The following is a 72089-nucleotide window of genomic DNA, read 5'->3' as shown; positions in this document are numbered from 1 at the left end:
TCACAGAAAGACTTAATTCCTTGAACTTTGGTGATTTGAGCATGGACATCCCTGGATGTTTTCCATACTTTAATCACCACTCGTTCACGCTCGAGCTGCTTCTTTAAAATCTCTTCCTTTTTCGAGGACTCAGTTAATTCCTCCTTGGCAATCTTACACTCAATTCTTAATTTCTCAAAATCAATAAACTGAGACTCAATCACATTATTCCTCTCACTTAAAAACAAATTGTTTTATTTGATTTTAGCATTTTCTTTAGTAAGAGACTTAAGTGTAACACACAAATGATATAATTCTGTAGACATATCATTTATGGCATCATTACACTCAACTTTAGATAAATGTGCAAGGTTTGTAGTAATTACCTGATTGCTTGAGAAACTTGTCTCTGTCTCATCAGACTTGGCCATTAGGGCTAGATTGACATAGCTGACATCTTCATCTTCATCCAGACCATCTGCTGCCCAGTCATTTTCTTGTGTAATAAAAGCCTTTTCCTTTTGTTTGAGTAGATTAAAGTATTTTTGCTTATAATGCACAGACTCAAACTTTTTCTTACTGGAATCTGACTTTCTACACTCATTGGCAAAATGCCCTGCCAAGCCACATTTGAAATATTTGAATTTTGACTTATCCACCATGTTTCTATTTGGTTTGGCTGCTCCAAAGTTCTTCTTGAACTTGAGCTTGGAAAATCTCCTGGAAAGAAATACTAGGTGCTCATCAATGTCCTCCATATCATCTTGGCTCAATGAATCTTCACTTTCTACTGCAAGCCCCTTGCCCTTGTTCTCACAGACCTTTGAAGTTGATTCAACAGCTTCCATCTTCACTTCCTTCTCCTTTTCCAACTCAGCAACTAGTGCAATGGATCCTCCTTTCTTCTTTCCTCTCTCCATCCTTTCATCCTGCTCTATTTCAAGCTCATAGGTTTTTAGGATGCCATACAGTCTCTCCAAAGTAAACTCCTTATAATCTTGTGAGTTTCTTAATGAGACTGTCATTGGTTTCCATTCCTTTGGAAGAGATCTAAGGAATTTCAGATTAGAGTCTTTAGTCTGATAGACTCTTCCATGCAACTTAAGAGCATTTAGTAGTTTTTGAAACCTACTAAAAATGTCAGTGAGAGACTCACTTTCCTCATTGTGAAAATGCTCATATTGCTGAATCAAGAGCTGCATCTTATTTTCTCTAACTTGCTCAGTGCCATCACAGAATATCTGTATAGTATCCCAGACTTCCTTGACAGTTTTGCAGTTGATAATGTTGTCAAACATGTCTGCATTAACTCCATTAAACAGAATATTCATGGCCTTTTTATCCTTCCTGACTTGTTCAATGTTAGGATCAGACCATTCATGCCTTGGTTTGGGGACTGATGGCTCGTTTCTTGTTGCAGCTCTCATTGGAACATGAGGGCCTCTTTCTATGCAGTCTACATAGGCCTCATCTTGAGAAAGCATATGAAGATGCATCTTTACCTTCCAATGATGGTAATTATCTTTATCCAGAAAAGGAATCTTGACTCCAACATCCTTCTTGTTCATCTTGCTGAATTGTTTTGATCTTTAAACTCTTTGTAGATTAAGAGCGTGCTCTGATACCAATTGTTAGTCCCTTAACAATATAGCAAGAATTACAGAAGGGGGGTTGAATGGAATTCTTGAACCTTTTTCTTAAAATAAAAATGTTCAAACTCGAATACAAATATAAGTGTTTTGATTAGCACAATGCGGAATAAATACTTAAGTGAATCAAAACATAAGTAATTAAAAACAAGAGTCTTTAAAAACTTTCTGGTGGATTTAAACAATTCCACCAGAGATATATATTATATCGAGAGAACTCTGTGTGCAAGAATGCTCACAGCTGCTTACAAATTTGAACTACTGAGAATACAGAGAAATGCTAATAATTCTGCTTACAAATGTTTCTCACTTTTTTTATCTCAGATCTTAGTTTCTATTTTCTACTTCTTGGTTTATATATTACCAAGATTATAAAGTCAAAAGATAGAATCATTATAAAAACTATCAGTTTTTATGCTTTGCTACTTTGTTCTCTATTACCCAGTTAATAGGCTTCCTCATTCCATTTGCATACATCTCGACGCATGTGACCAGTTGTCACTGTCAACTGATGTTTGACTTCTTTATCTGTTGGGTTCATGATCATCCGTCGGATTGTTAATCATTCGTCGGGTTGTTGATCATCCGTCGGGTGCTTTGTAGGTTATCCGTCAGGTAGCAATCAGGCACTTGACTTCATTTCACTTATGCAGAATTACAAGACATCATCTATGTACAATTAATCAACCTATTCTGCATATCTAGTTAAAGTCAACATGACTTATATGCTACTACAGAATCTATACAAAGGTGTATGCAGAAATGTGCTACAGACTCATTATTACATAAGCTTCTCACTCGATGGATAATAAATCATTATCCGTCGAGACTATAAAGATTTATCCATCGGGACTAAAATTCTTATCCTTCGAGTGCTACATTATTTCACTAAGTAAAATCTACTTAGGTGTTTTGTTTGTGAAATCATCAAGTACACAACATATGCACAACACTTATTCTGTTATTATGGTAGAATTGGATTGTTTTATAAAATTGTGGACCAGATTCGTGGTCAGACCATATAATGGTCAAGTTAGGCCAATGTGTGCCTTGGATCCAGTAGTTAGAGTAGTGCTGTGTGCTTTGCTCGGGGTTAGTGTGTGACTGATCAGCAGCCTAACCTTGGTTTTTAAAATGAAAATATGATATCCAATTCTAAATCATAATCTATTGTTCACTTGTTATCATAACCATATTTACCTGATGATCATTATTCTCAGTTTTGTCATTGTGACTTGCTGGGCTAGTTAGCTCATTTGTGCGATGTTGTTTATGTTCTTTTCCAGTTAAGAAGGAACAGGTTGGTAACGAGGATCCCTAGTCCAGCGCGAGAGCTAGGGGTTCAGGTTGATCGAGCTAAGCTAGTAGGCTTCTTTTGGGATAATTTTGAGTTTGTAAAAGTTTGTAATAATGTTTAATACTCAGTGTTGAGTTGAAATAGTTGGGATTTGAACGGTTTGTAATATAAGTGTGTGTTTGGCTTGCGTGCATACTTTAACCTGTTGCGGTCCGTGGTAGTTGGTAAGTAGGGTCACTGCATATTATTATTATTATCTTTATCATTATTATAAGCAGGTTATAAATAAGGTGTGTGTGTGGACCCCAAACTTCTGACCCAGGTTTGGAGGGCGCCACATTTACTACTTTTTGTTTTTGATTTATTTAATTTGTGACTCCGCACCTTGCAAATCAAAACACTTATATATATAGTTTGAGTTAGAACATTTTATAGTTCAAAAAATGATTACTAGAATTACATTCAACCCCCCTTCTGTAATTCTTGCTGCATTGTTAGGGACTAACAGTCTTTTTGATAGATAATTGGTATTTAATTCATTGATATCTTATTTTAATATTTAATATATAATGCAACATAATTATTGGTATCTAAAGAACTTGAGAAGTATTAGTCAATGATATCTTGTTAATATTTTGTTGCAGATAATTGTGAGATTTTAAGTTCTAGTGGATTTATATGAGTTGCTATATCTGAAAGATTCACTATAATTTGAAATCAACAGCATAGTCAGTCTTATTAAGATTATTTATCAATAAACAATATTGTTGGTAATAGTTTTATAAAGATAGATTATGGAGCTTTTGACATGAATGAGAATTTCTTAGACTTTACCCTAAGTGATCAATACTTTTCTAAAAACTTATTCATATTAAAAGAAAAAATCTTTCTTTCTCTTCTTAATACTGCTAGGTCATCAGTATGTGTCTTATAAAACCATTTATCTTTTTAGGCATAAAAACAAACTTCTTTCAACATTGGTGATTGCTTATTTCATTAAAATCTTTGTGAAAACACTATTATACATCATTTCTCTCAAAAGATTAAATGCATGATTTTCATTCATTATAGATCTTAAATGTATTTTATCTCTACATTGCAATATGTTTTGTGATACAGGTTCAGCCTCAAATGGCCTTCTTTTATTTGATAGTCATGAGGTTGAAAACCCACAACTTCTATCCCAGACTGTAAAAACAAACACAAAAACAGAACCAACCAACACTCTCTTACCCCTAAAATGAAGTATGAATGAGCGTGAGGGAGAAAGTGCCTTAGTGTACCACATAAGGAAGGTTCTGAAGTCAACCCAGCAGCTCTGTCTCCTACAAAGAGGAGTGGTATTTAAACCGAGGCAACTTCTAGCCCCCATACATCTTCTAAAAAAGATGTAATGGCTGAAAAGGCACAAAACAGTTACTAGATTCATCCTCTCAACAGGGTGCGTCTATTCTTGATGTGGTGTCACCACCTCAAACATAAGCAATTCTTGATGCACAAGGAAAGGTTACACACACAAAAGATGAGTTGACGAAAACAAGAGTTTCGACCATTTTAAGGTTAGATTCGATTTTTCAAGGTTCTCTAATGGACCAATTGCCTTTACATGTGTTAGGAGAGGATACTGATCCAATAGCCATATATCAGTGGTCAGTGTCTACCTCCCCAGGCTTAAATTCCCTGGATGCATCTGCGAATAGTGGATCTGACATAGGTGCAGATCGGCAACTTGTTGACAACGATTCAGATATTATCTGATGAGTCACAAGGAAATGTCTTCACAGACATTAGAAGGGAACTTTGATCTTTAAGCTAAATTCTTTGGATCATTGTTTACCTTCCCAGAGTTCAAATCTGGAACCCTAAAAGGGAAACTAGCAACTTGTAGATTATGACTGAGATTCATCTGACGAGTCTAACAAGGAAGGGGATTTGTGAACTCCCATTGCACCACCTGTGACCTCCTTAAGGATGGCTAAGGTGATTTTCCTTGCCGGTACAACTGGATTTTGGAGCTATGAGAGGAATTATATACTTGTGAGAATGAGTGTAAACATGAGTAGAGAGAAGAGTGAAACACATGTGAGGTACACGAAACAGAATCACATAATCAAAGTGAGGAAGAAAGAGAAACACCATATCCCATTCCCTATCCCTAAACATGGTTCTTGATACTTCGGGTCTCGAATCTGTTTATGATTGGAACCTAACTCTTAGGGACCTAACATTTACAGATTGGATTAGAATACTTCGGGATCTAACAAGGTGGGAGCTAACAATTGGTAACAATTGGTGATCTCACAGTTGGGAGGTATAAGGAGTTGGGAATATTGGTTAACAGGATGATCAACGATGAAGTCATTCTTGTAGCATTTAAAGGAACATGGTTGATCAGACTATGTCTTGTTATTTCTTTTCCAACCAAGTAAAATATGGGAACTCCTTCAGATAACAACATATATTCCTTCTCTTAAGGGGAGATAAAAGCTTATATAATAGTTTGGGGGATTCCTCAACTAAGGGGGAGAAATAGCAGGCATGAGGAAAAAGGTAAAGCACATGTACACTACACCACACCATTGTTGTTTGTAACTACGGATCCTATTATACGGGAGAGGTGGTAAACACGAAGTCATTTCCTAGTGATCAGAAGAAGTGTTTTGGTTCATCACTAGCCTTCATAAGGGGAGAAGTTATTTTCCAAAAGAGGAGTATCATTGGTTTTTATCTGCGGATCCTATTGTACGGGAGAGGTGGTAAATGAAGGTGATCTCCTTTAAGCAGTTGATTCTCATAGGGGGAAACAAGAGAGATATGCGCTTCTCAACAGGAAATGTGGTTGTACAAAACAAGCTGCTGATGATTACTTCAAGACTCATAAGTATTATCTGGCAGAGATTTGAAGAACCAAGGAAATAAAGATGAAACTACTTGAAGATCGGTTCAGTGTTAAAGGAACAAGCATCTTTCATTTCAGTTACTGAAGAAATCTGGAAATGCAGTATTTGATCCATAAAAACTAGTAGCATTATTTACAAGTCCTGGTACTATCCTCTCTATTTAATTTGTTTGTTAGGATTAAAAAACAAATAGGGGAAATTATTGGTGAGACGGCGTAGCTGTATGAATAGTTACGTGATAACTCAACACAATAACAACACTAGAACAAGACAGGTTAAGAATACTATGTCTACACAAGAAATTAGGAAGAATGAAGACAGGGCAAATACAAAGAATCAGAAGATTATAAGAAGGCCTGAAGTCTGTGTACAGGTCACTGAAAGAAGTTCATTAATATGATCATGCCTCAGTGAAGAACAAAGGTTCAAGACTTTCAGGATTTCAGAAATGATGAAGATTCAGTGTATAAGTGCTAACAGAAGATTTCAGTATATTGGCATTGATTGAAGATAGACAGTGTTCGAAGCATAGGAATCTTAAGAATTGAAGACAAGGTATAGACAGAGGTTAATGAAGACGTTGTCTAAAGTACTATAAAGGATTCCAGTGAAAGTATAATTGTTTATTGAGAGTCAGCATCTGAAACGATAAAGTTGTTGCAAGCTTAACAATTTAATCAAGGCCATAATATGAAGACCTGAATCGGGGTTAGTCTTCTGTGAACCAGACCAGTTGCACTAGACGTCAACAACTCGTGAAAGGAATCTGGGTATTATTTATAGAAGGATTGTTAAGTTAAGGAACGTACATGGATTGAACGTTTATCTGTTAAAGTACGAGAAGAGTTGCGCGGGGTATACAGCTAAACAACTCAGGGGACTGGCGAAGCTCAAAGTTTAATTGTTAAATTAAATAAATTTATTTAGTGGACTTTTATATAATTTATTTAATAAACTTAAAATGATTTATCTTAAAAACTTTAAATAAGTTTATTTATATAAGTTATATTTAATTTAATTTTATAAATTAATTTAGTTACAATTTAAACTAAAAGAAAAGAAAAAAAAAGAAGAAAACAAAAAGAATAAAAAAACAAAAACAAAAAAAAAAGAAAACAAAAAAAGAAAGAAAACAAAACAAAAACAAAAAGAAAGAAAAAGGAAAAGAAAAAGAAAATAAAAGAATTGAAACAAATGTGTACAAGATGTAGTTAGTTTATTTTGATCAAGTATATTTATATATACTAGCAGCCCCTGTGGTCGCCACAGGGGAGTTAGATTATTAGAAATCAAATATTATACTGGTACTAGTAGCTAGTCGCAAGAGAGCTTTTCCCCCTTGGTCACCATAGGTGTATTGAGTAAAAGAAAATCCAAGGCAAATAAATCCTCTTGTACCTCCCTGGTCGCCACACAAATAAACTAAGCCCCCTGTACTCTTGGTCGCCATAGAAGTGCCCCTCTCCTCAGCCACACAATTTTATTGGATATAAAGATGTTAGATATATTTGATAATGTCATGGCTAATATATTTTATGTTTAGCTTTCAGATCTTACGTGAACAGGATAAATCAGTACTTAACTGTTGATCAGTACTTATACTGGAAGTCAGGACTTAAGGATATCAGTACTTATATTATCAGGAGATAATCATCAGAAGATAGATATCAGAACTTAAGTGCTGAAGGACAATCAGATAAGGACAGTAGCTGATTAAAGGAAAGAAGATTGAGATAAACATAAGAAGAGATATGCATGAAGAAGGAATTCCGTGAAGAATGGAATACTTGGAAGAAAAGATATCTGATTGATATATTTTAGGAAGCAGAATTATATTCCATATCAATTAGCGATTATCTTGTAACTGTGTAGTATATAAACACAGACATAGGGTTTACACTATAAGTGTTATCATTATTAGAAAAGATTATTCATTGTAACCCTAGCAGCTCTCGTGATATTTGTTCATCACTGAGAGGTAACAGTTTCATACTATAACAGAGTTTATTGTTTCAATAAAGTTTGTTTTCTGTTACTTAAGTTCTTAAAGTTCGATTTGAGTGTACTATTCACTGTATTCACCCCCTCTACAGTGTGTGTGTGACCTAACAATTGGTATCAGAGCCTATCTGTTAACTTACATACAGTTAAAGATCCAAACACAATCATGTCGGACACAGAAACTCCAACTAAGCCTACCACAACTGAGGAACAACCAAAGACACAAATTCAGAGTCGGTATGAGACCATCAGAGTCCCCATACTGAGACCATCTGAATATCCCATATGGAAGGTAAGGTGACCATGTTCCTGGAAGCAACAGATCCAGAATACCTGGATAGAATCAAGGAAGGTCCTCACAAACCAACCAAACTCGCTGTTGCAGTTGCAGGTGAAGCAGCAATGACCGTACCAAAGGAGAAGAGTGATTATACTGCTGAGGACATAGCATCAATTGCTAAGGATGCTAAGGTACGACACTTACTGCATAGTGCCATTGATAATGTAATGTCAAACAGGGTAATCAACTGCAAGACTGCTAAGGAGATATGGGATGCTCTGGAAACAAGGTGTCAGGGAACTGACACAATTAAGAAGAACAGGAGGACAATACTCACTCAAGAGTATGAACACTTTGACTCAAAGACTAATGAGTCATTGAATGATTTATATGATAGATTTGTCAAACTTTTGAATGATTTGTCATTGGTTGATAAAGAGTATGATCTTGAAAATTCAAACCTTAAGTTCTTGTTAGCTCTTCCTGAATGCTGGGATTTGAAGGCAACGACAATAAGAGACAACTACAATCTTGATGAAACAACTCTTGACGAAATCTATAGAATGCTCAAGACTCATGAGCTGGAGATGGAACAAAGAAGCAAGAGGAAAGGAGGAAAGTCAAGGACAGTTGCTCTTCAGGCTGAAGAAGAATTCCCCAAAGCAGCTTCCTCAAAGAAAGACAAGGGTAAAGCTCTTTTCATAAAGTCTGATACTGAGTCATCAAGTTCTGAGAGTGATGATGACTCAGATTCTGAAAGCTTGCCTGAGACTGATGCTGATGAGGAGATGATGAAGCTGTGTGCTCTTATGGTGAAAGGAATCACCAAGATTACATACAGGAAGTTCAGGAAGGGAAAGAAGTTTTCCAGAAAAAGCATAAGTTCTGATAAGAAGAATTTTAGAAGATCTGAAGGCAAAGGAGGAAAGTCTGACAGAGGAGATTACACCAATGTTAAATGCTATAACTGTGGTGAGAAAGGCCACATATCTCCTGACTGCAAGAAGGTAAAGGGTGACAGAGGCAAGGCTCTTGTCACAAAGCAGAAAAGCTGGACACACACTTCAGACTCTGAAAGTGAGGAGAACTATGCATTGATGGCAAATACTTATAAAGAAAGTGCTGAGAGCAGTTCTGAAGCTGCTGAAACAAAGGAAAAATAAGAATATTAACTCCTTACCTTCAAAATCAGGAGTTAAGAGTCAGTCTGTTAGATACAAACCACAAAATCCTTGTTTTCATTGTGGTAGTTTATGGCATTCCATTTATACTTGTAAGGAATATCATAGTTTGTACTATGATTATTATCAAATAAAACCTTCTTTGAAGAAAGTTTCCATTGTTCCTTCTAGTGTAAATTCTGATTCAAAGTCTGATAATGTAAATTCTGATAAGAAAAATGTTAACATAAACTCTGATGCTAAATCCGCTGCAAATGTTAACAAACTTAATAAGGCCAAAGGATCCAAGCAAGTCTGGGTCCTTAAAACTAATAATTAGTGGTCTTTGTGATTGCAGGGCAACAGGAAAAATATTCTAGTTCTGGATAGTGGATGTTCAGGACATATGATTGGAAATAAGGCCCTGCTATCAGACTTTGTGGAGAAAGCTGGCCCAAGTGTTTCTTATGGAGATGGCAACATTGGAAAAACATTGGGATATGGCAATATCAATCTTGGAAATGTCATAATTAAACAAGTAGCTCTGGTCTCAGGACTTAAACACAACCTACTGAGTATAAGTCAAATCTGTGACAGAGGTTATCATGTTGATTTCTTTGAAGAACACTGTGAAGTTGTGAGTAAATCTAAAGGCAAAGTTGTTCTAAAAGGATACAGACGTGGTAACATTTATGAAGCTAAGCTTTCAACAAGTACTGATGGCTCTGCAATTTTTCTGTTAAGTAGAGCATCAATTGAAGAAAGCTGGAATTGGCATAAGAAACTCTCTCATTTAAATTTCAACAATATAAATGAACTGGTCAAGAAAGATCTTGTGAGAGGATTGCCAAACACAGTATTTGCTCCTGATGGTCTTTGTGATTCATGTCAGAAAGCCAAACAAAGAAAATCTTCATTCAAGAGCAAGACTGATTCATCAATTCTTGAGCCTTATCATCTTATACATGTTGATTTATTTGGTCCAGTAAATGTCATGTCTATTGCAAAGAAGAAGTATGCGTTGGTCATAGTGGATGAGTTCACCAGATACACATGGGTGTATTTCTTGCACACAAAAAGTGAAACTGCATCTATCTTGATTGATCATGTCAAACAGCTGGATAAAATGGTCAAAGATTCTGTAAAAATTTTAAGGAGTGATAATGGCACTGAGTTCAAGAATTTGATAATGGAAGAGTTCTGCAAAAGCCATGGAATAAAGCAGGAATTTTCTTCTCCTGGAACTCCACAGCAAAATGGAGTTGTTGAAAGGAAGAATAGAACTCTCATTGAAGCTGCACGTACAATGCTTGAAGAAGCAAAGCTTCCAACCTATTTCTGGGCTGAAGCTGTGCAGACTGCTTGTTTTACTCAAAATGCAATACTCATTAACAAGCATGGAAAAACACCATATGAGATGGTGAAGAAAAAGAAGCCAAATCTGAAATATTTTCATGTATTTGGATGCAAGTGTTTTGTTCTCAAAACTCATCCTGAACAGCTATCAAAGTTTGATCTAAAAGCTGATGAAGGAATCTTTGTTGGATATCCACTTTCCACAAAAGCCTTCAGAGTCTATAATTTAAGAACAAAAGTGGTCATGGAATCTATCAATGTCTCTTTTGATGACAAGAAGATCACTGGTCTTAAAGATTTCGTTGACCATGATCAGCTGAGATTTGAAAATGAAGACTCATATTCTGATACTGAAAATCCTGACAGTCTAAGTCCTGATACTGCAAACTCTGATGGATTAAACTCTGATGTTATTGAAACTGTGGTGACTACGTTAAAGGAAGATGCACCTATGCAGGGGGAGCATACTCTAGATCCTACCACATCTCAAGAAACATCCAAACATGCATGTGGCTCTTCAAGTTCTGATTCGTCAAGTTCTGATAAGCCAAGTTCTGATAGTGCTGAAAATCTAAATACTGAAGAATCCAACTCAGAGAGCATAGTTTCAGGGGGAGCATCAGAAAATGAAAATGAAGATAGCATGGATCATGGGGGAGCATCCAGTTCTAGAGAAAACCTTCCATCTGCAAGAAAGTGGACAAAATCACATACACCTGATTTGATAATTGGAAATCCTGATGCAGGTATCAGAACTAGAACAGGTACTTCAAATGAGTGTCTTTATAATTCTTTTCTCTCTCAGACTGAGCCAAAGAAAGTGGAAGAAGCTCTTCAAGATGCTGATTGGGTGCAAGCAATGCAGGAAGAGTTGAATGAATTTGAAAGAAACAAAGTCTGGACCCTAGTACCAAGACCAAAGAATAGATCTGTTGTTGGTACAAAGTGGGTATTCAGAAACAAAACTGACAGTGATGGCATAATTACAAGGAATAAGGCAAGGCTAGTTGCAAAAGGATATTCTCAACAGGAGGGAATTGATTATGATGAAACATTTGCACCAGTTGCTAGGTTAGAAGCCATAAGGATATTTTTGGCTTATGCTGCTCACAAAAAGTTTACTGTCTTTCAAATGGATGTGAAAAGTGTTTTTCTCAATGGAGAATTGGAGGAAGAGGTATATGTTGAACAACCTCCAGGTTTTGTAGATACCAAACATCCAGACTATGTCTACAGACTTGACAAAGCACTTTATGGACTTAAGCAAGCTCCTAGAGCATGGTATGAGACTTTAGCTCAGTTTCTTCTGGAAAGTGGATTCAACAGAGGGACAATAGACAAAACACTGTTCTACCTCAACCATGGAAAGGACTTACTTCTGGTCCAGATTTATGTTGATGATATCATTTTTGGATCTACAAATGACAAACTTTGCAAGAAGTTTGCCAAACTAATGCAGTCAAGATATCAGATGAGTATGATGGGGGAACTTAGCTATTTTCTGGGCCTTCAAGTCAAGCAGAATGAAGAAGGCACTTTTATTTGTCAAACCAAGTACACCAGAAACTTGCTAAAGAAATTTGGAATGCAAGATTGTTCAAGTGCATCCACTCCAATGGCCACTGCAACAAAACTGGATAAGGATACTGGTAAATCAGTAGATATTACTGACTACAGAGGTATGATTGGCTCTCTACTCTATCTAACTGCTAGTAGACCTGATATCATGTATGCTACCTGTCTTTGTGCAAGATTTCAAGCAGATCCAAGAGAACCTCACTTAACAGCTGTAAAAAGAATTTTTAAGTATCTTAAAGGGACAGCTGCTCTGGGATTATGGTATCCTAGAGAATCAGATTTTAAACTAATAGGTTACTCAGATGCAGATTTTGCAGGTTGCAAAATTGACAGGAAAAGCACAAGTGGAAGCTGCCAATTTCTTGGAGGCAGATTGGTTTCTTGGTACAGCAAGAAACAAAAGTCAATTTCCACATCAACTGCAGAAGCAGAGTATATTGCTGCAGGAAGCTGTTGTGCACAGATTCTTTGGATGAAGAATCAGTTACTGGATTATGGGTTAACATATTTCAAAATCCCTATTTACTGTGATAATCAAAGTGCTATTGCTATGACAGGTAATCCAGTTCAACACTCAATGACAAAGCATATCAGCATCAGGTACCACTTCATCAGGGAACATGTGGATGAAGGTACAGTGGAATTGCATTTTGTTCCCACAGATCAACAGTTGGCAGATATCTTCACAAAACCATTATGTGAAGCTACTTTTACAAGATTGGTAAATGAACTTGGAATGGTTTCAGGTTCTTTCTCTAAATCTGCTTAGACTTGTTCTGTGTTATCAGACTTTATGCTCAGTATTTACAGAATAATCTCATTGTGTATTCTGTGCTTAATTGATAAATGTCTTTAAGTACTGACTGTTGTCTGATATATGTTTCTAAACTCTGATAAGTGATATGTCTGTTCTAGTACCTATTCTATCCTATGAGGATAACTGTGCTAGATACTGACCTAGTAGTCTTCAATAAACAAATGATTCCATAGAAGAAGTAATTATTTCAGTGGAAATCTTATGACACTAGCAAATTCTGATAACTGAGCTTAGTTAAGTTCACTTTGTATATCTTATTACTAAGTCACAAATTAGAATAATGCTACTCATCTGTTAAGTTTTGATACTAGTAAAACTGCTGAATGTACTAAGTGCTGATAGACCTCTCTTATCAAAAGAAAAAGCAAAAAGATCAAAGATTAAAATCAGGTACTCCTTTGAGATCTAGAGTAAAAATGTGGAAGGGATGACCCAAGTGCATTGCTGGTATTAAGTAAATATGCATCAGAAAAGCTAAATATTTTCTTGGTGACTTTTCACACTCTATGATTACTGGAGAAATACTCTGAAAATAGCATAAATTCTGATAAACAGTCGTGACTCACTTACACTGAGAAGCCACTGTAAAATAGAATTTCAAAAGATGCATAAAATTAGCACAAAACAGTTGAGGTGGACTCAAGCATAAACTCATTCTTCAGTAGGTTTCAGGACAATGACAGATCTTTAGCAAAATTTTAGTTATGCCTTATTTCTAAGATGTACTGAAGTGAATCAGACTTTACTCTTTGTCTGTTTTTAGCTTAATGCACACACTAATCACTCCATCTGAATGATGAAAATTTCTGTGGTGGTCTATGTTATTTTAGCTAAACAGTCATTGTGTCATTATTGCACAAATTCTGAGGACAAGTTCTAAGTTACACGTTCTGATGATTAAGTTCTGACATCCATAACTCAGAACTTGTATGAGTATTTACTAAGATGGGCATTCCTTTTTCGAGTTAAGAAATTATATTCTGATGACCATTTAGATTTTGTTTTTATTTAAGTTCTGATTCTCTGTCAGCACTTATTCATCGAAATTATCTCGGTCATTTTTAACATGATTTATTTTCAGAATATTAATGTTGCAGTGAAAAATAATTCAATCAGTGCTAATGGTTTAAATTTTGAATTAAAACTGTTTCTCTTGATTAATGGAACGGTTTTTCCTTGAAACAAGGCAAATGGGTAAGTAATGATTATTGTTTTCTCGAGCCCAGTAACTATCCGTTATTACTGCATGTCTGACAGGTGTCCAACGGTAATATTTTTTTTATAAGTACAGCAGAGAGAAGATTTCTGTAATCTTTTTAATTTCTTCATCTTTTATCTCTCTTCTTACTTTTACTCTCTTTCACCTTCTTTTTCACGTTGGTTTTTCATACAGACATTATCTCAAACACCTAACAGGCATACTTGAATCTCAATATTTTTTCACATGGCACCAAAGGATTTAATCATTGATGGAGCAAAGTTTGTTCCAAACAACTATGCTGCAATTCTTTTCTTAGAAGCTCCAACAACAAATAATCCTTCCACAACACCTGTTACTGATGCTGTTCAAACTCCAGAGTTATCAACAACACCTTCTCTGCATCAAGATGTTGACGATCAGATTTTAGGTGAGCATCAGGATATGGCTGTTGATCAGTACTTAGTCTCAGATCAGCAATTAGAGGATGCTGAAGCCTCCATTGCTACTCACACTGTTGTCTTATCAGAAGATACTGATTCTTTAAGTTCTGATGCTGCAAATGTTGGAGATACTGGTGAAGCTGCTACAACTATAGATGCTGATGAAGCAGGTCCTTCAGGACATACTCCTCCACCGACTCTTCCTAAGTCTGAACTGGTAAAGGAGTTTGTTATCAGGGATGCACCAGTGCCTTGGAGTGAAACTCCTGCAGGTCAGGAGTGGACTAAGGAATGGAACTCAGTTTCATGTGTTCCAAATGCTTTACATCTTGCTGAGCACCTGACTAAAGCTGATGAAATGTTAAATTCTGATGATTTTAAAACCCAGCTTAGAGTCACTGCATTGAGTACTAAACATCTACAAGGTCTTCATTCCAATACTCATGCCGAGCTACACAAGATTCAGGAGAACTTTATCAAACAAGAACAAGTTTGGAAAATTGATAAGAAAAAGTTCTTCCAACCTACCATTGACAGGGTTGCTTATATTGAGAAAACTCAAGAGAAACAACAAGCTCAGATTGATCAAATTCTGACAAATCAAGCTTCTCAGCAATCGCAACTTACTGAAATCCAGACCTCAGTGGAACTACTTCTCTCTATTTTATTACCTGCTGATGCCGAAAAGGGGTAGAAGGTAATTAAGTCCAAATGCACAACCAACAAGACACTGCAAGGAAAGGATGATGGAAAAGATGACCAAGGAACCTCTGGAATGGGTAGTGGTCATAGTCAAGGTAGAAGGTTTACATCAAGATAAGCTAGTCACAGAACAAGTTCTGATACTGGGAAAAGAATAAGTTCTGCTGCTGGTAAAAGGATAAGTTCTGATGAACTTCTAGATCTTGATGAGGAAATGTCAAGACAGTTATTTCTTCAAGAAAATCCAGGGATGGACTTGGAAAGTTTAAAGGAAGAAGAAGCCAGACTTAAATCAGAGAAAGTCACATCTAAATCTGAAGCTTCTGGTAAAAAGTTACTTCCAAAACCTAAAGGCATTGTGATCAAAGAAAGGACACATACTGAAGCAACTTTGGCTAGATCACAACCACAGATAGATCCAAGATCCAAGGGTAAAGAAAAGGTTGGTGAACCTATCAAGCCTTATGTACCTCCTGAGGAAGAAGAAATTACTGATGGAAAAGATGATCTTGCTCTGACTACAAGAAAAGTTCTTAAAACAACCTCTGACATGGCTCAAGTTGTTCAGAGTCAAAAAATTGTAAGTTCTGATATTCAGAAGAAGCAAGTAACCTCTGTCAGTGCTCAAGTTAACTTGATATCAGAAAATAGATCAAAGACACTCCTACCAGGATTCACTAAAGCAAAACAGACTCAATCTTTGAAGACTACTGCAAGTGGTTTTGAAGCAAGAGTAGTTACTGGAAAGGAAGCTAGAGATAAAACTGGATTGGGAAGTGCTGATGAAAGAAGAGTACACAACACTACCAATGATCCAACTTCCTTGAGTGAACCAGGTATTGGAGCAACTCCTGAGAGATTGAATCAACTGGAATCTGTACAGATGGTTTACCATACTTACTTGAAAGAATACATCATGTTGTATTTCATGACAGATGGTAGGGTTTATCATATAAGACAAAATGCCATTCCTTTGAAGTATTTTGAAGAATTGGAGCATGTACTTTTCTTACTTCAAGTGGATGACAGAATAACAGAGACTGCTGCAAACTACTTAAAAGAACAGATTCAGAGACAGAAAAGGCTTTATTCTGTTAAGTCTGACAGCAGATATGTTCCAAAGTACAGAGATCACAATGGTGATATTATTGATATGAAGCCTAATACTGCACAGATCAGAACGTATCTTGGTATTAAGGGACTTGAATTCAATCTTGAGTCAGAAAAAGCTTATGTCATAAGACTAGATCAGGAGTTAAGAAAAGCAAAGATTAATGATCTCAGAGCTGCAATCTTTCAAACTGGTGAAGATACTGCAGAGCTTCAAGGTGTTAAAAGGAGAATGATTGATGAACTAAGATATGCTGAGAAATGTTTGTTGAAGAACTATCTCAGAACAACTCCTGACATCAGAGAGATCAGAAAATGAAGAAGCTAAGTCGAAGATCTACAACTGCTTAAATTCTGATATTTATACAGATTGAAGTTGTTATCAGAAGTTGAAATTGGTAAAAACTTTAAGGACTGTAAGTTGTAGTTATCTAGTCTATTTCTCATGCATTTGTACTTAATGTTTTTGACATCATCAAATATTTGTTAAACTTGTATATTTTGTTAATTTACAAGTTGGGGGAGATTGTTAGATATATTTGATAATGTCATGGCTAATATGTTTTATGTTTAGCTTTCAGATCTTACGTGAACAGGATAAATCAATACTTAACTGTTGATCAGTACTTATACTGGAAGTCAGGACTTAAGGATATCAGTACTTATATTATCAGGAGATAATCATCAAAAGATAGATATCAGAACTTAAGTGCTGAAGGACAATCAGATAAGGACAGTAGCTGATTAAAGGAAAGAAGATTGAGATAAACATAAGAAAAGATATGCATGAAGAAGGAATTCCGTGAAGAATGGAATACTTGGAAGAAAAGATATCTGATTGATATATTTTAGGAAGCAGAATTATATTCCATATCAATTAGCGATTATCTTGTAACTGTGTAGTATATAAACACAGACATAGGGTTTACACTATAAGTGTTATCATTATTATAGAAGATTATTCATTGTAACCCTAGCAGCTCTCGTGATATTTGTTCATCACTGAGAGGTAACAGTTTCATACTGTAACAGAGTTTATTGTTTCAATAAAGTTTGTTTTCTGTTACTTAAGTTCTTAAAGTTCGATTTGAGTGTACTATTCACTGTATTCACCCCCTCTACAGTGTGTGTGTGACCTAACAAAAGACTACACATTTGCAGCAGAAGGACCTAGCAATTTTGGAATTATTTATGTTCATCTTCTCTCCCAGGAGAGGTGAAAAATAGCAGTAAAGATTTTCAAAGAAGCTCAAGCTTTTTCTATATCCGTTTAACTTCTGACTGGAGTAACGTTATAATCCAGATTTTATTCTTGTATATTCATAGGGGCATTATAATCGTTACCCGGTAATTAAATCCTAGTACAAACAAAAGCTAGATCATTGTATAGAATTTGATTTTTAAATCTTTGTAGAAGCTAGGAACTTTTTTGATCTTAGATTGTAGCCGGTTAATTTATTTATCGGAGTGTAGCAACACCCCCGAGGATTTATATACGAATATATACTTCCCCAAATATCTTGTGTTTCTTGTTTTATCGTTACAAACACTATTCCTTTCAAGAACACGAAAACCACTAACCGAGCACAAAATCTATATCCGCTAAAGATTCGAAAGAATTTTTAATTTAGTGATTATCGTATTCAACCCCCTTCTACGATAATTCGGGACCTAACACATGTCCTTGGTGACTAAGCACACCCTCAGGAAATTTATGTTTATGTCTACAACTTTCTTATAAGAGTGGTGATTCTAGTTCGCTGAAACCCTCAAGCACTCTAAAGTTCACTAAATTCATTATCTAAGCAAGGTCCTTGAGCTGCCATCTTGAGCCTCTTCTCCATATCAACCTCTTCTTGATTTGCAGCTTTTAGCTTGGACTCCATCTCCCCCTTAGGCTTGTTAGCATGTTGTGCAGGATGTCTAGATATTTGATACCTGACATTTTATATGGTTTCCTGAGGTAGAATTTTCAAATCCCCCGTAATAGCTCTAAATAATACATTTGTCTGCATTTAAAAGTAATTTTGGGAGTCTATCAGGGTTTTGATGTCATTCTGTTGACTTTGAACTTATATAGTTAGATGGTTGACTTGAGAGACTAGAGTTATGTTGGATATTTGAAGTTAACTGTTCTGATTTTGAAGGATTTGGATTTTGGGAGTTGAGGATGTATAGGTTGAACTGAATGAAACTCCATCACCAATGTTGTCCTGGACCACTCTTCTTACTTCCTCAGCCATCAAAGCAGAAGGTTCATACCTAGCCTTGTGAAGTTGATCTAGATTGACTTTTGTGTCATTATTCAGAGACATTTGATTCTGCAGAACAGTGTGCAAATCCAGAAAACACTCCATTAGCTGCTTGATGCTGGCTTCAACAGTTGAGAGATTGAGAGTGATCAGTTTATCTGAGAATTTGCTGAGTTTTTGCTTAATTTCTAGCTATTGTAGTTGGAGTTCATCTATTTTTATTCTCACCATTTTTTTAATGATATCTTGATGGCCATTCAGAGTCTTTTCTATTACTTTTCCAATATACTTAAAAGCTTTGAGTTGTGCTTCATAGAACTATATGATAACATTATACACTTTCTTAGGAGTAAGCACATTGGTGTTGCTACCTATAATGGTGACATAATCCTCCCTGAACCTTGATAAGGCCCCCACCATGTCAATACTGAAAGTTTTTGAGAGCCAGGCATCAATATTGTCATCCTGTTGAGCTTGATTGTAATAACCCCAATTTTTGGAAATTTTTGAAACCCTTATGAATAGTGATTTTGCAGATTATGCTGAATGAGAAAACTTTTCATGCCACACTATGTAGGGGTTCTGGTATGGATATTCTGAGATTTTATTAGTACTTTATATGGGATATAAGTGTATGTAAAGATCGTCAGAATCCAAATTCCGAACACTTTGATTTTTCCGGAAATCCACTAGATACGGAAAGAATTGAGTATAAGGTAACAGGATAAAAAGGATTTGAATTAAAGGATTATAAGAGAGGATCATAAAAGGAATATAATATATTGAGAAAGGTTAAAGGAACCTAAGTAATAAGATCCCGGGTATGATCCCTCAAATGATAAACGAAAACGAAAGTTAAGCGAACCGTATAACAGATCAGCGGTCATTAGGCAAACAATTAGGAAGTTAATCAAAGGGATTAGAGAGGATGATGTCACCCAACCAATGAGAAGAGGACAAGGAGGGGAAGATGATATCATAGCATGACATAAGCATGACATGGGAAGGAAGGAGATGTGGTTGAAGTAGAACCACACAAAGTTAAGGCTAAAAAGGTAATTAACCAAAACAAAAACAAAATTTCATCCACCAAGCCAATCATTTCATTTTCATCAAACAAAACACAAAATATTTCTCTTCACCAAGGTTGCTCTCGGCTTTTTTTTCAATTTCAAAGGGAGAATTTTCAAAATCCAAGATCCAAGCCTCCTAAATTGGTAAGATAATTCCCTAGTGTTCCTGATGCATAGATATGGCTATATTATGAGTTTAAGCCTTCAATTCTTTCTCAATATTCTTCAAGAAATCAATGAAGAAGACAATGAATAGTGATTTCAATACTTGATTTTTTCTTGTTTTCCTTTAAGATCCAAGCACCCCTAAGACTTCTCAAGGCTTCTTAAGGCTACCTAGCTACTCCCACCACTTCAAGGAAGGTATATCATCTCCAAACCCTAGATTCCTTTGTATAATAAGATGATTTTGATTGTTATGGTGATATAGTAGCTTAATGCTTGTGGTTTAGAGTTTGGGTTGGAGTGGTAGTGAAATGGAATGGTGAATCTTATTGTTTTGGTTAAAAGAACTTAAGTATAGTTAAATTCAAGCTTAAGCATAAGTATAAATGTTAATATTGGATTTATTGGGTATTTTATGATGTGATAAGGATAGACTTTGGTTGTATGAATGGATTGGGGTTGAATTGTGATGGTTTTGGAATGGTTTAAATTTGGGAAATCGCGTAAACATAGCCGTCGTAATGTCCGATTTACTTTAGACTACTTTTGTTCATAACATCAGAACCCTTGAACTCACTGCTAGGTTTTGACCATTGCCATGTTTAGATAGTTCATGTTACGAGCTTCATTTTGCTATGTGGTTCGTTGGATTCCAATGAACGGTTTAGGAGAAACGGCCGTTTTAAGTAACGACGTTTCGCGAACGAAACTTTTCCCCTTGCCTTACTTTGAAACATAGGTTAAAGACCAAAAAGGGTTAATTAGTGTATGAAACAATTATGGTAAGAGTGTTAGGCAGTTTGTAAGACACTCGCGAAAGAATCGCCTTAAAACTCGTAATGGTTAATTTATTAAAAATGGTGGAGCCGAGGGTACTCGAGTGACTTAAGAGAATCAGTAAGCGCAAAACAAGCGTTACAGTCTAAGTTAGTTAAAGTATAGATTTGCAAGTGACTTTGGTTTAATTCCAACTTACTTGTTGTTTATAGGTTACCAGACTCGTCCCGAGCCTTTTATCACCCCCAGTCGCTCAGGCAAGTTTTCTACCCGTTATACTGTTGTTGTGATGTATATATGTATATGCATTATCTTGTGATAGATGCATGTTGGTTATTAGCAAATGTTGCGATATATTGAAGCATGCTGATATGGTATATATATGCATGCCTGTTTCGTATTCTTGCCATATATATCTGTTGGTTCAGTTGATAATACCTATGCTAGAGAATAGCAGTAATTTGCATATACCCTTAGTATAGGGACCAAAGGTGAAAACATTTTCTAAAACCGGGAGTCGAGGATCCCGAGTAGATTTTATATATATATATATATATTAGGTTATAGTTTTCAATACTATTAATCGAATAAAGTTTATTCGATAACTTTATTTTATTATTGAATATTATTTCGAATATTCATCCGAGGACTTATGACTCCTTTATTTTATTATTGAATATTATTTCGAATATTCATCCGAGGACTTATGACTCCTTTATATTATTTATTGAATATTATTTGAATATTCATTTGAGGGCTTATGACTCAGTTTATATTATTTAATGAATATTATTTGAATATTCATTTGAGGATCTATGACTCCGATTATTGTTGAGTTATATTCCTTATTTTATTAAAGAACAAGGTGTCGATAATCAAACTTATTTTTGATTATTCAAATAAAGATAGTACTTTCGTATAAGTATATCTTTGGTTATTTAATACTCATTTCAAGTATAAGTCTTACAACTTCTACTTCAATTATTTGTATAAAGATTATTCTTTATGGGAATATTATTTAAATAATAATATTCAGACATTTTCTAAATATATTGGGACCGATTTACTTCATTAAATCAGCATTACTCCAAACACTCTTTAAAGTGTTTTCGAGTCTTCAAAATGATTTTTAAAAGTTAGAGCGGATCCCAAAACTCATTTTTATATTTAAGATCTTCCTTTTAAAAAGGGGATTTAAATACTCGCTCAAAACCTGAGGGATCCGGCTCTATGGTGTATTTTATATTCGCAACAAGGTTGCAGTTTTGGTAAATGAATTGATTACTTACCCAACGTTCGGGAAGTAAGTCCATCTATTTGAGTCGGCATAAGCAACATGGGCTCAGTGGGCGTCCATGATAGTGTAAGTGGCTCAGTGGGAGTCCATCAAATGCATAAGTGGCTGAGTGGCAGTCCAGCATAAGGTCCTATTGCGACCAGGGTGATGACCAGTGGGGAATTCGTCCATCTACTAGTAGAAAAGGTTACTTATTGGTATCTTTGCCTGATCAGCAAGATATCGGGTTTATGCCACAATTCTTTTTCCCTTCCAAAAATTCATTGGATGTTACAAACTCTGTTCATACTTTACATGACAGAGGTTTTCAGGGACTGTATAAGGAAGATGTATATGTGGATATATATATCTGGACTTAATGAAGTATATCATAACTTCATTTCCTCAAAATATTTCAAAGATTGAATCTATTCAAGTCTTATCTTGTAGTCTCATCAGTGTGATGAACTTTTGAAACTAATTATAACTTGAACGGTGGTAGTTCAAGTAATATTTGGAAAAGATATAAGTATATTGGGGTATCTTGTAACTTCATATTTTCAACTTATATCTAGTTAATGATTATCTTATGCATATCAAAGATTTTCAGAAAAACATTGAGACAAGGGTAGATATATGAGATCACCTTGCAACGATATTTTTATACAGTTATAAACTGGAACTCTGTGTATATTATGCATGGAAGAGGACTTCCAAGATTTTGAAAAGTATATATATATATACTGAATATTTTGTGACTTCATCGCATTAAGATATCAAACTTGGTTCATTTCTTTTGACCAAGACTTTCATGAGTACTATGAGAAGGCTCACATATTGTTAATCATTATACATATTATTTTGGTGGGCTTGCTGCTCACCCTTGCTTTCTTCTTTCATCACACAATAACAGATAGAAAAGATGAACAGGACCAAGCTCCCGATTCGCAAGCGGTTAGAAAACGTTCCGCAGTCTTCTGGAAGCGTTGATGCCGCCGTAGCTGAGGTAGGAGCTACCAATAGGCTAGGTTTTCAACTATTGATGAACCAGACTTATGTATAATATGAATTGTAATAATGGCAAGGAATATGTAAATTTATTCAGAACCTTTTTAAGGTTTAACGGGTTATAATTGTGGAATATAAGGACTTGTGTTATTTTTGAGTGTTCATCTCTGAGACTATAACTTGTGGTGTGTGTGTTTATTGTGGGGTCACAGTACAGAGTAGTTGATTATTTATTAAGATTGGGTGTTATTAAGGGAAATGGAACTCGTGACAACCCGGATCCCCGACCCCAGATTTGGGGGTGTTACAGAAGTGGTATCAGAGCTAAGTGTTATAAACCTCAGAGATGAAGTGACGTTAAGATAATAAGTACACTAAGATAAATAAGAACTCTTGCCAAGTTCATAGTCGGGCTACCTAACGTAGTACTGACAGTTAAAACCCTTACGGGAACCCTTATAAATATCGTGATAGTAATATAGTTCGTTCTCGTATAGGGCAGCGGGGCACCGAACCCTGAGGTTCAGGAGCATCGGAATGAGGATGTTTTATTACAAGCTGGAGATCAAATTGTGAATCTGATGGAGTACCCTAATGAGGGACCGGATGAGATTCATATTGAGAATGTTGCGGTTGAGGATGTTATTCCGGAAAGGATTGTAGCCGAAGAGGATCTTATGGAGGATCCTGATGAGAATGAAGAGAGGACCGCTGAGGAATTGATGACCGTAGTCAGGGCGACTACCAGAGCAAGAATGGCCGCGAGGGTGGCACTAGAGGATGAAGAGTTACCAAGGGCACAAAGGTTAATGAGGGCAGAAGGAGTGGGGCCTTCCATGACCCCAATTATACCAGTATCAGACCCTCTTCCAGAGGTTCCTGTAGACATCCATGAGGTTCCACCAATTCCTGTTCCATCCCCGGTACAGAGCCCAGCACCTACTGAGGAAATGCCACCTTTATCTCCTGCACCATTGTCACCTGATACTGTGCTTGGTTATCCATTTGGATCTCCTGGGTCTGCGCCACCTGCACCCCATGGACTGCTAGATGCTACCACACAGGCTTCTCTTATCGCCAATTATCATATGACTTTGGGTGGCCTGTCTTAGGCCCGTAATGTTAGGAGTGATCTGTTGGATCGACTTACTGCACCGAGGATTGAGGGTGGGGTACTTCCGGCAGGATTAGCTCATAGCATGGAAAGGATTGAGGCTACCATCCGTGTTATAGCTAGAGGCCATCTCGAGGGTCAGATTGATCCGGCTCTACTTGCAACAATCTTAGACCTCATCACCTCTGTGATGGAGCAGGTTAGGGATGTCGTGCGTGCTCGCATTTCTTGATCCATGGTAGTGTGCAGAGCCGAGCAATCAGACAAGAATTTCATGCAGCACCGCTTTTGGAGGATTAGCTTAAGTTATGGATGATTAGTTTTAATGACTAGATGATTATCTATGGTAGTACTTTTGGGTTATAAGCGATCAGATCAAATGATGTAATTCTCTTTAATATGTTCAGTTGTTGTACCCTCGAACAAATGGTTATGTATATATCCGTTAATTTCAGTTCAGATCAGTTTGTTTGTGATAAGATCACATTGTTAAATGCACTATTAACACTTAAGAGAGTGTCATGAAGTTTATCGAACTTAAGAATTTATAATTTGCAATCGTGCAAGGACTAAACGAGGGAAAGACTTAAGCAAAGTAAGTAAGACAAATATCCAGAGATTCTCAAAAAAAATTTCCAAGTAATATGCCCCCACAAAGAATAAGATTAGGGTCAAACCTTGAATGTGATAATCAGGGAGGTCGCAATTAAGATATAAGGAGACCCGAGATGGTACTCCTATACAGAAATTCATGGACCTGTCTAAACAGAACTTATACTTTATTCCCAACCACCACCTTGAGGGAAACAATGTAGTGGGAAATTCTTTCAGGACCTTTAAATCGCTAAGCTCTCAGTGTTCCAAGGAACAAGTTGACCCAGTCGAGGCAAGAGCCTGGCTAAAGGAAATACAGGAATCATTTGAGATTCTAAATGATTGACGAATCACAAAAGAGTGTTTTTGTCACTTACCCTCCTAAGAGAGAGACCACCCACTGGTGAAAGACCAAGGAAGGCACGGAGCAAGAGATTATAATAAACTGATTTAAGTTCGGTCAATTGTTTTTAGGAAAGTACTTCCCAAGGTTATGGAGATAGTGTAAAAGCTTTAGAGCTAGAACAAAGGCAGACAAGTATGATGAATTATTAATCTAAGTTGTAAAAGTTGTCAAGATTCGTTCTGAGGGCACGAATCCAGAATGACAGGATGTTTGAAATCGATGCTTATGTTGGGTTGGTTCATGAAATAATGATAAGAGAACGGAAAATAAAAAGAAACTGTAGTGGAAAGGAATATAAAGGCAATAGAGTTTGAGGTATGATAAGGGAGTTGGGTATAAGGAAACCCTAAAGACTCGTAGCAAATGAAATAGAAAAGTATGCATTTGTCAGGATGAGGGTGATTCACCATGAGTTAAAATTGATGGTTGAAGGCATAAGAGATACATATATTTTATCCCCTGTAAGTTGGGAGGATTCGAGGAAACCTTGAGATAATTCGAAGGATAAATAATGAGACGCGGGTAGACTGAGGAGACAAGGAAGTAAGAAATTAGGAAAATTGGATGAAGAAAGTGACCTTCAAGGATGTGAAGTGTAAGACCGGTGGCTTGATACCCAGAAAGGGAGACGCCAGGTATGAAAGATATCCCAACATTGAGGTGACTGTTGAGATAAACAACAAAAGTAAATAAGGAATTATTAAGAAGTGGTTCACGTTGAACACGACCAATATCTTCCAGAACATCCTTATTATCGTTACCAAACTAGGCAAGACAAGCGGATAACCGTTGTTATCTTTTGGAGGCCATATTGATTGACCCCCTTTTTAATACAGATGTTATTATGAAATTAGAAATATATTATCGAGGTGGGAATGATTGAATAAGACCCCCTTATCAGGGATATATGACTTGATTTATCCATGGAAGGATGCATGTACCTTTTTAAAGGTGGAATTAAGGATAGAACATCGGTAACTTAAAATGAATCCTAGGGGAATGCATAAAGGTTGGCATTTCACCCTTAATAGGGATAGTATGAGTTTTGACAGTATGAATTGGAAAGGATTAAGGTAATAACAACCTTTAAGAATCAGTGGAGAAATTTTTCAGAAGTATATAGACAATGATTCTGGTATTAATAAATGGTATCTTGATATGTCCTGTATCTAGGGAATACAGGAGGAATGATTCAAGGATAACCTTAGAAGTTTTACAAGGAGAAAGGAAATATTTGAAATTCTCAAGAATAAAAATGTTAATAAAGGAAATATGACGTAATTATAATAATGCCAAGTGGGGCACGTGTTAAACCACGAGAAAGTATGGATCGAACCAGTAAAGGTCGAAATTATTCAGGGCAATTAGGACCTAAGACAAAAGATGATCTAAGTACGATCGAGAGTCAGTCGTGACAGTGATTAACCTCTAAAGACTGAGGTAATAACTTATGGAAAAATGGTGATATTTTTTTTTACTCATCAGATTTTAAGGAAAACATCTTCACATAAGCTGTGATTGAAATGAGGTAGAAAATTTATTAGGAGGTGGTTAAAATGACATTGACTGTAAGGAAATTTTACTATCAGGAAAGGCCAAAGAGGTGGCCGACACTTTAAAGGTAAGAGGATAATTATAGGCCAAAGGAATACAGTGATGATGGTTAAAGCTGTGAAGGTTGTATTATGGTTTGGAAGATTGACATTCCTTCTGATGACTGTGCAATACCCAACCGTAATAGTAGTTTGGTAAAGGTTTAATTTGTGTAATCGCCATGAGCGGGCTATCTATCTTAGAAGGTACTATCTTGAGAATAAGCCAGGACCATATTCCAAAAAGGACCAAACAAACCTTTGAGTTAAGTCTTCTATTGAAGGCATATGATTAAGAATGGTATTAACCTGCTATCGTTGCTTTGAGCGAAACTCTTCTATAATTTTATTTGCTTCATGTCATGTATGTATGTTAGAATGAGGAGTGTTCTTCATGAATCATGAATGGTGATTATGTTACCTCCTTAGAAGGATTTGATACGACATGTATGGACTCCGTATGGTTAGATATTAAGATTTCATCGAACGTGAATGACGACAGTAGGTCAGTAGTGGACCATAGTAATGCAACAATGATTCTGCGAGTAATGAGCTGATTACAACCGTGAGAGTTGTATTGGAGTGGATGTTGAGATTGAGTACCACTAATCGGGTCGTGGTAGTGTATAAGTTATCATTGATAGACTAATTAAGTAGAGTATCTACCTATTGAATATTTATTCCCTCTTATGAATAGAGAGTCGTATTACTATACGAGGAAGGTTGCGGTGCAAGCATAGAATTCTAGTAACGATGATGTCTAGAATGAGATCCCAGATTCGATTTTCGATATCGAGGGAGTTTCAAAGGTGATTGTGTATAAGCTCGAGGAAGAGCCTGGGTCCATAGAATGATGGACGGAATAGCGAAAATATTTAGGCATGTGAAATACGATGCTATAACACTTGATGTTGATATAAATATATATGTTTTGTTCTCCTATGACAGACCTCTATAGTTCAGAGGTAGATTCCAAGCCAGATATTTTATGGCAATAAAATTTTTACGAATACACAATTCTCTTCAGTTCGTTCTTTTCTCTTCTTTTCATTTCATGTAAGCTGAGAAGAACAACCCTTCCAGAAGGGGAGGTATTGCCGAATGACTATCTATCTGTGTGATAGAAGCCTAGTAGGATACCATCTATTATTTAATTGCTTGTCAAGTACTAAAGGCTGACCACCTTCTGTACTAACTATACAATATAACAAGTGTTCATGATCATAGTGATCTCTCAACAAATTCATTTACTTCTATATGATTGATCAAACTTTGGGAAATAGAAACAGCTGAAAAAAAGGAGTAATAAAGTTGTGGTAGTATTCGGAATGGAAACACATTCGTTATACTAAGGTTGACGTGGTTATTAAAAGGTTATAGAATGCTAAACGAGCAAAAGTATAACCAGTATAATATTAGGAACGAAAGGTAGTAGCGATTACGAACTGGAAAAGAATGGGTATTGAGAAGCAAAAGCTCTAATGCTAAAAGCTATGATGAGAGTCTGTGCAATAGACTTGAAAGGAATTGGAATGATCACTTAACACGGACTAAGTTTTCTCACGATAATAAATCGTATGTCAGGTATCAAGATGTCGTCTTATGAGATTTTTGAGGGAAGACAATGTCGATCCCCCTTATGTTAGGATGAAGTTGTAGAGCGCAAGATGCTCGGACCCGCAGTAGTCCAAAGGACCAAGGATATAATAGATCTAATCAGAGGACGGCTGGTAGTAGCCCAAGATAGACATAAAAAGTATGTTGATTTGACACGAAAGGACAAGGAATGGGAAGTAGGGGACCTAGTGTTGTTATAGGTATTCCCTTGGAAGGGGTTAATGAGATTCGGAAAGAAAGGAAAGTTAAGTCCACCAATTATTGGACCCTTGGATATATTAAGAAGTATTGGGAGGTTAGCATATGAGCTAGCCTTACCCCAGAACATGTAGCAAGTCATAACGTGTTTCACGTATCAATGTTAAGGAAGTGTAATTCGGATGCCAGACAAATAGGGGCATATTAGCACATAGACACGCAACCCGACGTAACCTATATGGAGCAACCAGGAAGGGTTAGAGAGTGAAAAGGAACAAGTTGTAATAACCCCAAAATTTTCAACTTTTTGTAACCCTTGTGAATAGTATTTTAGCTGAATGAAGAAACTTTTCACGCCACACTATGTAGGGGTTCTGTTATGGATATTCTGGGATATTATTAGTACTCTATGAAGTATATAAGTGTATGTAAAGATCGTCAGAATCCAATTCCGAACACTTTGGTTTTTCCCGGAAATCCACAAGATACGGAGAGAATTGAGTATAAGGTAACAGGATAAAAAGGATTTAAATTAAAGGATTATAATAGAGGATCATAAAAAGGAATATAATGTATTGAGAAAGGTTAAGGGAACCTAAGTAATAAGATCCCGGGTGTGATCCTTCAAACGATAAACGAGAACGAAAGTTAAGCGAACCGTATAACAGATCAGCGGTCATTAGGCAAACGATTAGGAAGTTAATCAAAGGGATTAGTGGGAATGATGTCATCCAACCAATAGAAAGAGGACAAGGAAGGGAGGATGACATCATGAGGATGACATAAGCATGACATGGGAAGGAAGGAGGTGTGGTAGCTTTGTAACCATACAATTTCAAGGGCAAGAAGGTAATTGACTAAATCAAATACAAAACAAGTCAACCAAGCCAAGTAAAAATCATTCTCATCAAAAATCAAAAAGCAACCAAGGCATTAGTTCTTCATTGCTCTCGACTTTCTTACTTTTTAAAGGCAAGATTTTTCAAAATCCAAGATCCAAGCTTCCTAAATTGGTAAGATAATTCCCTAATCATCTTCATGCTTAGTTAGGACTATATCATGAGTTTAAGCCATTAATTCTTTCTCAATCTTCTTCATTTAATCAAAGAAGAAGACAATGAATAGTGTTTTCAAGTTTTTAACTTGAACTTTTTCTTGTTTTTCTTGAAGATCCAAGCATTCTTAAGACTTCTCCAAGCTTCTTAAGGCTTCCTAGCTCCACCCACCACTTCAAGGAAGGTATACCATCTCCAAACCCTAGATTCCTATATATTATAAGATGATTTTGATTAGTGGGTTGATATTGTAGCTTGTTGTTATGATTTAGAGTTTGGGATTTGGAATGGTAGTGAAATGGAATGGTAATTGTTGTGGTTTTGATTTAAAGGAACTTAAGTATGATTAAAGTTAAGTTTAGGCATAAGTATGAATGATTAAATTGAATTGGTTGGGGTTGTTATGATGTGATAAGGATGGATGTTGGTTGTATGTTGGATTTGAGGTTGGTTTGTGGTTGGTTTTATATGGTTTAAAATTTGGAAATCGCGTAAACATAGCCGTCGTAACGTCCGATTTTCTTTGGACTGTTTTTGTGCATAGCATTAGGACCCGAGAACCCCCTGCTATATTATTACCACTGCCATGTTTAGATAGCTCATGTTACGAGCTTCATTTTGATATGTAGTTCGTTCGATTCCGATGCACGGTTTAGGAGAAACGACCGTTTCAAGTAACGGCGTTTCGCGAACGAAACTTTTTCCCTCGCCTTACTTTGAAATGTAGGTTAAAGAACAAAAAGGGTTAATTAATGTATGAAACATTTATGGTAAGTGTGTTAGGCAGTTGGTAAGACATTCGCGAAGGAATCGCTTTAAAACTCGTAAAGGTTAAATTATTAAAAATGGTGGAGCCGCGGGTACCCGAGTGACTTAAGCAAATCAGTGAGCGCAAAACAAGCGTTAGAGTCTAAGTTAGTTAAAGTATAGATTTACAAGTGATTTTGATTTAATTCCAACTTACTTGTTGTTTATAGGATATCAGACTCGTCCCGAGCCTTTCTCACCCCCAAGTCGCTCAGGCAAGTATTCTATCCGTTATACTGTTGTTGTGATGTATACACTTGTATATGCATTATCTTGCGATAGATGCATGTTGGTTATTTAGCAAATTTTTGCGATATATTGTAGCATGTGATATGGTATATATGCATGCCTATTTCATATTCTTGAAATATATATCTGTTGGTTCAGTTGATAATACCTATGCTAGAGGATAGCGGTATCTTGCATATACCCTTAGTATAGGGACCCAAAGGTGAAAATATTTTCTAAAACCGGGAGTCGAGAATCCCGAGTAGATTTTGTATATATGGATATGGATATATATATATATATATATATATATATATGGTTATAGTTTTCCAAACTATTAATCGAATAAGGTCTATTCGATAACTTTAAACTTTATTTATTATTGAATATTATTTGAATATTCATTCGAGGGCTTATGACTCTTTTATATTATTTATTGAATATTATTTGAATATTCATTCGAGGGCTTATGACTCTTTTATATTATTTATTGAATATTATTTGAATATTCATTCGAAGGCTTATGACTCAGTTTATATTATTTAATAAATATTATTTGAATATTCATTTGAGGATCTATGACTCCGATTATTTGCTGAAATATATTCTTTATTTTATTAAAGAATAAGGTGTCAATAATCAAACTTATTTTCGATTATTCAAATAAAGATAATACTTTCATATAAGTATATCTTTGGTTATTTAATACTCGTTTCAAGTATAAATTTTAATACTTCTACTTCAATTATTTTTATAAAGATTATTCTTTATGGGAATATTATTTAATTAATAATATTCAGTCATTTTCTAAATATTCTGGGGACTGATTTACTTCATTAAATCAGCTTTACTCCAAACACTCTATAAAGTATTTTCGAGTCTTCAAAATGATTTTTAAAAGTTAGAGCGGATCCCAAAACTCATTTTTATATTTAAGATCTTCTTTTTTTAAGGGGATTTAAATACTCGCTTAAAACCTGAGGGATCCGGCTCTGTGGTGTATTTTATATTCGCAACAAGGTTGCAGTTTTGGTAAATGAATTGATTACTTACCCAACGTTCGGGAAGTAAGTCCATCTATTGAGTCGGCATAAGCAACATGGGCTCAGTGGGCGTCCATGATAGTGTAAGTGGCTCAGTGGGAGTCCATCAAATGCATAAGTGGCTGAGTGGCAGTCCAGCATAGGTCCTAATGCGGCCAGGGTGATGACCAGTGGGGAATTCGTCCATCTACTAGTAGAAAAGGTTACTAATGGGTATCTTTGCCTGATCAGCAAGATATCTGGTTTATGCCAAAATTCTTTTCCTTTCCAAAATTCATTGGATGTTTCAAACTCTGTTCATACTTTACATAACAGAGGTTCCAGGAAATGTTTTAGAGATATATATATGTGGATATATATATATATATATCGGGACTAAATAAAGTATCTCATAACTTTTTCATTCAATAATATTTCAAAGATTGAATCTATTCAAGTCTTAACTTGTGGTCTCATCTATGGGATGTTTTTCTTAAAACTTATAATACTTTGAACGGTGGTAGTTCAAGTAGCTTTATAAATGATATAAGTGTGGTGAAGTATTGGTAACTTCATTCCTTGTTTTTACATTATATCTAGTAAGTAATTATCTTACACACGATAAAGATTCTAGTGAGTATCCATTTAGATACTTATATTATTGTTATCACTATGTATTATCTTGCGAGCTGTAAGGCTCACTCTTGCTTTATTTCTTCATCACACAACAACAGTTAGGAGAGATGGCCAGACTCCAGCAGACCCAGCGCAAGCGCGTGGGAAGCGCCCCGCGTCTTCCCGATGATGTTGTAGCTGCTATAGCTGCAGAGGTAGATCCATTGTAGTTCAGGCATTCTACTTTTGAGAATCAAATTATGTATAATTATAACTTGTGGTAGATAATGGCAATTAACTGTAAATTATCAAGTAATCATTTTGGGTTGTAATAATTTTAAATTGTGGATTCAAAGACTTGTACTTATTTCAATTTCATCTCTGAGACTATAACGGTTTGTGGTGTGTGTTAGTATGGGGTCACAGCATGAGGTTATTTATTATTAATTAAGTGAAGTGATATTGTGGAAAGAAAGACCGTGACAACCCGGATCCCCGACCCCGGATCTGGGGGTGTTACAGAAATGGTATTAGAGCTAAGCGTTATAAACCTCAGAGATGATGCGACGATATAATAACAAACTCACAAAGATAATAAGAACTCTTGCCAAGTTCATGGTCGGACTACTTAAAGTAGTGCTGACAGTTAAAACCCTTACGGGAACCCTTATAAGTATCATGATAGTAACTTAGCTCATTTAATGTGTAGGCGCCTGAGATAGAGGACCCTGAGATGTTCGAGCGTGAGCATGATGAGGCATTGCTAGATGTTGAGGATCAGGAGGAGCCTGAGATGGAGGAGGATGAGGAGGACCCCTCAGAGGAGCCTGAGACGGAGGTCATTGCTGTTTCAGATGAGGAGGACCCCTCAGAGGAGTCAGAGACAGAGGTTATTGCTATTCCAGATGAGGAGGACCCGGATGAGGTCCCAGTAGCTGAGGAGCGTGTTGGATCTATGGTAGTGTATGCTGGTATCCCTTTACCCACACTTCCGGTGGTCAGAGCCCCTACCCCTCCACCACTATCCTGGATTCCCGATGATGACAGCTCAGAGACCCATACTTCCGAGCCTAGGCAGACCGAGGAGGCACCCTCAGCGGCTCCGGATTCACCACCTCTTGACCCTGCCCACAGGCAGTCTTCGTTAGCTCATGGATATGTTCAGGATGTATTGAGGACCCGAGTGGCTGTTGCCGAGGGCCGACTAGATGAGGCCAGGAGGGAGTTGGATGCAGAGAGGGCGGGTAGGCGTACCCGAGCTTATGAGACTAGGGCTTCTATACCCCGATCCTTGAGGAGGGAGCTTACGGGGATAGAGCTCACGTCCCGAGCGAGACTCAGATCTCTCCAGGGGGACAGGCATGGTAGGATCTCCAGGCGGCAGGCCGACTATATCTTCCGTCGTGCGATGGAAAGGGTTTGGGAGCTGACCCGCTCCGGTGTGTGATTGATGATGGAATAGTCTAGTTGTCTAGTTAGCCGAGGCCTTAGTAAGAGCCAATTTTCCGGGATAGTTGACTTGTATATAGCATCCCTTTTTCTGACTAGACAGATAGACTCTTGTGTATCACTTTTGGGACAGATGACTGTAGCACTGTTGTACTTTTGACCTGATCAAACTATGTATTCTCGCATTATGTATATATTTGTTTCCTTTCAGTTCAGTTCCATAGTGACGGGATCACTGTTTTATCATTATTATTACTGCCCTTCGTATTAGAACTTTCTTAAAATAATAGAATTGCGATATACGTTCTCCCCATTATAAGAGCTGTGCAAGGCACAATGTTGTATATGATTGTGACCTAACGTTGAATTTTCCCAATAATTGTTTTTATTATTATCAGAATCATGCCGCCAAGAAAGATTGGAACTAGGGCGAACCCTGGATCTGAGGACCAGGGAAGCCATAATCAGGACAATAGAAACCAAGAACACAGTGAAGAGGAAGATGAGGATTATGTGGAACAGGATGACTCCCTGTATGAAAAGGAAGAGGAAACATATGATGTTGAGGGATTTGAGATAGAGGCTGAAGAAGGAGAAACCGAGGTTGAGCAACCAGTACCAAACCCAGGCATGGATCCCATGAGCCAGTTCATGCAACTCCTAAGGCAGAATTTGGAACGTCAACCCAACCCACCCCCTCAAGGAAGTAACAATGCAGTGGCAAACTCTTTCAGGGCTTTTAAGTCCCTTAAGCCCCCTGAGTTCCACGGATCAGCCGACCCAGTTGAGGCAAGGGCATGGTTAAAGGAAATGGAGAAATCTTTTGAGATTTTGAGTACCGAGGAGGCACAGAAGACTGTATTTGCTACCTACCTTCTGAAAGGAGAAGCTAACTACTGGTGGGAGGCCAAGAAAAATATGGAGACAGACGCTATTATAACCTGGGAGAGATTTAGTCAGTTGTTTCTGGGAAAGTATTTCCCGAGGTTTATGGAAAGCCAGATGGAGCTCAAGTTCTTGGAGCTAAAGCAGAATAACTTGTCTGTAGCAGAGTACGAGGCGAAATTTACTGAGTTATCAAGGTTTGTGCCGGAGTTTGTGAGCACCGAGGAAAAGAAAGCTAGGAGGTTTCAGCAGGGACTGAAACCGTGGATTCAGAATAGGGTGGCAATCCTTGAGCTTACGGACTATGCCACTCTGGTGCAAAAGGCAACGATTGTAGAAGTTGGAAGTGAACAGATGCAGAAGGAAAGAGAGGAGAAAGGAATAAAGAGGAAAAGTATGAGCATGGGTGGAGGTTCCGCAGGAAGGAGCTTCCCAACTAGATTTAATCGAGGAGCAGTGTCCCTGCCAGGAAGGAACACTGGGTTTAAGCGACCAATGAGTGTGAGTGTGAGCCAGGGCGGACAGAAGTCAAGAATGTCCTATTCCAACCAGTCTCGACCCCCATTGCCAGCCTGTAACATATGTGGAAGGAATCACACTGGGGAGTGTAAAGGAAGGCCAGTAACCTGTTTTAAGTGCGGTCGGGAAGGCCACTATTCAACTAAGTGCCCATCATCAATCCCTGCCGTCATTCCAACCACCACTTGTCATCAGTGTGGACGCCCGGGTCATTGGAAGAAGGAATGCCCAATGAACAAACCAGCAGCTTCAGGAGCAAGCAGGGCTGCTTCTAATAAGCCACCTACTGCGAGGACTTTCAACATGACAGTCCAGGATGCTATGAAAGATTCAGATGTGATAGCAGGTACCCTTTCTCTAAATTCAGTCAGTGCAAATGTTTTATTTGATTCGGGAGCAACTAAATCTTTTATATCAAAGGACCTTGCGCGTAAGTTAAGACTTAAGGCTGAACCCTTGATAGAACCCTTACAAGTAGAAATAGCCAATCATGAAATTATTCCTGTTAACCAGATTCACCCCGCCTGTGAGATAGGCATAGGGGAGCAATCTTTCAGTGTTGATCTGATTCCTTTTAAATTAGGGGAGTTTGATGTGATTTTGGGAATGGACTGGCTATCTAGCAACGATGCTCAGATAGACTGTAAAGGGAAGAAAGTTAAGTTAAATATCCCCGGGAAGAAAGAAGTTATATTTAGAGGAAAGAGGCAGACGCAGAAATTTTTGACTATGGCCCAGGCCAAAAGGATGCTACGAAAAGGAAGTGAGGCTTACCTAGCCTATGTGGTGGACACGCAGAAGGAGGTGCCCAACTTACAAGATATTCCAGTAGTCAACGAATTTGAAGATGTATTCCCACAAGACCTTCCGGGATTACCACCCGATAGAGTGATTGAATTTGCTATTGAGTTGGCCCCAGGGACGGCGCCAGTTTCAAAAGCACCTTACCGGTTAGCCTCGTTAGAAATGAAGGAATTAGCTATCCAATTGCAGGAACTCTTGGATAAGGGTATGATAAGACCCAGTGTGTCTCCGTGGGGAGCACCAGTTTTATTTGTTAAGAAGAAAGATGGGAGCATGAGGTTGTGCATAGACTATCGAGAGTTGAACAAGCTAACCATAAAGAACAGGTACCCATTGCCTAGAATAGACGATCTGTTCGACCAGCTAAAGGATGCTGTTTATTTTTCCAAGATCGACCTGAGAACTGGATATCACCAACTAAAGATTAAGCCCGAAGATATTTCCAAGACAGCGTTTCGTACCAGGTATGGGCATTATGAGTTCTTGGTAATGTCCTTTGGATTAACCAACGCCCCAGCGGCTTTCATGGATTTAATGAATAGAGTATTTAAGAAGTACTTGGACAAGTGTGTGATAGTTTTTATCGATGATATTTTGATCTACTCAAGGACTGAAGCAGAACATGCAGAGCATTTGAGGATAGCTCTAGGAATACTCAGAGAGGAGCAGTTATATGCCAAATTCTCGAAGTGTGAATTCTGGCGGAATGAAGTACAGTTTTTAGGACATGTGATCAATAAAGAAGGAGTATTGGTCGACCCCTCCAAGATAGAGGCGGTCTCAAATTGGGAAAGGCCAACCACACCCACAGAGGTAAGGAGTTTCATAGGATTGGCCGGCTACTATCGTAGATTTGTACAGGACTTTGCGAAGATCGCAGCCCCTTTGACACGACTTACTCGTAAGACAGAGAAGTTTGAATGGACGGAGAAATGCGAGAACAGTTTTCAGGAATTAAAGAAAAGGTTGATAACGGCTCCGGTATTGGCATTACCGGACGGAAAAGGAGATTTTGTGATATATAGTGACGCGTCGCACAAAGGATTAGGATGTGTGCTTATGCAGCACGGTAGAGTTATTGCGTATGCGTCAAGACAATTGAAGGTATACGAGGTTAGATATCCTACTCATGACCTTGAGCTCGCGGCAATAGTATTTGCTTTAAAAATTTGGAGGCACTACTTGTATGGAGAGAAGTGCGAGATTTTCACAGACCATAAGAGCCTCAAGTACATATTTACGCAGAAAGAGCTCAACATGCGCCAGAGGAGATGGTTAGAACTAATCAAGGACTATGATTGTGAGATTCTCTATCATCCAGGGAAAGCCAATGTGGTGGCTGATGCCCTTAGTAGAAAGGAAAGACTCAGAATGATAACGACTTCGGAAGAGTTGATAAGGGATTTTGAGAAAATGGAAATAGAAGTAAAGGTAACCGGAACCGGAACTGAAAAGCTTTTTGAGATCTCAATGCAGCCAGAGTTATTGGAAAAGATCAGATTGTGCCAGGAGAAAATAATGAATGAAGGCAGAGAGTCAATGACTGGAGAGGAGATCCATACTGAAAAAGATGATAAGGGGATAATGAGGTACTCCTACCGAATTTGGGTTCCGAATGTTCAAGAACTTAAAGATGAGATTTTGGATGAAAGCCATAGTTCAAGGTATTCCATTCACCCGGGAAGTACCAAGATGTATAGGGATTTGAAGGAATATTACTGGTGGCCCAACATGAAGAGGGACGTAGCAGAATGGGTAAACAAGTGTTTGACTTGCCAAAGAGTAAAGGCAGAGCACCAGAGACCCAGTGGACTTTTGCGACCCCTGGAGATTCCCGAATGGAAATGGGAACAGATAGCGATGGATTTTGTTGTAGGCTTGCCAAGGACGAAAACCAATCACGACGCCATTTGGGTAATTATAGACCGACTGACAAAGTCAGCTCATTTCATTCCTATCAATGAGAGATACACAGTCGATAGACTGGTGGACATTTACCTTAAGGAAATAGTGACGCGACATGGAGTCCCAGCGTCCATTGTCTCAGACCGAGACCCCAGGTTCAACTCCAGATTTTGGAGGAGCTTTCAGGAATGTGCGGGGACCAAGTTAAATATGAGTACCGCGTACCATCCCCAAACGGATGGACAGAGTGAAAGGACCATCCAGACACTAGAGGATATGTTGAGAGTCTGTGCAATAGACCTTAAAGGAAGTTGGGATGATCACTTGCCGTTGATCGAGTTTTCTTATAACAATAGCTTTCATGCTAGCATCGGAATGCCGCCTTATGAGGCCCTGTACGGAAGAAGGTGTCGATCTCCCTTATACTGGGATGAAGTAGGAGAGCGGAAGATGCTCGGACCCGAAGTGGTCCAAAGGACCAAAGATATAGTGGATCTTATCAGAGGGCGACTTGTAGCAGCCCAAGACAGACAAAAGAAATATGCAGACCTAGCCCGAAAGGACAAGGAATATGAAGTAGGGGACTTAGTACTGCTAAAAGTATCCCCTTGGAAGGGATTAATGAGGTTCGGAAAGAAAGGAAAACTAAGCCCAAGATACATTGGACCTTTTGAGATATTAAGACGGATTGGAAAGTTAGCTTACGAGCTAGCCCTACCCCCTAATTTGCAACAAGTTCATAATGTGTTCCATGTGTCAATGCAAAGGAGGTATCATTGGGATGCCAGGCACATAGTGGAGTACGAGCAGGTGGATATGCAGCCAGATCTAACTTACGTGGAGAAGCCAGTAAGGATTATGGATAAGAAGGAGCAGGTGCTTCGGAACAAAGTGATCAAGCTAGTCAGAGTACTATGGCAGAATCATAATGTGGAAGAATCAACTTGGGAACTAGAGAGCACAATGCTAGAAAAGTACCCCCATTTGTTTTCTGTTTGATTCCAGGACATAATCCTTTTAAGGAGGGGAGACTGTAATAACCCCAAAATTTTCAACTTTTTGTAACCCTTGTGAATAGTGTTTTAGCTGAATGAAGAAACTTTTCACGCCACACTATGTAGGGGTTCTGTTATGGATATTCTGGGATATTATTAGTACTCTATGAAGTATATAAGTGTATGTAAAGATCGTCAGAATCCAATTCCGAACACTTTGGTTTTTCCCGGAAATCCACAAGATACGGAGAGAATTGAGTATAAGGTAACAGGATAAAAAGGATTTAAATTAAAGGATTATAATAGAGGATCATAAAAAGGAATATAATGTATTGAGAAAGGTTAAGGGAACCTAAGTAATAAGATCCCGGGTGTGATCCTTCAAACGATAAACGAGAACGAAAGTTAAGCGAACCGTATAACAGATCAGCGGTCATTAGGCAAACGATTAGGAAGTTAATCAAAGGGATTAGTGGGAATGATGTCATCCAACCAATAGAAAGAGGACAAGGAAGGGAGGATGACATCATGAGGATGACATAAGCATGACATGGGAAGGAAGGAGGTGTGGTAGCTTTGTAACCACACAATTTCAAGGGCAAGAAGGTAATTGACTAAATCAAATACAAAACAAGTCAACCAAGCCAAGTAAAAATCATTCTCATCAAAAATCAAAAAGCAACCAAGGCATTAGTTCTTCATTGCTCTCGGCTTTCTTACTTTTTAAAGGCAAGATTTTTCAAAATCCAAGATCCAGGCTTCCTAAATTGGTAAGATAATTCCCTAATCATCTTCATGCTTAGTTAGGACTATATCATGAGTTTAAGCCATTAATTCTTTCTCAATCTTCTTCATTTAATCAAAGAAGAAGACAATGAATAGTGTTTTCAAGTTTTTAACTTGAACTTTTTCTTGTTTTTCTTGAAGATCCAAGCATTCTTAAGACTTCTCCAAGCTTCTTAAGGCTTCCTAGCTCCACCCACCACTTCAAGGAAGGTATACCATCTCCAAACCCTAGATTCCTATATATTATAAGATGATTTTGATTAGTGGGTTGATATTGTAGCTTGTTGTTATGATTTAGAGTTTGGGATTTGGAATGGTAGTGAAATGGAATGGTAATTGTTGTGGTTTTGATTTAAAGGAACTTAAGTATGATTAAAGTTAAGTTTAGGCATAAGTATGAATGATTAAATTGAATTGGTTGGGGTTGTTATGATGTGATAAGGATGGATGTTGGTTGTATGTTGGATTTGAGGTTGGTTTGTGGTTGGTTTTATATGGTTTAAAATTTGGAAATCGCGTAAACATAGCCGTCGTAACGTCCGATTTTCTTTGGACTGTTTTTGTGCATAGCATTAGGACCCGAGAACCCCCTGCTAGATTATGACCACTGCCATGTTTAGATAGCTCATGTTACGAGCTTCGTTTTGATATGTAGTTCGTTCGATTCCGATGCACGGTTTAGGAGAAACGACCGTTTCAAGTAACGGCGTTTCGCGAACGAAACTTTTTCCCTCGCCTTACTTTGAAATGTAGGTTAAAGACCAAAAAGGGTTAATTAATGTATGAAACATTTATGGTAAGTGTGTTAGGCAGTTGGTAAGACATTCGCGAAGGAATCGCTTTAAAACTCGTAAAGGTTAAATTATTAAAAATGGTGGAGCCGCGGGTACCCGAGTGACTTAAGCAAATCAGTGAGCGCAAAACAAGCGTTAGAGTCTAAGTTAGTTAAAGTATAGATTTACAAGTGATTTTGGTTTAATTCCAACTTACTTGTTGTTTATAGGATATCAGACTCGTCCCGAGCCTTTCTCACCCCCAAGTCGCTCAGGCAAGTATTCTATCCGTTATACTGTTGTTGTGATGTATACACTTGTATATGCATTATCTTGCGATAGATGCATGTTGGTTATTTAGCAAATTCTTGCGATATATTGTAGCATGTGATATGGTATATATGCATGCCTGTTTCATATTCTTGAAATATATATCTGTTGGTTCAGTTGATAATACCTATGCTAGAGGATAGCGGTATCTTGCATATACCCTTAGTATAGGGACCCAAAGGTGAAAATATTTTCTAAAACCGGGAGTCGAGGATCCCGAGTAGATTTTGTATATATGGATATGGATATATATATATATATATATTTATATATATATATGGTTATAGTTTTCCAAACTATTAATCGAATAAGGTCTATTCGATAACTTTAAACTTTATTTATTATTGAATATTATTTGAATATTCATTCGAGGGCTTATGACTCTTTTATATTATTTATTGAATATTATTTGAATATTCATTCGAGGGCTTATGACTCTTTTATATTATTTATTGAATATTATTTGAATATTCATTCGAAGGCTTATGACTCAGTTTATATTATTTAATGAATATTATTTGAATATTCATTTGAGGATCTATGACTCCGATTATTTGCTGAAATATATTCTTTATTTTATTAAAGAATAAGGTGTCAATAATCAAACTTATTTTCGATTATTCAAATAAAGATAATACTTTCATATAAGTATATCTTTGGTTATTTAATACTCGTTTCAAGTATAAATTTTAATACTTCTACTTCAATTATTTTTATAAAGATTATTCTTTATGGGAATATTATTTAATTAATAATATTCAGTCATTTTCTAAATATTCTGGGGACTGATTTACTTCATTAAATCAGCTTTACTCCAAACACTCTATAAAGTGTTTTCGAGTCTTCAAAATGATTTTTAAAAGTTAGAGCGGATCCCAAAACTCATTTTTATATTTAAGATCTTCTTTTTTTAAGGGGATTTAAATACTCGCTTAAAACCTGAGGGATCCGGCTCTGTGGTGTATTTTATATTCGCAACAAGGTTGCAGTTTTGGTAAATGAATTGATTACTTACCCAACGTTCGGGAAGTAAGTCCATCTATTGAGTCGGCATAAGCAACATGGGCTCAGTGGGCGTCCATGATAGTGTAAGTGGCTCAGTGGGAGTCCATCAAATGCATAAGTGGCTGAGTGGCAGTCCAGCATAGGTCCTAATGCGGCCAGGGTGATGACCAGTGGGGAATTCGTCCATCTACTAGTAGAAAAGGTTACTAATGGGTATCTTTGCCTGATCAGCAAGATATCTGGTTTATGCCAAAATTCTTTTCCTTTCCAAAATTCATTGGATGTTTCAAACTCTGTTCATACTTTACATAACAGAGGTTCCAGGAAATGTTTTAGAGATATATATATGTGGATATATATATATATATATATATATATATCGGGACTAAATAAAGTATCTCATAACTTTTTCATTCAATAATATTTCAAAGATTGAATCTATTCAAGTCTTAACTTGTGGTCTCATCTATGGGATGTTTTTCTTAAAACTTATAATACTTTGAACGGTGGTAGTTCAAGTAGCTTTATAAATGATATAAGTGTGGTGAAGTATTGGTAACTTCATTCCTTGTTTTTACATTATATCTAGTAAGTAATTATCTTACACACGATAAAGATTCTAGTGAGTATCCATTTAGATACTTATATTATTGTTATCACTATGTATTATCTTGCGAGCTGTAAGGCTCACTCTTGCTTTATTTCTTCATCACACAACAACAGTTAGGAGAGATGGCCAGACTCCAGCAGACCCAGCGCAAGCGCGTGGGAAGCGCCCCGCGTCTTCCCGATGATGTTGTAGCTGCTATAGCTGCAGAGGTAGATCCATTGTAGTTCAGGCATTCTACTTTTGAGAATCAAATTATGTATAATTATAACTTGTGGTAGATAATGGCAATTAACTGTAAATTATCAAGTAATCATTTTGGGTTGTAATAATTTTAAATTGTGGATTCAAAGACTTGTACTTATTTCAATTTCATCTCTGAGACTATAACGGGTTGTGGTGTGTGTTAGTATGGGGTCACAGCATGAGGTTATTTATTATTAATTAAGTGAAGTGATATTGTGGAAAGAAAGACCGTGACAACCCGGATCCCCGACCCCGGATCTGGGGGTGTTACACAAGTGCTTAGGAGAAGGGTTATTAAACTAGGCAGAGTTGGTGGTAGGACCACAATGTGGGAAAATTTACTCGAGAGTTAGAAAGTGCAATGCTAAGAGAGTATCCCTATTCATTTTCTATCTGATTTCGGGACGGAATCCTTTTAAGGAGGGGAGACTGTAATAACCCCAATTTTTGGAAATTTTTGAAACCCTTATGAATAGTGATTTTGCAGATTATGCTGAATGAGAAAACTTTTCATGCCACACTATATAGGGGTTCTGGTATGGATATTCTGAGATTTTATTAGTACTTTATATGGGATATAAGTGTATGTAAAGATCGTCAGAATCCAAATTCCGAACACTTTGATTTTTTCGGAAATCCACTAGATACGGAAAGAATTGAGTATAAGGTAACAGGATAAAAAGGATTTAAATTAAAGGATTATAAGAGAGGATCATAAAAGGAATATAATATATTGAGAAAGGTTAAAGGAACCTAAGTAATAAGATCCCGGGTATGATCCCTCAAACGATAAACGAAAATGAAAGTTAAGCGAACCGTATAACAGATCAGCGGTCATTAGGCAAACAATTAGGAAGTTAATCAAAGGGATTAGAGAGGATGATGTCACCCAACCAATGAGAAGAGGACAAGGAGGGGAAGATGACATCATAGCATGACATAAGCATGACATGGGAAGGAAGGAGATGTGGTTGAAGTAGAACCACACAAAGTTAAGGCTAAAAAGGTAATTAACCAAAACAAAAACAAAATTTCATCCACCAAGCCAATCATTTCATTTTCATCAAACAAAATACAAAATATTTCTCTTCACCAAGGTTGCTCTCGGCTTTTTTTTCAATTTCAAAGGGAGAATTTTCAAAATTCAAGATCCAAGCCTCCTAAATTGGTAAGATAATTCCCTAGTGTTCCTGATGCATAGATATGGCTATATTATGAGTTTAAGCCTTCAATTCTTTCTCAATCTTCTTCAAGAAATCAATGAAGAAGACAATGAATAGTGATTTCAAAGTTTTTAACTTGATTTTTTCTTGTTTTCCTTTAAGATCCAAGCACCCCTAAGACTTCTCAAGGCTTCTTAAGGCTTCCTAGCTACTCCCACCACTTCAAGGAAGGTATATCATCTCCAAACCCTAGATTCCTTTGTATAGTAAGATGATTTTGATTGTTATGGTGATATAGTAGCTTAATGCTTGTGGTTTAGAGTTTGGGTTGGAGTGGTAGTGAAATGGAATGGTGAATCTTATTGTTTTGGTTAAAAGAACTTAAGTATAGTTAAATTCAAGCTTAAGCATAAGTATAAATGTTAATATTGGATTTATTGGGTATGTTATGATGTGATAAGGATAGACTTTGGTTGTATGAATGGATTGGGGTTGAATTGTGATGGTTTTGGAATGGTTTAAATTTGGGAAATCGCGTAAACATAGCCGTCGTAATGTCCGATTTACTTTAGACTGCTTTTGTTCATAACATCAGAACCCTTGAACTCACTGCTAGGTTTTGACCATTGCCATGTTTAGATAGTTCATGTTACGAGCTTCATTTTGCTATGTGGTTCGTTGGATTCCAATGAACGGTTTAGGAGAAACGGCCATTTTAAGTAACGACGTTTCGCGAAAAAAACTTTTCCCCTCGCCTTACTTTGAAACATAGGTTAAAGACCAAAAAGGGTTAATTAGTGTATGAAACAATTATGGTAAGAGTGTTAGGAAGTTGGTAAGACACTCGCGAAAGAATCGCCTTAAAACTCGTAATGGTTAATTTATTAAAAATGGTGGAGCCCAGGGTACTCGAGTGACTTAAGAGAATCAGTAAGCGCAAAACAAGCGTTAGAGTCTAAGTTAGTTAAAGTATAGATTTACAAGTGACTTTGGTTTAATTCCAACTTACTTGTTGTTTATAGGTTACCAGACTCGTCCCGAGCCTTTTATCACCCCCAGTCGCTCAGGCAAGTTTTCTACCCGTTATACTGTTGTTGTGATATATATATGTATATGCATTATCTTGTGATAGATGCATGTTGGTTATTAGCAAATGTTGCGATATATTGAAGCATGCTGATATGGTATATATATGCATGCCTGTTTCATATTCTTGCCATATATATCTGTTGGTTCAGTTGATAATATCTATGCTAGAGAATAGCAGTAATTTGCATATACCCTTAGTATAGGGAGCCAAAGGTGAAAACATTTTCTAAAACCGGGAGTCGACGATCCCGAGTAGATTTTATATATATATATATATTTATATATATATATATGGTTATAGTTTTCAAAACTATTAATCGAATAAAGTTTATTCGATAACTTTATTTTATTATTGAATATTATTTCGAATATTCATCCGAGGACTTATGACTCCTTTATTTTATTATTGAATATTATTTCGAATATTCATCCGAGGACTTATGACTCCTTTATTTTATTATTGAATATTATTTCGAATATTCATCCGAGGACTTATGACTCCTTTATATTATTTATTGAATATTATTTGAATATTCATTCGAGGGCTTATGACTCAGTTTATATTATTTAATGAATATTATTTGAATATTCATTTGAGGATCTATGACTCCGATTATTGTTGAGTTATATTCCTTATTTTATTAAAGAATAAGGTGTCGATAATCAAACTTATTTTTGATTATTCAAATAAAGATAGTACTTTCGTATAAGTATATCTTTGGTTATTCAATACTCATTTCAAGTATAAGTCTTACAACTTCTACTTCAATTATTTGTATAAAGATTATTCTTTATGGGAATATTATTTAAATAATAATATTCAGACAGTTTCTAAATATATTGGGACCGATTTACTTCATTAAATTAGCATTACTCCAAACACTCTTTAAAGTGTTTTCGAGTCTTCAAAATGATTTTTAAAAGTTAGAGCGGATCCCAAAACTCATTTTTATATTTAAGATCTTCCTTTTAAAAAGGGGATTTAAATACTCGCTCAAAACCTGAGGGATCCGGCTCTATGGTGTATTTTATATTCGCAACAAGGTTGCAGTTTTGGTAATGAATTGATTACTTACCCAACGTTCGGGAAGTAAGTCCATCTATTTGAGTCGGCATAAGCAACATGGGCTAAGTGGGCGTCCATAATAGTGTAAGTGGCTCAGTGGGAGTCTATCAAATGCATAAGTGGCTGAGTGGCAGTCCAGCATAAGGTCCTATTGCGACCAGGGTGATGACCAGTGGGGAATTCGTCCATCTACTAGTAGAAAAGGTTACTTATTGGTATCTTTGCCTGATCAGCAAGATATCGGGTTTATGCCACAATTCTTTTTCCCTTCCAAAAATTCATTGGATGTTACAAACTCTGTTCATACTTTACATGACAGAGGTTTTCAGGGACTGTATAAGGAAGATGTATATGTGGATCTATATATCGGGACTTAATGAAGTATATCATAACTTCATTTCCTCAAAATATTTCAAAATTGAATCTATTCAAGTCTTATCTTGTAGTCTCATCAGTGTGATGAACTTTTGAAACTAATTATAACTTGAACGGTGGTAGTTCAAGTAATATTTGGAAAAGATATAAGTATATTGGGGTATCTTGTAACTTCATATTTTCAACTTATATCTAGTTAATGATTATCTTATGCATATCAAAGATTTTCAGAAAAACGTTGAGACAAGGGTAGATATATGAGATCACCTTGCAACGATATTTTTATACAGTTATAAACTGGAACTCTGTGTATATTATGCATGGAAGAGGACTTCCAAGATTTTGAAAAGTATATATGTATATATACTGAATATTTTGTGACTTCATCGCATTAAGATATCAAACTTGGTTCATTTCTTTTGACCAAGACTTTCATGAGTACTATGAGAAGGCTCATATATTGTTAATCATTATACATATTATTTTGGTGGGCTTGCTGCTCACCCTTGCTTTCTTCTTTCATCACACAACAACAGATAGAAAAGATGATAGGACCAAGCTCCTGATTCGCAAGCGGTTAGAAAATGTTCCGCAGTCTTCTGGAAGCGTTGATGCCGCCGTAGCTGAGGTAGGAGCTACCAATAGGCTAGGTTTTCAACTATTGATGAACCAGACTTATGTATAATATGAATTGTAATAATGGCAAGGAATATGTAAATTTATTCAGAACCTTTTTAAGGTGTAACGGGTTATAATTGTGGAATATAAGGACTTGTGTTATTTTTGAGTGTTCATCTCTGAGACTATAACTTGTGGTGTGTGTGTTTATTGTGGGGTCACAGTACAGAGTAGTTGATTATTTATTAAGATTGGGTGTTATTAAGGGAAATGGAACTCGTGACAACCCGGATCCCCGACCCCGGATTTGGGGGTGTTACATTGATCTACTATCTTTTCTAATTTATCTTCAATATCTTCCTTGTAAGATAGTATAATGGCTTGATAATATTGATTTATCATATCAGATGTTAGCAATTTTTGAGTTATATGTGTAAGGCCTTCAATTTTATCCACAAGCATATCATCTATAGAAATTAGTTGAGCTTGGGTATCTTAAATCTAGATGGCTAGGAGATGTGAAGGTGGCTTTATGGAGGTACATGGTAGGTCAGAGTCTAGTTGTATGGTGGTTGAGGTGATATGGTGTGTAACACCTGTGCCTGAAGTCACAGTTGGACTCACAGTGTGAACTATAGTCGTGACAGTTCACACTGTCACCTTGAGAGTGAACCTCCATTTGAATTGGAGGGGAATTAGCCAGGTTAGTGTCATGTGCCACGGCCTCAAACCTTTGTTCTTCTTGCAAAGAACTGCACCTGAATGTGCTTGATCTCTTTCCTCCCCAGTTTTTGGATCATTAGAAATTGGACTCCTAGCTTCAATTGTTAAGGCAAGATCATCTAGAGTTTTGAGGAGTTGTCCCTTCTAAAGGAACCTCTAATTTAACTGGAGAGGATTTGAGTAGGCCCCCCTGAAGAGTACTATCCTCAAATCTTAAGGTCTGTGAAGGCTCATTTGCACATAAAGGTGCAGTGGTTGTCACAAGCTCTTCAATAAAAACTGATAAAACCCTTGTGTTTGTGATCGTGTGATCGTGTCATTAAGGTCTACCTCAATATGTAGCCTCTTACCATTCAAATATGGGTTCTGAGTGGTGATCAGAGTATCAAGAGCTGTGTCACTTGATTTTGGCAGAGCTTGAGAAGTGGATTCAAGCTCTTCATTATATAAAGAAGAAATTTTAGATATGAGATTTGTTATGTTAGAAGTGAGTGTTGACAACTCCCCCTGAGTAGAAGAGAGAGTTTCAATTGATGTTCTCTCATGATGTTTGCCATCCACTTGACTTTTTTCACCTTTTTGAGAGTGCTCAAGAAGGGGTGCAAACTCTATAAAAGGTGCATTTGGGAGAATGCTTTGTTCAATAGTCATACCTTGTTGAGAAGATTCTACTAGAGTCTATTTTGATCCCTTATTTATATCTGCATCTTTTTTAGAAGATGCAGAAGTGGTTAATTGAGTGGTCAACTCTATCTTTTTCTTCCTTGGTTTCTTGACCAGGTGACTTTCACACTCACTTGGTTGCTCTCCCTTCTCATTGATTACACTCAGCTTTGTGTGATTTCTCTTCTTCTTACTAACTTAACCCTTTTGAGAGGATGAAGCAGTTGACTTACTAGCATTTACTAGTATCTAAGGGTTGTGAAGAAGTGGTTTCAGTTGTGGAAGGCTCCTGTAGGTTGTCCTGTGTTTATACTTCTATAAGACCAGGAGCCATAGCTATACTAGTATTTGCAAGACTTCTCATGTCAGGCATATGGTAGGGATAAGTCCTATATTTCTCCAACATAAGGTTAGTGATACTTAGACTTACTCCTACTTGATTTTTCTTGTTCACTTATCCAAATAGAACCGTGGATACTCATTTAAAAATGCCTATTTGACTTTGATCTATACCCTTAATTAAGTGAATGTCATTGACATTATGATTTAAGACTGGCATTATAAATCTAGGGAAAAAGATTTACTTACCTCTGCTTTCCAAGGGCATTGCAAGCCTAGTGCTCAGCTCACTCAAAATGAGGGTTCCAATATTAAGATATCTGTTATAAGTCATTGAGAAGACCAGTTTTTGAACTACACTAAAAATGTTATCAAAACCAGTCTTCCTGGAAATGAAGGCCCTTATGACAGTATCAAAAATAAAAGATCACTCTCTCCTTAGATGCTTCTTATTGAACCTTGCTAGATCAACCTTGACTGCATAGTGAATGAAATCCATGAAGTCCCCAATCTCCTGATAAGTAGGAGCTCTAGCAAAGTCCTTTGTGGGTAACATAATAGCAGCAATGAGATTATTTGAATTAAATGCCACAGCCACCCCTTTTATGGTATAAGTCACCACCATGGACACAACTTATTGTCATCTATATATTTGTGGCAATAACAACACTTCCCTAGCATCATTCAAAACATCTAGGTACATAGTAGAGTTTACTGTAAGGGCACATGTAAGATAGGAATCAGCAACAAATTTCACAAAATACTTGAAATTATCAGGTGCTTGTGTTGGGTCAACAAAATCCAGGAAGTTAGTTCCCTCCTTTGGGATGACAACTCTTTCAGTATTGGTGTTGGATGCCATTTGACAGTTTGAAGTAATTGTGTTACGTGCTGATTCTCAATGATCAGAAGAAGCTCAGGATCTGACTGTGTTTAGATATCATCAGTATTTGATGTATTGTCAGGATTTGATGCATCATCAGTATTTACATGTCATCAGCATCTGAAGGCATTCTGTTATGAAGATTGATTATATTCCTTATTTTGAGGGATGGATATCTGTTACGTTCTGAGTGATAGGAATTTATGTATTCAGTTAAAGATATGTATCATTGTCTGTTAGTATTTGATAATGCGTATCTTAGATTGATTTTTAGCAGCTGTGTAATATATAAACACAGTTTAGGTCATCACATCGTGATTAACTTGAGTATTGTACGACCTAGAAACTCTTAGGGACATCAGTATTTCTTGAGAGAGTTTGCAACAGTTTTTATCAGAAATATAAAGAACTGTTATATTTTTATACTTGTTCGAAACATCTATACAATTGTATCCAACCCCCCTTAAACAATTGTATTACTACTGGGAAACAATTGGTATCAGAGCGGACTGATAATTTACTATCAGAAATGATCTAAACATGTCTCTAAATAAGTTTGAAAGTATCAAAATTCCCATTATGAAAAAGACCGAATATCCCACATGGAAGGTAAAGATGCTCATGCACTTGGAAGTTACAGATCCATACTACCTCGACGTAATCAATGATAGACCCTACAAACCAACAAAACTGGTGCATGCAACTCCTACTGTTGTTGAACATTTTCAGTTGAAAATGAAGAGTGAGTGGTCTCCAGAAGAAAAAGTTTTTGTGTTGAAGGATGCAAAAGTAAGAAACATTTTGCATAACAGTCTTGACTCCGTGATGTCAAACAGGGTTATAGCCTACAAGAGTGCCAAAGAGATCTGGGATGCTCTTGAGACTCAATGTCAAGGAACCATGGCCATCAAGAAAAACAGAAGGTCTGTTCTAATTCAAGAATATGAACATTTTGAGGCCAAGTCTGATGAAAGTCTCACTGACATCTATGATAGGTTTCTCACTCTGCTGAACAACCTATCTTTGGTGGGAAAGGTGTATGATCTGGAAGATTCAAACACTAAGTTTCTGAGAGCTTTGAATGAGGAATGAGAGGCTCATACTTCAATTATACGACATCAGTATGATTTGGAAATAGTCACTCTAGATGAAATCCATGGCATGCTGAGAACTCATGATTTGGAAGTTCAGCAAAGGTTAGAGAGGAAAAGCAACAAGGGAAAATCAGTTGCTTTGGAAGTGTATGCTAAAGCTTCAAAAGACAGGTCTGTTGAAGCTGCAAGGAAAAAGAACAATCATCCAGAATCAGATACTGATGATTCATCATCAAATCCTGATGGTGATACTGATTCTGAAATTGATGAGAACGTGACAGATTCTGATGTCATGCAAATGGCTGCATTACTAGTTAAGGGCTTCAAAAGGATGCAATTCAGGAAGTCTCAGAAGAAAGGAAGCTTCAGGAAGAAGTTCACTGGAGGAGAAAGGAAGTCGTCTGGAAGAAGAGAAGGAAATGACTCTAAAGTTGGAAAAGTCGACAGGTCAAAAATCAAGTGCTACAACTGTGATGAACATGGTCACTTTGCTACAGAGTGCAAAAAGACAAAGCATGACAAAGGAAAGAACAAAGCCTTGATTACAACAAGCAAGGATTGGATGGATTCCAACGATTCTGAAAATGAAGAAATATGATATGCACTGATGACTAGTTTTGATGCTCCTGCTTCCTCTGATTCTAAGGTATCAACTTCCTTCTTCTCTCTTGATACTAAAGATATATCTGAATTGAAATCTATTCTTAAGTCTCTTCATGGAAATATTAAAAATAAGATTCTAGAGAACAATAGACTGTTCACTGAAAATAAAGTTTTAAAATCTAGGAATGATCAGTTGGAGTCTAACTTAGTAAATTATATTGAAATTCAAAAAGAATGTGAGAAAGCTAAACATACAACAAAGATATTGGAAGCTAAGTACAGTATGTTAGAAAATGAATTAGAAAATAAGAGGAAAACCCTTAAAGCCTAGACTGTTTCAGGAAAAAAGGTTCATAAGATGATCTCTAAGAAAAACTGGAAAGAATGTCTTGGTTATGTAGATGGAGTTAAGGATGTTGACACTGAAAATAAAACTACCCTTAAGACTCCTGTTAAGTTTATCTCTTCAGAAGCTGATGAACCCAAATCTACCTTTGAGAAGGGTTCAATCTCAGCATCCCAAGAAAAGTTAGTAAGTGATAAATCTCAAAGAAAGGAAAACGAGGAAACCATTAAGACTGTTAAGAAAGAAAAGAACATAGGACTTTTGTCTAAAAGATAATTGAAAAAGAAATTATCTGAGGTTACTGACAAACCTCAAGTAAAAAGTCCTAAAAGAAACAGGAATGGTAAGCAAGGTATTTCTAAGGATTCTAACTATAAGTTTGTTCACAATGCTCTTAGAAAAACTTGTTTTAACTGTGGTAATACTAATCATCTTGCTATTGATTGCAGGAGGAGTAAGAAAATGAAAACTGCTATTCTCGAGTCTGATGTTAGGGGTAGATCAGTATTTTACAAACCATAAATCCTTGTTTTCATTATGGTAGTAGTTGGAATTCAATTTACACTTGTAGTTCCTATCATAAGCTGTATCACAACTATTATGAACCTTTGCCTAAATTCAATAAAACTGCTTATGTGCTTAATTCTTCTAGTTCTACTAAATCTACCTCTGATAAGAAAAATCATGACAAGGGAAAAACTGTTAGAAGTAAGCCTGAATCACAAAGACTTAAGTTGTCCAAAATTAGGGCCCAACAAGTGTGGGTCCTTAAAAATCCTTCTAATTCATCACTCCTCTGACTGCAAGGTAACAGGAAAAATACTCTTGTCTTGGATAATGGATGTTCAGGACACATGACTGGAAATAAATCCCTGCTATCAGAATTTGAGAGGAAGGCTGGCCCAGATGTATCTTATGGGGATGGAAATATAGGACACACTCTGGGATATGGCAATTTGATAATTAGAAAGGTAGTAATAGAGAATGTAGCTCTGGTGGAAGGACTGAAGCACAATCTTCTAAGCACCAGTCAAATCACTGATAGAGTTATCATGTGGTGTTCTATGAGTCTCACTCTGAAGTTGTTCATAACAAGTCAAAGAAAATTGTGTTAATGGGTTAAAGACATGGCAACATGTATGAAGCAAGACTGCATAAAACTTTTGAGCAAGAAGCTACTTGCCTTATCTCAAAGGCATCAGTAGATGAGAGCTGGAATTGGCACAAGAAGCTCTCACATCTCATCTTTAATTCAATCAATGAACTTGCCAATAAGGAGCTAATAAGAGGATTACCAAATATGATATACTCATCTGATGGTCTTTATGATACTTGTCAAAAGTCTAAGCAAAGAAGAGTATCTTTCAAAAGTAAAACATAATTCTCTATCACTAAGCCATATCATATATTACACTTGGATCTTTTTGGACCAGTAAACATAATGTCTATCAACAAGAAAAGGTACACACTTGTAATTGTTGATGATTTCACTAGATACACTTGGGTTTATTTTCTACACAGGAAGGATGAAACTCCAGAAATTCTTCTGGATCATATAAGGCAAATTGAGAATGGATCCAACTTCAAAGTGAAAATACCGAGAAGTGATAATGGCACTGAGTTCAAGAAATCAAAATTTGAGGAAGTATGCAAGTACAAAGGCATACAACAATAATTCTCAGCTCCTGGAACACCCCAACAAAATGGTGTTGTTGAGAGAAAGAACAGAACCCTGATTGAAACTGGCAAGACTCTGCTAGAAAAAGCCAAACTACCCACTTACTTCTGGGCTGAAGCAATAAACACAGCCTGTTATACTCAGAATATCACACTGATAAACAGACATGGTGTTACTCCATATCAGATGCTGAAATAAAAGAAGCCCAGTCTCAAACATCTTCATGTATTTGGATGTAAGTGCTTTGTTCTGAGAACTCATACTGATCAGCTAGGAAAATTTGAATCAAAAGCTGATGAAGGAATCTTTGTTGGATACTCACCATCAAGAGCATACAGGGTTTTCAATCTGAGAACAAATACTGTAGTTATCTCCATCAATGTATCTTTTGATGATAAGAAGATTCCTGGTTTTGAAAAAAGACTCTCATGAAATTCTAATCTTTGCAAATGAAAATGCATTGTTGGAATCTGCATCAAACTCTAATGGACTGTCAATTACTGATTATTCAAATCCTGATACTCCTTCAGATCCTGAAGATGATCATTGTACTAATGGACCTGCACTTGTTGAGGGGGAACAACAACAAGGTTCAACTAATAGTACTAACACTGAAGAATCAACTCAAGGTTTTTCTCAGTCTGGTCATTCAGAATTTAATGTTGATTCAATATCAGATGGACATGAGTCAAGTCCAAATACTTCATCAGGAGATAACAGCACTGATTCAGGGGGAGCCTCAGATGCATTTGATGAGGCATATGACTCAGGGGGGGCATCTAGCTCAAGAAGGACATTTTCTAGTGCCAGAAAATGGACTAAAGATCATACTCTTCATCTGAGCATTGGAAATCCTGATGAAGGTGTAAAGACAAGGAGTGCAACTCAAAATGAATGTTTGTATCATAATATAATTTCAAAAGAAGAGCCAAAGAAAGTGGAAGATGCACTTAAGGATGCAGATTGGGTCGTAGCTATGCAAGAAGAGTTGAATGAGTTTGAAAGAAATGAAGTTTGGAAGCTGGTGCCTAGACCCAAAAACAGGTCAATTATAGGCACAAAGTGGGTCTTCAGAAATAAGACTGATACTGATGGAACCATTGTCAGAAACAAGGCAAGATTGGTAGCTAAAGGATATTCTCAACATGAAGGCATTGACTATGATGAAACATTTGCTCTTGTTGCTAGGCTAGAAGCAATCAGAATTTTCTTGGCATATGCTTCACACAAGAAGTTCAAAGTTTTTCAGATGGATGTCAAGAGTGCATTCCTCAATGGAGAACTTGAAGAAGAAGTCTATGTTGAATAGCCACTAGATTTTGTAGATCCTAAACATCTTGACTATGTTTATAGACTTGACAAAGCACTCTATGGACTAAAGCAAGCACCTAGAGCATGGTATGAGACCCTTGCTTTTAGTTAAAACTTTATTTTATCTGAATCAAGGTAAAAATCTGCTTTTAGTTCAAATTTATGCGGATGATATCATTTTTGGATCAACTAATTAAAAACTGTGTGATAAGTTCTCAAAGTTGATGCAATCAAGATGTCAAATGAGTATGATGGGAGAGATGAGCTATTTCTTGGGGTTGCAAATTAAACAGACTGTTAATTGCATCTACATTAATCTGTCCAAGTACACAAAGAATCTGTTAAAAAGATTTAATATGCAAGAGAGTGCAACTGCAACTACTCCTATGGCGATTGCTACAAAGCTTGATCCTCATGAAGGTACAACAGTTGATATCACAAACTACAGAGGTATGATTGGTTCTCTTTTGTACCTAACCGCTAGTAGGCCAGACATTATGTTTGCCACCTGTTTATGTGCAAGATTTCAGGCAAATCCTAGGGAGCCACATCTTAGTACAATGAAGAGAATTTTCAGATACCTCAAGGGTAATGTATCACTTGGTCTTTGGTATGCAAGGGAAGTTGATTTTGGATTGAGTGGATATTCGGATGTTGACTTTGCTGGCTACAAGATAGACAGGAAGAGTACATCTGGAAGTTGTCAGTTCTTGGGAGGAAGAATAGTCTCATGGTTTAGTAAGAAGCAGAAATCCATTTCTACTTCAACTGCTGAGGCTGAATATCTTGCAGCTGGGAGCTGTTGTGCTCAGTTGTTATGGATGAGGAATCAGCTCATGGACTATTAATTATCATTTTCTAAAATTCCTATTTATTGTGATAATCAAAGTGCTATTGCTATGACAAGAAACCCAGTGCAACACTATCTTACTAAACATATCAGCATCAGATATCACTTTATAAGAGAGCATGTCATGGAAGGAACGATTGAGCCTCATTTTGTTCCTACTGATCAGCAGCTGGCTGATATCTTTACAAAGCCATTACCTGAAACAAAATTTACAAAGCTTGTCAATGAACTTGGTATGGTTAGTTGGGACATATAATTTCTTTTTAATTTATATTTGATCAAATCCTGATGTATATTGATCAAATCCTGATGTGTCCTAAATGCTGATGAAGATATTACATTGGGAATTTTTGATGTATATTATTATATGCATGATAAATTAAGTGAATTTATTTTCTAAATGTGCATGTATGAATATATATCACTGTCATAATTGCAAATCGGTCTAGGGAGACGAGCTTCAATAAGATATTTTTTGGTTAAATCATTAAGTTAACTCTGCACTTAATAATTAATCAAACCCCTACTCTCTTTGATATTCCCTCTCTCTCGCTCTCTCTCTCGGTTATTTAAACCATCATTCATCATCAAGTAGAATCATATATTTCCTTACACAAATCATTCTCATCAAGTAGAATCATATATTTCTCACAACTCCTTTTTCTCCCGATCAATGGCAAATTTCACTTGGTTCTACAGCTCTGGCACTAATATTGTGACACTCTTTTGTGAGGGAATGCAAACTCAATATCATATCAACGCCATTCCACATAACATTTGGGTTCAACTTCCTGAAGTGACCAAAAATGACTTTCTGGGGTTTCGAAGAGATCTTCTTCTCTACATCATTCATCATTAAGAGAGGATCATTCATCTTGCTGTCCTCTTTGTTGAAAGCAGGAAGTAGTCCTGAACATCCTCTGGCTGTTTCTCTTCACCATCAGCTTTGTCAAGCTTCTCAGACCAAGGCTGTTGTAGCTGTTCTTCTCTACTAGACTAGTATTCTCTTATAATCACCTATGCATGTAATCAAAAAATTTCATGAAATGTACTCTCTTGAGCTATTAATGAATTTTTTTTTGTTTTGTTTACAAGACCTAATCTATGTTCCTTAGTTGTGTATGCATGTGCTTGTTCTTAATTGTAACCTGTTAATCTCTAAATCACACACTTAACATGTATCTTTTGATGATTCTTGAGATTAAAATTATGGGTTTCTAATAAATTTGAGTTGTTTTGACAAATCCTGATGAATTTGAATTGCCAAATCCTGACAAATAAGAGGTTCCAAATACTGACGACAGGTCAGTATGTTTTCATTTAGAATATTATTAAAAAATGATTTCTGAATTATTTAGTGCTGAAAATTGAATTTCTTATTTAATTATTGTTTAATAGTGGATTATCTATTGAACAAATTCACATAATAATTTATTGAAAGAGCTGTGCATATTTTGTTGCTAATTCCGCACTTTACTCCACTTTCAAATCCTATTCTTTAGTAATTACCATATGTCAGAAGACTAATTCACTAAGCTTCCTTCTTCGTGTGTGTTACATACAACTCAGCTTTGCAAACTTATATATGCACATGAACTTCTATGACACAAATCATCATACACACAGCCTCACTATCCACATCTCACGTATATTCTTCCTCAACTCCTACGAACATCATGTCATCTTTTGAGGTTTCACCTTTCTTCAGTCAAACCATTATCATTCATGGAAACACCTTTGGCATAAATAATTATTTAGCTCTGCTTACACATCAGCAGTTTCCACAATCTTTTCATGATATACAGGATTTCTTACTCCAATGTCCAATTGGGTATGCTCTCACAAATCCTAATAAAGTGTCATATAGGGATGTAATGCAGGTATGGAATACAACTCTAGTTAATAAAATAAACACTGCTTTCTCTTTTGAATATGAGGGATGCAGGTATGAAGTTGATGCTGATGTCCTGGTTCAAGCATTGAGATTGCTTGTCTGTGCTGGTGCTCCTGATAATTATGCAACTGAGCAGCTGTTTGATATGCTCAGAACTCTGAGCTATAAAGGTGAACTCACAACCATTGGCAAATTGACAAGGAAAAAATTGAAGAGAGAATGGAATTTCTTCTTTGACTGCATCAGCAGGTGCTTCTTGAATAAAACAACAAATTTTGATGCTCTTCCATCTATTTCTATGAAAATTGGGTACTCTCTCCTTTACTCTGGTAATTTTGACTATGGTAATACTATACTTCAATTCATAATTGCTAGGAGAGCAGATACATCAGGAGTAATAGAGTATACTAGATTTCTTCAACTGATTTTCAATTTTTTATGCCCTAATGCTGCACTTGATAATGATGAATTGCTTCCTGTGTTTCAAATTTCTGAGAAGGTTATCACTGATCACATTAAAAGAGATGAAAAGAATAATTTTTCTGGACCTCCTTTCCTGCTTAGGGAGGTCAGTCAATTTCTGTTGAGAAATAGACCTACTCCTTCACAAGTGCCTAAAAATCCTGATGCAAGCACCTCTGTAACATTTCCAGATGATGTGGAACAAGACACTGCCCATCTTGTTTCTAACCCAAACATTCTTTCTCCTAAACAGAACTCTAATCCAGCTCCTAAGTTAGCCTCCTCTGGTGTCTCCTTAGCTTACTATTTGATAAAGTAACCATGGTTACTTTTCTACCATGATTAGTTAGTACGATACGTTTATTTAATCGTTTACGCATTTGTTCGGTCGCTTAAACGTTTTCGTAATAATTTCTTGTAAACGGTTCACGGCGTAAATCCTTTCGTATTATTCTCTATGTTTTGTTGTATCGTCCTTGGATATAAATCCGTAGGGTTTTAAATTCGTAATTATATTGTGATCCCCGTAATCCTCAATGATTCATAAATATGGTCATTTTTCAAAGTTCCTTTTCTTTGAAAACTAATAGCATTTACATACACTCATTTGGTACGTATAATCATAATATCCACTTCGAAACTCATTTTCTCATGCACAACATAGTGTGGGCTAAAAAGTTTTCCCCGTCTATCAGGATTACTATTCATTAAAGTCTCAAAAATTCGAGTTATTACAGTTTTCCCCTCTAACAAGGATTCCGTCCCGGAATCAATTAGAAAATAGGTGGGGATATCTATTCCTCATTGCGTCTTCTAGTTCCCAAGTTGACTCTTCAACATTTTGATTTCTCCACAAGATTCTAACCAGCTTCACAGTCTTGTTCCTCAACACTTGTTCTTTTTGGTCCATTACCCTTAATGGATGCTCAACGTAGGTCAGGTCTGGTTGTAAATCTACCTGCTCATATTCTATCACATGTCGTGCATTCACATGGTACTTTCTTAACATTGACACGTGGAACATGTTGTGCACCTGTTGCAGATTAGGAAGTAAGGCAAGCTCGTAAGCGAGAGGTCCTATTCTCCTCAAAATTTTAAAGGGTCCTATGAATCTGGGACTCAGCTTCCCTTTCTTTCCAAATCCTCATCACTCCCTTCCATGGAGATACCTTCAACATCACTGAATCCCCTACTTTATATTCTCTATCTTTTCAGGTCTGGTCGGCGTACTTCTTTTGTCTGTCTTGAGCTGCTACCAGTCTCTTCCTAATGAGTCCCACCATTTCACTGGTTTGCTGGACTAACTCGGGTCCTATTATCTTGTGTTCTCCAACCTCATCCCAACATAGGGGAGAGCGGCATCTCCTTCCGTAAAGAGCTTCATACGGAGTCATTCATATGCTAGCGTGATAGCTATTGTTGTAGGCAAATTCGATCATGGGTAAGTGGTCATTCCAATTTCCTTTAAAGTCGATGGCACTCACTCGCAGCATATCTTCTAGGGTTTGAATAGTCCTTTCGCTTTGCCCATCAGTTTGGGGGTGGTAAACGGTACTGATATTTAGTCTGGTGCCTACATATTCTTGGAAGCTTCTCCAAAATCGAGAATTAAACCTTGGGTCTCTATCTAACACTATGGCAACGAGAACGCCGTGCTCACTACGATTTCCTTCAATTAGATATCCACCAGCTTGTCTATGGTGTACCTTTCGTTGATTGGTAGGAAGTGCGCGGACTTGGTCAGTCTATCTATGATAACCCATATGGCATCGTGATTGGCTTTCGTTCTTGGTAGGCCTATCACAAAATCCATGGCTATATGCCCCCATTTCCATTCCGGAATTTCCAGGGGCCGTAATAGTCCACTCGGTTGCTGATGTTCAGCCTTCACTCTCTGGTATGTCAAGCACTTGTTGACCCACTTCGCTACTTCTCTTTTCATGTTCGGCCACCAATAATATTCTTTAAGGTCACGGTACATTTTCGTACTTCCTGGGTGGATTGAATATCTGGAGTTGTGCCCTTTGTGCAGCAGCTCATCCTTTAACTCTTGCATATTTGGAATCCAAATTCGGGATGCATACCTCATGATCCCTTTCTCATCCTTCTCGCATCTAACTTCCTCACCGGTCAATGTTCCTCTTTCTTCACTCATCTTCTTTTCCCGACACACTCGTATCTTTTCAGTCAGTTCCGCTACTAGTTTAATCTCAAATAATCCTTCTGTCCCTTTACCGGTCATTCTCACGTTAATTTCCATCTTCTCAAATTCTTTAACTAACTCCTCAGATGTCATTATCATTTTGAGTCTTTCCTTGCTACTAAGGGCGTCAGCCACCACATTGGCTTTACCCGGGTGATACAAAATTTCACAGTCGTAGTGCTTAATCAACTCTAACCACCTCCTATGTCTCATGTTTTGTTCTTTCTGAGTAAAAATATATTTGAGGCTCTTATGGTCTGTGTAAATCTTGCATTTCTCACCGTAGAGGTAGTGCCTCCAAATTTTCAGAGCAAATACTATGGCTGCTAATTCTAGATCGTGTGTTGGGTATCTGATCTCATATTCCTTCAATTGTCGAGAGGCATCGCGATAACCTTCCCATGCTGCATAAGCACACATCCTAGTCCCTTATGCGATGCGTCGCTGTATATCACAAACTCTCCCTTTCTATCGGGAAGAGCGAGCACTGGTGCTGACACCAGTCTCCTTTTCAGTTCCTGAAAGCTATCCTCACATTTCTCAGTCCATACAAACTTTTTCGTTTTCCAGGTAAGTCTAGTCAGTGGGCCGGCTATCTTAGCAAAGTCTTGCACGAATCTCCGGTAATATCCTGCTAAACCCACAAAACTCCTAACCTCTGTTGGGGTAGTCGGTCTTTCCCAGTTGGATACCGCCTCTATCTTGGCAGGGTCAACTAAAAGTCCTTTGCTACTCACCACATGCCCTAAGAACTGAACTTCCCTTAACCAAAACTCGCATTTCAAGAACTTGGCATATAATTTCTCGTTCCTCAATATTTCTAAAAGTATCCTCAAATATTCTGCATGTTCTTGCTTTGTTTTTGAGTAGATTAGAATATCATCTATAAAAAACTATCACACATATATCTAGGTACTTTTTGAACACTCTGTTCATCAAATCCATGAAGGCTGCGGGTGCATTGGTTAATCCAAATGACATGACTAAGAACTCATAGTGTCCATACATAGTGCAAAAAGTAGTCTTTGCATATCCTCAGGTTTAATTTTCAACTAGTGATATACTGTCCTCAAGTCTATTTTGGAAAAATGCACAACACCCTTGAGTTGGTCGAATAGGTCATCAATCCTAGGGAGAGGATACCTATTCTTGATAGTCATCTTATTCAACTCCCGATAGTCTATGCATAATCTCATACTACCATCCTTCTTTTTTACGAATAGTACTGGCGCTTCCCATGGCGACACACTGGGTCTTTTCATCCTATTATCTAATAACTCTTGCTGTTGAGAAGCTAGTTCCTTCATTCCAACCGGGGCTAGCCTATAAGGGGCCTTGAACACTGGTGCCATCCCTGGTGCTAATTCTATAGAGAATTCTATTTCTCTGTCGGGTGGCAATCCTGGTAAGTTCTCTTGAAATACATCCTCGAAGTCATTCACTATAGGTATGTCCTGTATGTTGGGAACTTCCTTCTAAGTATCCATCACATAAGCCAAATAGGCCTCGTTACCTTTCTTTAACAATCTCTTTGCCTGTAGCATGGTCAGAATTTCAGGGTCTGTCGTTGACCTCTAAACACTACTTCCTTTCCATTTTGCACTCTTATCTTCACCCTCTTCCGCTCACAATCTATTTGCGCTCCATTACTGGATAACCAATCCATTCCTAAGATTACATCAAATTCTCCTAACGCAAATGGGATTAAGTCAACCTCGAAGACTTTCCCTTTTATTTTCAGCTTGCATTTAGGGTGTACTTGATTTACATGAATTATTTTTTTGTTTGCTATTTCCACTTGTAATATCTCATGTAAAGGTATGGTGTTAAGTTTTAACTTTTTAGCAAAATCTTGAGATATAAACGACTCGGTCGCTCCAGAATCAAATAGGACATTGGCATGTTCGGAATTTAACAGAAGGGTACCTCATATCACGTCAGTGTTTCGGACAGCATCCTGAACAGTCATGTTGAAGGTCCTAGCAGCTGGGGGCCGGTTGGATGCAGCTCTGCTCATCCCTGAGGCTGGGGGATTCAATGTCGGGCAATCCTTCCTCATGTGCCCTACCTTCCCACATTGGAAACACGTCACGTTGGTTTGGTTGTAGTTGTTGGCCAGGTGTCCGGTTTGGTCACACTTATAGTATTTCAGAGGGGCTCTCACCTGGCTACACACTCCAAGGTGTCTTCTTCTACATGTTTGACACTCTGGTATTGGGACGCGGGGTTGACTATGAAATGTTGCCCTAGATTGTCCACCACCCTGGCTACCACTCTCACTTGGGGCCTTTCTAAATCCGGGGCCTCTCGCAGGTTGGGATACCACTCCCCTGACGAACCTACTTGGGAGGCTCCAGTTCCCGGTTCCTCCTCCTCCTCCTTGACTCCCTATCTTCCTTTTTCTATTTTCCTTTTCCTTCAAACAATCGAGGCCTTCTACACTAAGGTAGCATAATCTGTCAACTCTAGTACTGCCACTCGATTCTGGATCCACTGTTTCAGACCAAGCTGAAACCTTCTCGCTTTCTTCTCTTCGGTATTAACAAACTCAGGCACAAATCGTGATAATTCAGTAAACTTGGCCTCATATTCTGCCACAATCATCTTATCTTGTTTCAGCTCCAGAAACTTAATCTCCATCCGAGTTTCCATAAACCTAGGGAAATACTTGTCTAAGAACAATCGGGTAAATCTATCCCATGGAATCATAGCATCTGTCTCCAGGTTTCGTTTAGACTCTCACTAGTAATTAGCTTCTTCTTTCAGCATGTAAGAAGCGAAAATGGTCTTATGTCGTTCTTCCACACCTAGTATCTCGAAGGACTTTTCTATTTCCTTGAGCCAGGCCCGTGCCTCAATGGGGTCGGCAGATCCTAGAAACTCTGGGGGTTTGAGGGATTTGAATGCCCTGAAGGCAGTGGCCACAGTCTGTTGGGAAATATGCGGCTGTGGTGGAATGGGCTGTTGGTTCAGATGTGCCCTTAAAAGTTCTATAAACTCATTCATGGGGTTCCCTCCCTGATGGGTATCCTCAGCCTCTTCTTCTACATATTCTTCCTCATCATACTCATTATAGTCTAGGTCTTCTTCACTTTCTTCATTCACTACGGGGTTAGGTCCATTCCGTTGTTGGTTAACAGATTCTGCGGGCTGTGCCCTGGTTCCTCTTTTACGGGGTGGCATCGTTCTGATAATGAAAATTTGTCAATATAGTTGCAAAAAATTTTACCATTGGATTAATTTATTCATAGGTAAGCATGTCATTTATTATCTAGCATGCTTTTAACAAGTGCAATATTATGGAAATCAATTTCTTAATAACTGCTAGATATATACCATAGGGTCTCCCAATTATATCTTGGGGACAAAATAACTATCCGAGTTCATACATGACCTGATTATAATACATCATCACTTGTCCTGAATACTGAAATGCAAATACATAACCGGGTACCCTAAAGGGCTAGGAAAGCTATCTACTACTAGTTATCCTAACAAAATTGGTGACAAGTCACCCAGCCCTATACAAGGTCCATAAATAGCCACTCGTCCCTCAGTCATTGTAGTTGCGCGTGAGGTCTCGCACCCTCCCCATCGCTCCTGCCAACATCAGCTCTACATCAACTACCGGGATGTATCCCCCCACCGTCGTCATCCTCATCTGAACCCGAGTACAGATCTTGATCCCAACAATCTCCCTGCAGGCTATGGCCGGGGAAGCAGCTCTGAAGTCCCCTGGATATCCTAGCCTGATGGCTTTCTCAGCTGTCAACGCCTGTCGTAGCTTTACAATGCGGGCAGATGCCGCGGTGAGCTCAGCGTTAAGCTAAGCCACTATCCAGTCGTGTATAGCTACATATATGGTCACCGGGGGTGGTAGAGGTGAGTCTGGGTCGCTAGAGGATATGTCATAAGCCTCGTAGGTCTGTGCATCCATCCCATCCTTTTCGTCATCATCAGTATAGGGCAAAGGGCTTTGCATCCCTAGGTGTGGTGTAAGAGAGCGTACAGTTAGGAGAGGGTACATCTCTTTATCCTTCCAGCCTATGTCATCTCCTTGGGGCACCTCAACGTCATCAGCTATAGGGACAGGAAGGTCAGTATCCTCCTCCGGGGCATCCTCAGTAGGGTCATCATCTGAATTATCAATGGGTGGGTCCTCCGGCTCGGGAGTAGGGTCACGCTCAGGGCCCATAATATCATCAACAGGGTCAACCTCCCCCATAGGCTCCACTGGTACCTGACACAATAGGCAAGGTGTTACTAACTTAGAGTTGGAATTCCCTTAAGGGTAAAACTGTCAAGACTACCCATGTAGCCTGATGACGAACTCGACTTGAGCTCTAATTGATTATTCATTATTCTTATGTCTACATATTTTATATCCTATTGTTTCCAAGATTTGATAACCTAAGGCTCTAATACCATTTCTGTGGCGCCCCAAAATCCGGAGTCAAGAATCTAGGAGGCCACACCATCTTGAATACTATATAACACTTACCTTGTATCACAATATATAAATACTCACACTTTTACGACCCCATACTTATCATACACACACTTATAGGTTATTTTCTTGGAAACGAACCATTCATTACTAGAGTAAACGAATCCACAAAGTGATAATTATTACAACCCAGAAGTAATTAAGTCTTACCGGTGAAATAACCTTTAAGTAAGGCTAGTTCGTCGGCCAAATATTTGTTTCTTATTCATTATCTTACATAAGTCATACTTGTAAATAAGCCGGACTAAAAACAACTGAAAACCAATCCAGCTTATTCGGTCTACCTGTGGTACAACACCTAACATCCTACGGAACAGCTAGCCATTTCCTACCCATTTCCTGACTGTGAGTTTCATGATAGGCATCTTGATTCACTGTTGTGTTGTGTCAATTTAAGAAAACAAGTGTGAGCTATAATGACCAGTATAATAATGCACAATATGAAATGACTGTATGATAAACTCAAGTAAAAACATCATATATGATAATTGCGTTTTATTCAAAAATAGTTTTCCTTGGTGATACACACCTTCTTTTGAAAATAATTCTTTAGTGAATTTATTATCCTGCGAATACCTTAGTGGTAAACCCAGCACCTAGGCTTGGGTTTCGGTATTGCATCATAATTCCAATTGGAAGATTAGGACATTCACTGGAGCCACCGCATACGATGATCAGTCGTACTACAGAAATAGTAACCTATTACTAGTAGAAGGATGATTCCCTTTTGTTATTGGTTATCACCCTGGCCGCATTGGGGCCTTTTCTGTGTCCATCCCTCTCAGGTACACACTTCGCGGCTATCCCTCTCAAGACACGGTTTTGCGTCCATCCCTCTCAGGTACGCATACTCCACATGTTTATCAGTATATAAGATACCTTCTCATGTGGTAGTAAATTGGTAGTCTCCCCAGTCCATGAAGTAATGGAGTCTACCCCTCCTTGTCCTTGTAAGAATCCCATCATATATTTGGAACTTATATTGTTCCCCAAACATATCGCTTATTGATAGGTATACTTTGATTTGTACGTATATATATGTACTTCCGAGAATTTTTCGGAGGAAGTACTAAGGATGTGAGTTGACCGTTGTCAACAGATAATTAAATAAGGGGGAGTTTCTTTTGAAACTATAATCAAAATATTTTAAAATAAGTCGAGATAATATTCTCCGACGATCTGAAATTATTCAAATGATTTTCCGAAAATCAGAAAGTATTTTAAATCAGGTTTTATGATTTTTAAATCATAAATAAATCATTTAATATAATTAAATATTAAATATTAATCATTAAATAATTAAACCTCGAATAATTATACTTTTAAAAGAATATTGAAATAATATTTCTCAACTAATTTATGTTTAAGTAATTTAATAATCTTTAACATTTAATCGGGTTTGAAACAAATAATCATTGGAGAATAGTTCTCCCATAATAAATAAATAATTATATAATATTTATTATTCGAACAATAAAATATAGTTGAGGAAATACGATCTTTGAAAATCGTTTTAATAAAAGTTCGAGGTATTTAATGTTTCGTAAGTGGACGTTGAGCCCCTTAAAATGTAACTACTATGGACTTCAATGGTCCTATAAATATCCCCGGAATGATTCCCGGGTTTTTATTTTAAAATTCCGACCGACTCTCGGTCTTATAATTATACGTCACGCTCGCGGAGGCATTAAATATTTTACGGCATATACGCATTGTACAACATTGCTACATTATGCGAAAACTCAATTACTTAGTATCATGGCAAGCATGACATTTATGCAAATGATAATAAAACAATCTTTTCACAACACAATAGTATACGGAGTTGGCTTCGTAAACTTTCCTGGGTATCTCGAGGTGGAGGATGCTCTAGGTTCCGCTCGGAAATCTATAACCATAAACACAAATCATTTTGTTAGGTCCCGTTCTAATTTACGACGACTCGCACTCATATGCTACTTATTATGCACCCTCTCAACTTATATTACCCTTATTATTTCTTTAAGTCCTTATTCACATTACGGTCGCTTCCTTTTTCGAAGTACCTTATGTCCGTTTCATTTTCATCGTCGGCTCCGCTAATGGTTCTACGGTTTTCTAATCTCGCGGTCTTGGCTCCAATATTTTTATAAAATTGAAAAATCATTATTTTTACTTGAAATGTTTATAGAAGTTAAGGAACTCTATTTACTACTCTCTGTAAAAATTTCATGATTTATGAACATTTTTAAGTCGATCCATTTTATTTTTAAAGTTCGTAATTCGTAGCAGTTTTTGTCGCATAAATCACTTTTAGTAAAACGGCCATAATTTTTTATTCGTAAATCGGAATCAAGCGATTCAAGTACCTAAACGATCCTTATAACATTGTATATCATAATAAAGTGTTGTTTTTCAAGAAACTACAGTTTACATCTTCGGAAATTTCTGCAGAAACTTAATGTTACTTTTTTTCATTTTAGCGAGATTACGGTTACGATCCGAGTTTCGTTTACGCCTTAAATCTTTACACTACCACCAAAAATCATCATATCATCATCATCAAACTAACTCCTCTCAAGAACATCATGTTCTTGAGGCAATAATCATTAACCTTAAATCTACTTAACTAAACATCAAGATTACAACAATACATTCACCAAAACTAGGTTTACAACTATGTTCTAAACGATTCTTGAACTTAAATCTTAAGTAAGGATGGGTCAAAGATTTATACCTTTCTTGAGAGCTAGTGATGTGTTCTTGATGATGATGAAGTCTTGGAAGTGCTTGGTAGGGTTTTTAGAACCTAAAACAACCATTAAAATCAAGAAACCAAAGAAGAGTTAGTATTCACACTATTTACTATCATCTTTCTTGAATTTATTTCACCCATCAAACCTTGATAAAATGAGCTTAAAATTTATCTTACCTTAGTTTAGGATGTATGAAGCTTGAGAATTAATGGAATAATTTTTCCATGGCTAGAGCTTGAAGTTTTGAAAATGAGTTCTTCTTGTTTCTTGCTAGGGCTGAATGGAAGGTGTTGTGGGGGAGAGAGAGAGAGAGAGAGAGAGAGAGTTTTTATGTTGCTTCTTGGGTACTTCTTTGAATAATGCTTGTGATATGCATTTATATTCTCTAGTATATAACCTATCATAGAATTATGTTGGAAAATCCTTGGACAAATCTTGCTAGCCCTTTCTAGATTACAAGCTAAGCTAGTAGTTTAGTCTTTAGTTTACTATTCTCTAGCCTTAGATGATCATTCCTATAACCTTAGCTTACTATTTGTTAAAGTAACCATGGTTACTTTTCTACCATGGTTAGTTAGTGCGATACGTTTATTTAATCGTTTACGCGTTTGTTCGGTCGCTTAAACGTTTTCGTAATAATTTCTCGTAAACGGTTCGCGGCGTAAATCCTTTCGTATTTATTCTTTATTTTTTAAAGTATCGTCCTTGGATATAAATCCATAGGGTTTTAAATTCATAATTATATTGTGATCCCCGTAATCTTCGATGATTCATAAATATGGTCGTTTTTCAAAGTTCGTTTTCTTTAAAAACTAATAGCGTTTATGTACACTCATTTGGTACGTATAATCATATTATCAACTTCGAAACTCATTTTCTCATGCACAACATAGTGTGGGCTAAAAAGTTTTCCCCGTCTGTCAGGGTTACTATTCATTAAACGTTTTTACAAAGTCTCAAAAATTCGAGTTATTACAGGTTTTGTGAAGATGTCTCCAAATTTGATCCTTTGTGGGTACAAAATATATTTTTACAGTGCCATTTGTGACATGCTCTCTGATAAAGTGATAACTGATATCAATGTGCTGAGTTCTCGAGTGCTGAACTGGGTTATTGGAGATTGTTATGGCACTAGTGTTGTCGCAAAATATTGGAACCTTTGGCATCAAGAGACCATAATCCCGGAGTTGGTTCCTCATCCACAAGATTTGAGCACAACAGCATCCAACAACTATATATTCAGTTTCAGCAGTTGATGTGGATACTAAGTGTTGCTTCTTGCTGTGCCAGGATACCAACCTTCTTCCAAAAAACTGATAGCTTCCTGAAGTACTTTTCTGATAAATCTTACAACCTGTAAAATCTGAATCTGTATAGCCAACAAGGTCAAAACATGTACCTTTATGGTATCAAATACCAAAATTTGGAGTTCCCTTAAGATACCTAAAAATCCGTTTAACAGCTATAAGATGAGACTCTTTAGGATCAGGTTGAAATCTGGTACATAAGTATGTTGCAAAAATAATATCTGGCCTGCTTTCTTTAAGATATAATAATGAGCCTATCATACCTCTATAGCTTGTGACGTCAACCTTCTTACCGGTTTTTTCCTGATCAAACTTAGAGGTTGTTGGTATTGGAGTCTTTTCCGGAGTTGAATCTTCCAGATTATACCATATTTCCTTGAATTGACAAATGGATATACCATCTTTCCTTTGACCCACTTGTAGTCCAAGAAAGTAGTTTAACTCTCCCATCATGCTCATTTCATACTTACTCTGCATTAGCTTAGAAAATCTCTTGCAAATATCATCAGTAGTAAAACGAAATATAATGTCATCAACATATACTTGCACAGAAATATAATGTCATCAACATACAATGTCAACGAAATATACAACAACAACAACAACAACTGTATCAAGCCATCCCCAGAAAATATTCCTTGGCCAAATTCTGAGATACGTCGGTGATTTTTCCGTCAAGAACATGAACATCGTCAAATCTTAACCAAAATTAAAGATTTATATGTGAAATTAAAGACCTAATTATCTATAACATGCTCATGTAATCGATACACACATCTTCTATAATCGATAAAATAGAAAAATAAGAACACAAAAATTCAAGAACTTGACTCACTATAAACATGACTAAAATGTTGACAAAATTGATCACAATCGACTATATTGATCATGCTGAAGCTTATTATAACATTAAAATCACTGAACAAACAACAAAAATCTGAAACCCATATTTGACAAAATTAAATATAAATCAAAATTTTAAATTCGATTACCCTCAGTAAAAATGGATGATAGAATCTGAGCGAACAAGTCATGGGCTTGAATTCGACTAGACCCAAATCTCACCTTCCCAACCCGATTTTGATGCCAAACTAATCTTACGATTTCTACAACACAACAACAATAACAACAATAACCGTATCAAGCCATCACATGTTAGGAGAAATTGATGATATCAAACGGAAAGTATCAAAAGCATCGACGGATGATGACTACATCGAACGATGATAATGACATCGACGGATGATGATGACATCAACGGATGTTGATAATCGAAGGATAATGATATCAACCGATGATGATTTTAATGGATGATGAAATTAGTATTTGTCACATCAGTTGATCTTTGAGAAGGAAAAGGAAACAAGAACTCAAGGCGGTGAAGAACTTTATCTCAGAAGCAATTGTATAGGTTTCCTTGCTGTTAATAGAATATGATTCCTTATACATTGGTAGATGTGCTCTATATAAAGCACAAATTAGGTTCATGCTATAAGCATTGCGACATTGTTATATCTTTTGCATAACCTAGCAGCTCTCAAGGATATTTGTTCATCCTTTCGAGAGAGTACGATTGTAATAAGTTTTTATCAGTTAATATAAAAATTGTTGATTTAGTTTAAGCTTTGTCGAATTATTTATATTAACTGTATTCACCCCCCCTCTACAGTTGACTAAGGGCCTAACAATTGGTATCAGAGCTTGCTGTTAACGTACAAACAGTTTAAGATCTGAAAATCAATCAACCATGTCATATAAATGAGAAGAAGAAACATAGAATCTGAATCTGAAGCCACCACCCCCAGCCACATCATAGATAAGCAGCAACATGAGTAGGTATGAAACAATCAAGGTGTCTATCCTGAAGATATATGAATATCCAACCTGGAAAGTCAGGATGGCCATGTACTTGGAAGCCACAGATCCTGAATATCTGAACAAGATCTATGATGGTCCTCATAGACCAATGAAGATAGTTGTTTCGCTTGCACGAGAACTATAGAAGATGATAGACAAAGATAGGAAAGACTATTCTCCTGAAGATATCTCATCTATCATGACAGATTCTAAGGTCAGACACATCCTGCACAGCAGTCTTGATAGTGTTATGTCCAATAGAGTCATTGGATGTAAGATAGCAAAAGAGATATGGGATGCTTTAGTAGTAAAATGTCTAGGTACAACTGCTATCAAGAAGAACATGAGGACAATACTTACTCAAGAATATGAGCTCTTTGACTCAAGGGACAATGAGTCCTTAACTGAGATCTATGACAGATTTTAGAAGTTGCTGAATGACTTATCCCTTGTCGGCAAAGAATATGATTTGGAGGACTCAAACCTGAAGTTCCTACTTGTTCTCCCTGAAAAGTGGGACTATAAAGTCACATCAATAAGGAATAACTATCAACTTGACATCACACCTCTAGATGAGATCTATGGAGTTCTGAAAACTCATGAACTAGAGATGGAGAAAAGAAGCAAGAGGAAAGGATCAAAAGCTAGACCAGTTGCACTCAAGTTGAAGAGAATCCAAAGGAGAAAGCTAGGAGAAAAATCTACTCCAAAGGGAAAACCATGATTGCAAAGTCAGATACTGAATTATCAAATTTTGATGATGACCCAAATACTGATACTGAATTAGATACTGACAGTGATCATAACAACAATGAAGATATGGATCAGATGGTTGCCCTATTGGTTAAAAGCTTCAAGAAGATGGTCTACAAGAACTTAAGGAAAAGGAGAAGATTTTCCAGAAGAGGCTCTAGTTCCTCAAACTCTGATAAGAGGAACAACAGGAGAAATACTGATGGGAAAGAATCAAGATCTGGAAAACTTGACAAGTCAAAAGAGAGATGTTACAACTGTGATGGAATTGGATATTTTGCAGCTGACTGCAGAAAATCCAGAGCTGAGAAGAGACAAGCCTTGATCTCAAGGAAGAGAAACTGGGTTGATTCATCAAATTCAGATGATGGAGTCAATTATGCTCTCATGGCAAAAGCTGATGCTGAGGCTGACAATGCTAAATTAAAAGTACCTCAGACTACTCTTACTTTTGATACTGATGATATCTATGAATTAAGATTATTTCTTAAGTCTCTGCATGTTAGTTTTAGGGATCAAACCTTTAAGAATAATAGAATCAAGAGTGAAAACTCTGTGTTAAAGAAAAGGAATGATCACCTAGAAACTGAGTTACTTTCCATGCTAGAAATTCAAAAAGAAATAGACAATGATGTTTATGTGAAAGAAAAACTGCTAGAAAAATATTATTATCTTGAAATGGAGCTAGCAAAAGAAAGAGAATTCATTAAACTTTGGACTAACTCAGGTGAATCAACTCAGGAAATTCTAGAGAATGGTTGTTGGGGATCAGGATTAGGATATTCAGCTAGATCTAATTCTGATAAGAAAAGTGGAAAAGAAATTGAGAGAACAGAACCAATAAAAACTGATAGCAAGGTCAAACTGAACAAGGTTCAAATAAAGACCATTAAGTTTAATCCTAGTACCAATACCGTTAATTCAATTCATGAGGAAGGTACTAACTCATCACCTAGATCAAACTTAATTACTGAAAAGAGTAAACAAGTTCACACAA

This window comes from Apium graveolens, chromosome 1 (genome assembly GCF_009905375.1).
Source record: "Apium graveolens cultivar Ventura chromosome 1, ASM990537v1, whole genome shotgun sequence".
Taxonomy (NCBI): domain Eukaryota; kingdom Viridiplantae; phylum Streptophyta; class Magnoliopsida; order Apiales; family Apiaceae; genus Apium; species Apium graveolens.
This window is presented reverse-complemented; position numbering follows the sequence as displayed.